Here is a 72,089-nt window from a genome sequence, read left to right on the forward strand (position 1 = left end):
AAATATGCCGCCACCTTACTTTGCAACCAGCAATGATCTTTTGATCTCATGATCAAACACACAATTAAATCATATAATCAACAATCTAAATGGCAAATATAGTGGCTCTGATACCAATTGAAGGAACGAAAGCGTGAAAAACACAAGTTTATACCATTGAATTCAAAAATTTTCACCTAGGGTCACATGCATCATGCAAGATTTATTTTTATCTATTTGATTTCAATGATAAACAACATATTAAAACTCTTTTAATATGTTTTTGGATCTATATTTGCCATTTAAGATTTTAAAATTAATCAGATTAATTTTAGAACCCTAGATTAAATCAAGAACGATTACACTAACCTCTTGATGCACTGCAGTGTGTCTGCGCCTTTGAGATTTGTCTTCAGGACACCAGATGTTGTCCCTCTAGCTTGTCCACACCAAGAACACCTATGGCAGCCCTTGAACAGCTTCTAAAGCCTTTCCTATTAATTAGAAATTCAAGTTCTGCCTTTTAAGAGATTAGAGATGTAAACAGAACACTAGAAACAATTTCTAGCGTTCTTAATTCAAGAGATTGATGGCTAATCTCTTTGAATTGATGAGAGATGAAGAAGAATAGATGAAAAACCTCAAAGTGGCGTGAAAAAGGAGAGGAGTGGCTGCTGGTTACTTTTCTTTTTCATAACAACACTTAAATAGCTAGGTTAACACATTAAACCCTTGCCACATGTCACCCTTTGATTAGCTATAGGTTTAAGTGACCCAATCACATTGTGCCAAGTGTCAAACCTATATTTAATCTTGATTTTAATCATCTTACATGATTAAAAAACATTTGGCAAGCTTATGTGTAATCCCATGTGTCACCATCTCATGGTGCCACGTGTCACATTGTGAAATGACCAAAATGCCCCTGTGTCTTAATTTTGAGTTCTCAACCCAAAATAATTATTTATCTTCTTCTAATTAATTTATATCAAATATAAATTAATTAATTAATCTCTATTAATTAATTTCTCATTAATTAAATTCATATTTAAACACTTTAAATATAAATTTAACTTATACTACACATCCAATAATCTAGATTTGGTTTTAAGTCATGCTAGGGACTTTGCAATTTAATTGCAAACCAACCTATTTAATTAATCAATTAAACTCTTTAATTAATCAATTAAATCATATTTAAATAGGTGATAACTTGTGTATGTGTGTGACTTACTAGGCTCATCACTAATTGGCAATGAGACATGATATCAACTCTTAATATCATCAGAACTCTTTTTTACCATAAATGATTTCTCTAAATCATTTTATGCATTTCAGAGACCATGGTTAATACCTAGCATAGCATGCTATGGCCACCCAATTAGTAATAAGGTTTACCTTAAATGAACCTATAATCATATGTTACCATGCACTAGAATCTCTCTGTTACAAAATCCCAACTCAAGCTGGAGTCATGGTTTATGTCAAACTCCATTTGCTATGAATATTATGTTCTCTTTTAATTCCAGTTCTTGATTAAAAAGATTTTCTCATCAGAAACACTTTTCTGAATAAATCTATCTGTCCTGGCCAGGAACTTGAAACATCAAGAACAATTAAATGAACATAGGATTTTATCTCTATTTACTTAGAGGAACAGATTCCATCTTGATCAACACCTACCTCCATATATAACTAGTAGGAGCCAACACATGCCCTTATACCCATACATAGTACAAGTATGAAAGCAGTATCAAACTCAAACTACCTATATACAAGATAACTGTGCTATCTCAGGTCTAAAGATTATATGTACTGATATGATTTATGACAAAACATTGACAAGAGTAAACCTCATGTGCTTGTCATAAGTGTCACTGGTTCGGCCTACTTATCATTTATAAGTGCCTATCATGTTTGTTATATGGCATGAGACTCACCATTCCATCTTATTTATATCTCATATAAATAACTTGGGAACAAACATGAATACAATCTTTCTGGATAAGTCATGTCCTTATTATGAAGTATCCTCGATTGTGAACCTATTTATGATACTTTGTGCTAGAAATATTGTCACTCATATTCTTAACAACTTGAGAATAATATTTCTAACAAAATATCAATGGACCTTTTCTATTACACATAAATATATTATGTAAAATGAAAAGTGGAAATGCCTTTTATTAATGAAAATATGTACAAGATACATACTAAATGATATGCTCTGGAGCATACTACTAACATAATCGAGATCAATGAGGGAGGGGGCTAGCTAGCTAATGAGTACTCATCCGATTTCAACCTCAATTGGCAAGCCAGAGAGGGAGGAAAATAAACGATCTCAACCCCATAAATGGAGGAGGAATAATGTGATACTGTCATGCTAAGTGTGAACATAAAATCAATTCAAAACAATTTATTCAAATAATTTACTGGAAATCTGGTAAATTTTCAAAGTCATATTCACAATCATAAATGGCAACACAATTCATAATTAACTCAAGAAAAATCAAATTTTCAAGAATCATATATTTAAACAAAAATTACTGTGCACAGACCTGACGTGAGTCGCCTTTAAGCCTTGACTCAGTCTCTTCGAGTTTCCAAGTCTTTTTCAGCTGAAACACACAGTTTTACAGTGTTTCAGTACCATAACTTAGCATAAATCCAAAAATAGATTTCACTTCATTTTTACCTAGCTTTAATGTGCTAATTTCAACGTTCTCGAAGTTTTTGTATTTTGGGTTACAATTCACTACACTATTCAAGTCAAATTGTTGACTTTCTAAGTCTTAATAGGTATGGGAACTCCAACTTCACCCACATACCACATTTTGGTCATTAAATTTGTTGCTTTTGGTCATTTTCTCAAAGCTTAAGTCCTTTTGGCAAAATTGTCAAATTTTCAGTTTTGGTGCTCCTAGTTGCACTGTTCCATTGGTAATTTTACTGTTGGAATTTGGCAAAACTTCCTTCATAGAAAATGTTCCTTATTGTCTTAAGTTTATTCTGATTTTTGGATCACCCAATTGGAGTTTTTTAGCTCAAGTTATGGCCATTTGAACCATGGCTGCCGGATTGGAAGCAACCCAGATTTTCTGGGCAAATTTGGTGCTGGCAGTTTTGGGTCACCAACTTGGGGGGGCCAAATGACTTGGTTTTTGGCAGAATTTGGGTTTGTGTTCTTCATGAAAGTTTTAGGTCTATATCTCATCTAGCCACTGATAAAATTTCAGGTCATTTGGACCTGCCTAGCTCGAGGTATGACCAAATGAACAAACATTGTTTATTTGGTCAGTTTGTACAGTGGCAGACTGCACTTATCCAACTTTGGTCAATTTGTTCACTAGGTTTTGGTCACTTTTTGGGCATGCTTCCTAAATGAAAATTGTTTCATTTTATGTCTATTTTCATCCCCAATTGGTGACATATCAATTGGACTTTTAAATTTTCAGTTTTGGTCCTTCAAAGTTGACTTCGTCATGCTGCCAAAAGCATGACCATACACCCTACGAATTTAACTTAATTTCCAACCATTCCAACTTAACTCATTTGGTCACAAATGACCATTTTTCACTTCACAATAGGTCCAAGACACCATTTACTCATTTCTTACATTTTTGGTTTTTTGGTTCATAAACCCTAAGTCCCAAAACCCTAACTCACTTAATTTATTGCATTTTAGTAATTCCAACCATACAAACACTATTCCTCAACTTATTCAAGCTTTCTAACATATTTTATTCAATCAAACTCATGTAATACTTACCCCTACATAGGCTGGACAAATTTTCTTTTGGTCCTCTAGAGATGTTTTCTTTTCATTTTAAGTATATTTCTAGGTTAATTAAGCTATAAACATAACTAAATCAACTAACAAATCAAGTTTAGTTTACTAACCTTGTGTGCAGAATTTTCTTCTCCCTTTTCTTCAAGTTTTCTTTTCTTTCTTTCCCTTAGATCTTGTTTTCTAGTTGCCCAAACAAAGTCTAGTTGTGGTAGAACAATTTTCTATGGTTGGATTTTGGGTTCTTCAAGCTCAAAAATGAGCTTTCATGGTGGTTTTGTGAGAGAGCTTTGGGAGAGGGAAGTGAGGCGGCAACTTGGGTTAGGGAAGATGACTTTTTGTTTTTTTTTTTTTCTTTTCTTTTCTTTTATCTTTATCACTTAAAGAAGACCAAAAATCCAAATTAATAAATAAGTTAATTAATTCCTTTATGGCATCATGCATGAGGTCATGCATGATGTCATCACCTTTTTACTTTTCCATTTTTCTTTTTTTTTTCTATTAGTTCTTTAATTTAATTCTCGATTCCAAAATTTTCTTTTCTCCAATTTTATTTGACAGTTACGTCAGGAGTTAGCTCTCAGGGTCAATTGACCAAATTGCTCCTCGCCGGTTCATCTCGGTTTCCAAATAATTCCATATTTCTTCCGGCTCCCTAACCTAATTATTTGACTGGCTTAACAGTTCTTTTTTGTGATTTTCTCTTTTCCACTGTGTTCATAAGGGTCCTAAGGACCGCAGTGTCACATTTTACGGTTCGAAATTTGAGTTTAAAACAACTTCGCAGTCGTTCCCGAGGAGGTCACCCATCGCTGTGACTCTCGGCTCGTTTAACTTCTTATGTTCTGTTTTTCTTATTTATACTTAACTAATTGAACATTACTAATTATTTGTGTTTATGGTTTCTCTAGTTGTCTTAAGGATGGTTCTAATCCCCTTAATTTTTCGGACCGACACCGATCACCGGAACAGTGAAATATACCAGGCTATACAAATAGGGGTGTTACATAAAGAATACCTGGCCAACTAGCTCCTATCGAATTACTGTTATCAGTAGAGTATCATTTTTTAACTGTTTTATAAGTTATAATTGTCATCCATAGCAACCTATCTCTTCTAGGGGAACAAATTATATTTTATGTCTTACTGCTTCACAAATAGAATACTGTTCCTTACTAAACTTTGAGCAAAAGATTCATTGCAATATCAAAACAACTATAAACCCCATATCGGAGACTGGATGACTTAGCCCTATAGGTGTTATTTTTAAATTTTTACCATGCTAAAATCTCTAGTCCCATAACAATTCTTGATATACTGTAATTCATGCTAGGGTAACGGAGTCTTTAACTCTCACTACCTTGCAAGCATGATCTTTTGATATTCTAATTATAGAGTTTTAAATCCCTAATTAGGATTTTCAAACTCAGTTCTAGTAATAAAGCTCTATTATGGTATATTTGTACTAGAACGAAAGTCATTTATAACTATTCTTATCCTTATGTACTATTGGGTAGTACGTAGCTCTACACAATAAATCTCAAGTTAGTACTATAAACTGCAGCTTATAACACAAACATCAAGAATATTGCATAGTTACTACGGTACATCCCAATAGATCAAACTTCCCTATGTCTTATTTTTTTTCAAATCCACTAATATCTCAAACTTATTTTGATTATGGTACTTACTGACATCTATCAACAGTAGTACGTTTACTTCCATCTAGGGTAGATATATTGCTATAACTTACTTTTTGATCCTCTTGCCTTACCTAATTAGGCTTACTAATTAACTTTATAATTTATCGTAGTCTAGAAGATGTGTCTCACTAGAAACTTTTCCAAAATTAATTTTATTCACGCTTATTATCGTAATTCTTATCCTAAAAGACTAATTACTAACACATTAAAATTTATCTCCATGCAAGGGAATAGCAGTAGAACATATAATTTTAGCATTAGCATATAAAAAAGTAGAGCCGGAATTAAATAGTACATAATTATTCCTTTCACAAGTTAAGAACATACCGGCAACTACATCTAAAGTCTCTGCTTCTTCCCCTCGATGCATGGCGTTCCCTCTTTCTAATGTATTTCTCTACTCGGGTTGGTCCATTGTGCGAGGATTACCCGAAGTGTTGTCTCTACTTCTACCTCTGCCCCTACTAACTATTAATGAGCCTCTAAAATCAGAATCTTGAATTGATTCCTCTAGTGTAGTGTGTGGCATAAATCGACGTGCACTAGTACAATCTCGGGCGAAATGTCCAATTCCACTATAATTGAAGCAGGCTCCAGTGACCCTATGACAAATACCCCCATGAAATTTTTCCCAAACGTCACAGATACGGATAGGGTAGGAACTTCTGGTTTTTTTACGAATGGTTCTTGATTGCTTCCGCCCTGAACATCCACCTCTGTCATACTTAGGAGCTTGGGGTCCCTCAAAATCTTTTCTCTTTCCCAAATTACTACTCAAACTTTTACCGATAGGTTTTCCACTTTTCTCTTTTTCATGCTGCTCTTGAGGGGGTTGGGTTTGTACTTAGGCCTGGGCTGACAGATTATCAGCTATTTGCTGAAAGAACATGGCCATCTGCTGGGCCTTTTGTGCAGTAATTTGTATAGGAGGGACTGGTGCAGTTGGACCTCCAACGCTCTGCGAAACTGGGGCTTCTCCTTGTACGTTAGTTGTATTAGACTGCTCTACCATTTTATCCCCCTTGTCCATATCTATTCACAAGATTTTTTTTTTCTATTTCCTATACAACCAACACAAGGAGATTTCTCCCCGTTAGTTCATATTTATGATGTAAATGTACTATATGTATCAAACATTCGAGCAGTTGTACTTATCAAAAAATATTTTAAATTCACAATTCAAAATTTACTTTAAAACCTTTGCTCTGATACCACTAAAACATGTCACACCCTACTCCTCGTAAGATGTAACATGCTCCCGTAGTACACCTAATGAATTACCGTACTTCGCCTACCGGTAATCCATTAGATATAGTACAAGGGATTTTATGATAATTTTCGTTCAGTTTTAAATTGGTGGGTAAAATTTTTTTCAGATATTAAAAACCATTATTTAAAGTCCAAACATAAATCAAATTTTTAAATATTCAAAATCTCCATAATTTTTATAAAAATTTTGGCAGAATGCCGTCTATATTTTAAGAAAGCAGTTCTTCAAAACCTGAAAATAAAGACACTCCCAATATTTTTCTCAATCACAACTCCATTATTCAATCTCATTTCACAAATCAACACAAGCAACTCAATACGCAGTTTAAATTAAATCAAACATTGAAATGTCTCATTAAGATAACAAAATGAATATTTACATTCATGGGAGTATTAAAAATTTAGTAGTGCAAAACTTTATAAATACATAAAATCTCAAGATAACCTTATAATAATTTGTATTTTATTACAATCCAAAAATATATTACAAAAGAGTTGGTACAACTGCTCAAAGTAAATTTCATACATACAATTACAGAATTACATCAAAATCTAAAGTACAAGGGTATACCTATGATATACCCGAAGATAGTCTCACTATGCCTTTTAGTAATCTTGCTCAGCTGCTTTATATTTTCTTTCACCTGTGATAGCTTTGTGAACTCAGTGGTGCACAAACTAATAATTTAAAACTTAATACAAGTTATGCTTGACAAGTCATAAACAATAAAAATTTAAAATTTCTAAATTCTTCAAAATTCATAACATTCAGAAATCAATATTTTCGTTCATGCAAATTATTCATTTGAATAACATTTTGATCAAATAGTAACTATTTATCTACATTTCTTTTAAATCCCGAAACAATACGAAAATATTTTGAATCACTGACAAATTATTTATTTCAATCACGATTTATCAAACTATGCATAATTTAAAGGGCATTGCCAACAATTCACACAATTGAACCCATGACCCAAAATTCAAATAGATGTCGTGTTGTACACCACGACATTTCACATTCTCCCAATAACCGAGGCTAAAAGGGAGGAACAAAGAGTAGCTAGTATATATGAGTACTCATTCAAACTCTTCCCCAACTGGCAAGCCAGAGAGGAAGGAACTCGCCCCATCTAGTGGAGGAGATATCTCACTAGACAAGCTAATGAGAATTCACAACATATTTTGCCATGTCAACTGTGGTTTCAAATCATATTCAAAACAATTTCTATTTACAAAGTGTTTATAAATCATCAACATATTTAATCATCATAAATTCATGCTCAAGATTGGCAACACATCAAACTTAAAATTTACAATCCTCAAAACCATGCAATAAATCCTTAAATGCATAAGAAAATTTACATTTAATTTATACAATTTCATTCAACAAATTCAAATCCTCAACACAACAAAATTATAAATTATAAAATAAACTTTTTCAAATCAATTTAGAAGTGAAAAGTAACAAAATAGTTAGTTGTGCACAAACCTTATACGAGTCGCCTCATGGCCTTAACTCCATGTTTCGGGTTCTTTCCTAGTATTCTTTTCCACTGAAACACACAGTTTTACAGTGTTTCAGTATCACCATTTATCATAACTCCAAAAATAAATTCAAATCTACTTATACCTAGCTTTAATATGCTAAACTTGACGTTCTTTAAAATTTGTATTTCGGGTTTACTATTCATGATACTATTCAAGTCAATTTATTGACTTTCTAATTCGTAATAGGTATGGGAATTCTAATTCCACTCACATACCACATTTTGGTTACCTAATTTGTTGGTTTTGGTTGTTTTCTGAAATTTTAAGTCTTTTAGGCAAAATTGTAAATTTTCAGTTTTGGTGTCCTATGTTGCACTGTTTCATTGGTCATGTTGCTATTAGAATTTGGCTAAGTTTTCTTCATAGAAATTGTTCCTTATTGTCTTAACTTTATTCTCATTTTTGAATCACTCCTTTATTCTCATTTTTGAATCACTCCAATTGGAGTTTTGTAGCTCAAGTTATAGCCATTTGAATCATGGCTGCCGGATTGGACTTAATCCAGATTTTCTAGGCAAATTCTGGTTCTGGCAGTTTTAGGTCACCAACTTTGGGTGGCCAAATGACTTGGTTAAGGGCATAATTTGGGTTGGTGCTCTTCATGAAAGTTTTAAGTCTATATCTCAGCTGTCCACTAGTAAAATTTAAGGTCATTTAGACCTACCTAGCCTAAGTTATGGCCAAATGAATAAATACTAAACACTAGGTTTTGGTCTCTTTTTGGGCATGATTCCTAAATGAAAATTGTGTCATTTTGTGTCTATTTTCATTTCTAATTGGCCTCACACCAATTGGACTTGTAAATTTTCAGTTTTGGTCCCCCAAAGGAACCTTGGTCCTGTTGCCTACAGCTTGACCACTTTCAATCCAAATTTAAACTCACTTCTAACACTTCCAACACATTTCATTGGGACACAAATGACCATTTTTCATCTCAAACAAGGTCAAACACAACATTTGACTAATTCTCACATTTTTGCCTCCCAAACCCTAGGTGCCCAAAACCCTAATTTTCATGCACTTCAAATCTAATACATTTCAATCACCAATCCATAGCTTACATACATCATTCAAGCATTCTAACAAGTTTAATTCAATCAAATTTTTACATTTCCACATCAAACCCTAACTAACCGAATTCCATATGTCATACCTTACCCCTCTGTAAGCCATAACATGATCTCGTAGAATACCTAATGAACCACCGAACTTCACCTACTGATAACTCATGTAGGGATTTTATAACAATTTTCTTACTTTTATAAGTGGTGAGCATTTTCTATCAGGTATTAAAATCATTTATTCAAAGTTGAAAACTAGTTAAAATTTTTGGCCCATTTCATTTTTTCGTAAATTTTATAAAAATTTCGGCAGAGTGCCGTCTGTATTTTGAGAAAACAGTTCTTCAAATACCTGTAAAAAGCACTTCTAATAATTTATCTCAACAATTTCAACAACTCCACAACAATCCCAACCAATCTCTCAAGTTTCAAAATTCAACAATCATCATTTTTCAATTTCCAAAAATTCAGTAATCATCAAAATATTATCAATCAATTTCATTCAAATTAACATAAAATATTTCCATTCATATTTCATTAAAGATAAAACAATTTATATACATCATACTAAAAATTTACATTAGGAAAATCCAAACTAAAATTTATTACAAACTTTATACAAGCTTTATACAAGCTACTCAAGACTAATTTTACATGTCCATACATTTACGTGCATTACATAGATCAAAATAAATATTTACAATCAGGGTATAAATTATACCTGATAACTTCAAAGTAGGTAGCTCCTCTGTCCTCAGCAGCTCACTCTACTGCTCTTCTAGTCTCTAAATCTGCGACAGCAATAACAGCCATCGCTGAGTACTAGGACTCAGTGGTGCACAACATACTAAAATAATCTTTATGTAAAGTTTAAATCATATTTATTCAAAAATTGGACTGAACATGAGAATTAAATACAAAACATGAATTATGAGATTTTAATCCAAACAATTTCATTTCGAAGCATCAAAACACATTACATAGAACCCACAGTTATATCATGCCATTCGAAACAAATATAATCTCAATAGCCAGAGGCTAAGGAGAAGTCACATTACAAGGCTAGCTAGCTCAAATATATGGATATCTATTCAATTTCTTCTTCTACTGGCACACACCTCAACACTTCAGCCAGAGAAGGAATCAAAATTCGAAACTAATTAGCCCCACTAGTTATGCTAGTGAGGTGTTCAAATATATAGTCATGACACTGTGGTTTCAAAACTTATCTTAATAATTTACTAAACATTTATGCCTTCTCAAATATACACAAATAACTTCCAACAATTTAAATCAAAAGCATCATAATAATGTCACAATTCAATATTTCAAATTATTCAAAACAATATGCAGGAGATAATTTACAGAAAATATACGTTGTGCACAAACCTTAAGCGAGTTGCCTCTAGGCCTTGACTCGATTCCTCGGGTTCTTTCTCGGTGTTCCTTTCCACTGAAACACACAGTTTCACAATGTTTTAGTACCATAACTTAGCATAAATCTAAAAATAAATTTAAATTCACTTTTACCTAACTCTAATGTGCTAAACTTGACGTTCTTTAAATTTTGTGTTTCGGGATTACTATTCACTATACTATTCATGTCAATTTGTCGACTTTCTAAGGCTTAATAGGTATGGGAATTCCAACTTCACCCACATACTACATTATGGTCACTAAATTTGTTGGTTTTAGTTGTTTACTCAAATTCTAAGTCTTTTAGGCAAATTTCCAAATTTTCAGTTTTGGTATCTTAAGTTACACTGTTCCATTGGTCATTTTTCTGTTAGAATTTGGCAAAACTTTCTTCACAGAAAATGTTCCCTATTGTCTTAACTTTATTCTCCTTATTGAATCACTCCAATTGTAGTTTTGTAGCTCAAGTTAGAGCCATTTGAATCATGGTTGCCGGATTGGACTTAACCCAGATTTTGAGGCAAATTCTGGTTCTGGCAGTTTTAGGTTACCAATTTTGGGTGGCCAAATGACTTGGTTAATGGCGTAATTTGGGTTTGTGTTCTACATGAAAGTTTTAGTCTATATCTCAACTATCCACTGGTAAAATTTCAAGTCATTTAGACCTACCTAGCTTAAGTTATGGCCAAATGAACAAACACTGTTCATTTGGTCATTTTTGTAAAGGTCAGACTAAGAAAATTCGGATTTGGTCAATTTGTTCACTAGGTTTTAGTTACTTTTTGGGCATGATTCCTAAATGAAAATTGTGTCATTTTGTGTCTATTTTCATTCTCAATTGGTCTCATACCAATTGGACTTGTAAATTTTCAGTTTTGGTTCCTCAAAGGGACCTTGGTCCTGCTGCTTGCAGCATGACCACATTCAATCCAAATTTAATCTCAATTCCAACACTTCCAACACACTTCATTTGGTCACAAATGACCATTTCTCACCTCAAACTAGGTCAAACACATCATTTCACAATTTCTCACATTTTTGTGTCTAAACCCTATGTGTCCAAAACCCTAACTCCACTAGTAGTTACATTTAACAAAATCTAACATATCAACATCACCTCCACATTCATATAAGCTTGCCTGCACTTTTAATCAAATCAAATTCATGCAATACCATAGCAAACCCTAGCTGACCAAAATCCATGATTAGTCCTCCAACAATTAATTTCATTTCATTTTAAGTTTATTTCTAAGTTAGTTAAGCTATAAACACAACAAATAAACTAAATTTTGCAACTTAAATCACTAACCTCAACTTGGATGCTAAATCTTCAATTTCCTTCTTCTTTTCTTCTTTCTTTTGTGATCAATCTTCTTCTCAAGTGACTAAATCAAGTTCTAATAAGTTAAGTTGGGGTCAAAATAGGTTTAGATGGTTAAAGAAAGCTTGGATTCAAGCTTTTATGGTGTAACAATGGTGGTTTAAGGGAGAGAGAAGAGTGGCCGAAACTCTTGGGAAGGAATCTGAATTTTCTCTTCTTTTTTTTTGTGAATTTTATGTATAATTATCTCTTAAGTTTTACTTAGTCAAAATTTACAATAAATTAAATTCATTTATGATGTCATGGTAGGACCACTTGTATGATGTAATAACTTTTCCTTTCTTTTTTATTTTTTTCATTTTTCATTTTTTTTTCATTCTTCATTAATTTACTTTTACATTCCAAAATTTTTGTTTCTCCAATTTTATTTGACGGTTAGGTCAGGAGTCAGCTCTCGGGGTCAATTGACCAAATTGCCCCTCGCCGGTTCAACCCGATTTGTAAATAATTCAATATTTTCTCTGGCTCCCTAACCTAATTATTTGACTGGCTTAACAATTCCTTTTTGTGATTTTCTCTTTTCCACTTTGTTTGTAATAGTCTTAAGAACCGCGACGTCACATTTTACATTTCGAAATTCGAGTTTAAATCGACTTCGCAATCCTTCCCGAGAAGGTCACCCATCACTGTGACTCTCGGCTCATTTAACTTCTTATGTTCTGTTTTTGTTATTTATACTTAACTAATTGACAATTACTAATTATTTGTGTTTATGGCTTATCTAGTTGTCTTAAGTATGGTTCTAATCCCCTTAATTGTCCGGACCGACTCTGGTCACCAGAACAGTAAAATATACCAGGCTATACAAATAGGGGTGTTACAATTCTCCCCCCCTTAAAATAAATTTCATCTCAAAATTTTACTTGGTATCAATCTCTGAACAGCTGTGGGTGTTGTCTCCTCATGTCCTCCTCTCATTTCCAATTAGCTTTTTAGCCGGAATGATGGTTCCACAGCACTTTTACCAACGATATCTACTTGTTCCGTAACTGCTTCACCTCATAAGCCAGAATCTCTATGGGTTCTTCCTCGTATGTGAGGTCTAGATTCACCTCAATTTCTTCCACTGGTAGTACATGAGATGGGTCTGATTGATATCTCCTCAACATAGACACATAGAAGACATTATGCATCTTCTCCAACTCTGGAGGTAGTGCCAAACGATATGCCAAAGGACCCACTCTTTCCAGAACCTCATATGGCCCAATGAAACGAGGACTCAATTTCCCCTTTTTGCCAAATCTCATAATTCTCTTCCAAGGGGAAACCTTGAGGAATACTTTCTCACCCACTGCATACTCAATATCCCTTCTCTTCAGATCAATGTAGGACTTCTGATGGTCTGATGCAGTCTTAAGTCGATCTCTAATCAATTTGATCTTCTCTTCAGTTTGTTGAATAATTTCTGGCCCAATCATCTTTCTTTCACCCACGTCATCCCAACACAACGGGTTTCTACATTTTCTACTGTACAAAGCTTCATATGGAGGCATTCTAATGTTTGATTGGTAGCTATTGTTGTAAGCAAACTCAATCAGAGGCAAGTGTATGCCCCAACTGCCCTCAAATTCAATCACACAAGCCCGTAGCATCTCCTCCAAGATCTGAATTACCCTCTCAGACTGGCCATCTGTCTGTGGGTGGAATGCAGTACTGAAGTTCAATCTAGTTCTTAGGGCTCTCTGGAGGCTACCCTAAAATCTAGAAGTGAACCTATGATCTCTGTCTAATACGATGGATACTGGCACTCCATGCAGTCTCAAAATCTCATTAATGTACAACTTGGCCAATCTTTCTGAACTGTAGTCCATCCAGACTGGCAAAAAATTAGCAAACTTGGTCAGTCTGTCGACAATAACCCATACTGCATCATGACTCTTCTGTGTCCTCGGAAGTCCCATCACAAAATCCATTATTATTCTCTCCCATTTCCATTCTGGTATTGGTAGTGGATGTAACAACCCAGTGGGTACTTGATGCTTTACCTTTACTTGCTGACAAGTTAGGCATTTGGAAACAAACTCTGCCACATCTCTTTTCATACCCATCCACCAGTAATGCCCCTTTAGCCCTCTATACATTTTTGTGCCACCAGGATGCATGGCAAAAGGAGACTCATGTGCTTCCTTCAAAATGATTTGCCTCAAATCAACATCGTTAGGAACACATATTCTACCCTGGTGTAGCAGTAGACCATCATCTCTTATTGAGAATTCTGGTTTCTTGCCCTGCCGGACTTCTTCTAATAATTTCTGATACTTCTGGTCATTCTGAGCAGCCATTTTGATCTGATCACTCAGTACTGGCTGTACATGCCATGTAACTATTGTCTGCCCATCATCATTAATCTTTAAGCTGGAATGTAATGATTTCAACTCATGTACCATAGACAAAGGAGTAACTCGTAGACTTGCCATAGTCTTGCGACTTAAGGCGTCAGCCACAACGTTAACTTTCCCTGGCTGATAGTCTATCAGACAATCATAGTCTTTTATCAACTCTAACCATCTCCTCTGTCTCAAATTCAACTCATTCAGAGTGCCCAAATACTTCAAACTCTTATGATCTGTATAGATGTAACACTTTTCCCCATACAAATAGTGTCTCCAGATCTTAAGAGCAAACACAATAGCTACAAGCTCCAAGTCATATGTCGGATAGTTCCTCTTATGCAGTTTTAGCTGGCATGATGCATAGGCAATGACATTTCGATCTTGCATTAATACACAGCCTAACCCATTGTGAGAAGCATCACTATAAAATGTATATTCTTTACCTGGAGTAGATAAAGTCAGGACTGAAGCCTCAGTTAAACATTTCTTCAATTCATCAAAACTCTGCTGGCATTTATCCGTCCACTGAAATTTTACATCTTTCCTAAGCAGCTTGGTTAGTGGAGATGCCAACATGGAGAATCCCTTCACAAATCTACGGTAGTATCCAGCTAAAACCAGAAAACTGCGAATCTCCGTGATATTTCTTGGTGGTCTCCAATTAAGGACAACTTCTATCTTATTTAGATCTACCTTAATGCCCTCTACCGATACTATGTTTCCCAAAAAGAATATTTCTTTTAGCCAAAATTCACACTTTGACAATTTGGCGTATCCTCAAATTCTATAGTACAATCTGCAGATGTTTATCATGCTCTTCTGCACTCCTCGAATAGACCAATATATCATCTATGAATACTACAACAAACTGGTCGGGGTATGGTATGAAGATAGTGTTCATCAGATCCATAAAAGTAGCCAGAGCATTAGTTAACCCGAATGGCATAACCAAGAATTCATAATGGCCATAGCGGGTTCTGAAGGTAGTTTTAGAAATACTCTGCTCTTGTACTTTCAGCTGATAATAACTTGATCTCAGGTCAATTTTGGAAAACACAGCTGCACCCCTCAACTAGTCAAACAAATCATCAACGCGGGGCAAATGATATCTATTCTTTATTGTCACCTTATTCAACTACCGGTAGTCAATACATAAGCGGAAAGTGCCATCATTCTTCTTAACAAACAACACTGGCGCTACCCAAAGTGACACACTAGGGCGGATAAAGCCCTTGTCAAGTAACTCTTGCAACTGCACTTTCAACTCTTTCAATTCTACAGGTGTCATTTTATATGGTGTTATGGAGATTAGGTCCACACCAGGCATAATATCAATCTCAAACTGCACCTCTCTTTCTGAAGGTAATCCTGGCAATTCATCAGGAAACACATCTGAAAAGTCACATACAGTAGGGATGTTCCTCAGTGTTGGACTCCCCACATGGGTGTCCATCACATATGCCAAGTATGCTTCACACCCCTTTCTGATCATTCTTCTGGCTAGTGTAGCCGAAATAATGTTGGGTGGTAGTAAATGCCTCTCCCCATGTATTACCACATCACCGTATAGAGGGAGACCAAAAGTGACTGTCTTTAGTCTACAGTTAATCATGGCGTGATGCCTGGCTAACCAATCCATGCCTAAGATGATATCATAATCTCTGAAGGGCATTTCAATCAAATTTGATAAAAAAAACATGTCCTTGGATCACCAAAGGATAGTCTCTATAGATTCTTTTTACCCAAACCTCTTGTCCTAATGGACTAGTTACTAGAACTTCAAAACCCATTTTGACACAAGGAACAACAAGTGAACTGACTATGCTAGCACTAACATATGAGTGGGTTGAACCCGAATCAAACAACATAAATACTTCTTGATCAGAGATAGAAAATGTACCGACTATAACATCAGAAGTCTCAGCCTCTTCTCATTGTCTCATCATGTAAACTCGTCAAGCACTTCCTCAGTGCCGATCGACCAACCATACCGATCGCTGTAAGGTGCTTCTACCTCTACCTCTTCCTCTGCCAACAGGTTGTGAACTTCTGGAAGCAGGACTTTGAATAGATCCTTCTGCAGTCGTAGGAGCTAGACCGTATCTCGGAGCACTAGTGCAGTCTTTAGCAAGATGGCCCTTGCCTCCACAGTTAAAATAGGCTCCAGTGGCCCAATAGCATTCTCCCCCATGAATCTTGCCACAAGTCTCACAGGAGCGAGCAGGATCTGAACCCCTGCTCGACTGCTGACCAGACCTAGGGGGGTCTCTGTCCAGAGAATATGCCCCTTCCAAATCTTCCACCTTGACCTCTGCTAGGTCCACCAAATTTCTTTCTCTTCCCAGAAGTACCACCAGAACTTGGCTCTACTCACTTTTCTCCCTTGTCTTTCTCTGATTTCTCAACTTTTTCTGATTTTTCTTTTACAGGTGTTGCTTCTTATTCAATCCTTTCTAGCTCAAGTGCTTAAGAGATGAGCTCTAAGAAGTTACTGTGCCTGAATCCCACAACTTGCATCCTCAAACTGGGCTTCAAACCAGTCTCAAATCTCTTGCACCTTTCCTTGCTGGTAGAAAGGAGACTCTCAGCATAATGGCTTAAGCGGGAGAACTCCGTCTCATATTCTGCCACTGATTTACTCCCTTGCTTCAGACTCAGATTGCAACTTTTGATCCACATATGCGTCTGGGATGTATTTATGTCTGAATTTTCTGATAAAGTCATCCCAGGTCAGTACTGGTGGTTTAGCCAAGCTGTGGGGGATGGTCTTCCACCAATCATACACATCCCCTTGCAGTAGTGACACAGAGTATTCAAACTTCAATTCATCTGGGCAGTGCAGTTTCTTAAATACTCTATCCATACTTTCAAGCCATTGCTCTGCCTCTACAGGGTCCACTATACCCTTAAATTCTATAGCCTCATACTTCAATAACTTATCATACTGTCTGGCTGGAGGCAGTGCTTATACCATAGGTGTTTGGGGTGTAACTTGAGCAGGCATACCCCCAGCCATTTGTTGAAATATCGTAGCCATCTGTTGTGCAAACTGTGCAGGAAACTGCAGCATTTTGTGGGGCTGGTGCTACTGATCCACTGACATTCTGTAAAGTTGGGGCTTCCCCTTGTGCCTCAACTTCAACAGATTGCTCGACTGAGCGATCCCCTTCTTCCATTTCAGTCTGAAATTAGGGTATCTCCTGAACAAATAGCACAAGGAGATTTCCCTCCGTTAGTTCATATTTATGATGTAATGCACTATATGTAACAAATATGGACATTGAGCAGTTGTACTTAACAAGGAAAGACACAAATTTTCAAGTTAAAACATACTTCAAAAATTTTCTCTGATACCACTAAAACATGTCACACCTTACCCCTCTATAAGGCATAATATGATCTCATAGAATACCTAATGAACCACCGAACTTCAGCTACCGATAACTCATTAAGTACCCTACAAGGGATTTTATAATAATTTTCTTACTTTTATAAGTGGTGAGCATTTTCTATCAAGTATTAAAACTATTTATTCAAAGTTGAAAACTAGTTAAAATTTTTGGCCCATTTCATTTTTCCGTAAATTTTATAAAAATTTCAGCAGAGTGCCGTCTGTATTTTGAGAAAATAGTTCTTTAAATACCTGTAAAAAGCACTTCTAATAATTTATCTCAAAAATTTCAACAACTCCACAACAATCCCAACCAATCTCTCAAGTTTCAAAATTCAACAATCATCATTTCTCAATTACCAAAAATTCAGTAATCATCAAAATACTATCAATCAATTTCATTCAAATTAAAATAAAATATTTCTATTCATATTTTATTAAAGATAAAACAATTTATATACATCATATAAAAATTTACATTAGGAAAATCCAAACTAAAATTTATTACAAACTTTATACAAGCTGCTCAAGACCAATTTTACATGTCCATATATTTACGTGCATTACATACATCAAAATAAATATTTACAGTCATGGTATAAATTATACCCGATAAATTCAAAGTAGGTAGCTCCTCTGTCCTCAGCAGCTCACTCTACTACTCTTCTAGCCTCTAAATCTGTGACAGTAATAATAGCCATCGCTGAGTACTAGGACTCAGTGGTGCACAACATACTAAAATAACCTTTATGCAGAGTTTAAATCATATTTACTCAAAAATTGGACTAAACATGAGAATTAAATACAAAACATGAATTATGAGATTTTAATCCAAACAATTTCATTTCGAAGTATCAAAACACATTTCATAAAACCCACAGTTATATCATGCTATTCGAAATAAATATAATCTCAATAACCAGAGGCTAAGGAGAAGTCACATCACAAGGCTAGCTAGCTCAAATATATGGATATTCATTCAATTTCTTCTTCTACTGGCACACACCTCAACACTTCAGCCAGAGAAGGAATCAAAATTCGAAACTGATTACCCCCACTAGTCATGTTAGTGAGGTGTTCAAATATATGGTCATGACACTGTGGTTTGAAAACTTATCTTAACAATTTACTAAACATTTATGCCATCTCAAATATACACAAATAACTTCCAACAATTTAAATCAAAAGCATCATAATAATGTCACAATTCAATATTTCAAATTATTCAAAATAATATGCAGGAAATAATTTATAGAAAATATACGTTGTGCACAAACCTTAAGCAAGTCGCCTCTTGGCCTTGACTCGATTCCTCGGGTTCTTTCTCAGTGTTCCTTTCCACTGAAACTCACAGTTTCACAGTGTTTCAGTACCATAACTTAGCATAAATCCAAAAATAAATTTAAATTTACTTTTAACTAACTCTAATGTGCTAAACTTGACGTTCTTTAAATTTTGTGTTTTGGGATTACTATTCACTATACTATTCAAGTCAATTTGTTGACTTTCTAAGGCTTAATAGGTATGGGAATTCCAACTTCACCCACATACCATATTTTGGTCACTAAATTTGTTGGTTTTGGTTGTTTACTCAAATTCTAACTCTTTTAGGCAAATTTACAAATTTTCAGTTTTTGTGTCTTAAGTTGCATTGTTCCATTGGTCATTTTTCTGTTAGAATTTGGCAAAACTTTCTTCATAGAAAATGTTTCCTATTGTCTTAACTTTATTCTCCTTTTTGAATCACTCCAATTGCAGTTTTGTAGCTCAAGTTATAGCCATTTGAATCATGGCTGCCGGATTGGACTTAACCCATATTTCTAGGCAAGTTCTAGTTCTAGCAGTTTTAGGTTACCAATTTTGGGTGGCCAAATGACTTGGTTAATGACATAATTTGGATTTATGTTCTTCATGAAAGTTTTAAGTATATATCTCAACTGTCCATTGGTAAAATTTCAGGTCATTTAGACCTGCCTAGCTCAAGTTATGGCTAAATGAAACTGTTCATTTGGTCATTTTTGTACAGGTCAGACTGAGAAAATCCAGATTTGGTTAATTTGTTCACTAGGTTTTGGTCACTTTTTGAGCATGATTCCTAAATGAAAATTGTGTCATTTTGTGTCTATTTTCATTCCCAATTGGTCTCATACCAATTGGACTCATAAATTTTCAGTTTTGGTCCCTCAAAGAGACCTTGGTCCTGCTGCTTGCAGCATGACCACATTCAATCTGAATTTAATCTCAATTCCAACACTTCCAACACACTTAATTTGGTCACAAATGACCATTTCTCACCTCGAACTAGGTCAAACACATCATTTTACAGTTTCTCACATTTTTGCGTTTAAACCCTCGGTGTCCAAAACCCTAACTCCACTAGTAGTTACATTTAACCAAATATAAGCATATCAACATCACCTCCACATTCATATAAGCTTGCCTACACTTTTAATCAAATCAAATTCATGCAATACCATAGCAAATCCTAGCTGACCAAAATCCATGATTAGTCCTCCAACAATTAATTTTATTTCATTTTAAGTTTATTTCTAAGTTAGTTAAGCTATAAACACAACAAAAAAACTAAATTTTGCAACTTAAATCACTAACCTCAACTTGGATGCTAAATCTTCAATTTCCTTTTCTTTTCTCCTTTCTTTTGTGATCAATCTTCTTCTCAAGTGACTTAATCAAGTTCTAATAAGTTAAGTTGGGGTCAAAATAGGTTTAGATGATTGAAAGAAAACTTGGATTCAAGCTTTTATGGTGTAACAATGGTGGTTTAAGGGAAAGAGAAGAGTGGCCGAAACTCTTGGGAAGGAGATCTGAATTTTCTCTTCTTTTTTTTTGTGTATTTTATGTATAATTATCTCTTAAGTTTTACTTAGTCAAAATTTACAATAATTTAAATTCATTTATGATGTCATGGTGGGACTACTTGCATGATGTAATAACTTTTCCTTTCTTTTTCATTTTTTTCATTTTTCATTTTTTTTATTCTTCTTTAATTTACTTTTACATTCCAAAATTTTTGTTTCTCTTATTTTATTTGACAGTTAGGTTAGGAGTCAGCTCTCTGGATCAATTGACCAAACTGCCCCTCGCCGGTTCAACCCGGTTTGCAAATAATTCAATATTTCTTTCAGCTCCCTGACTTAATTATTTGACTGGCTTAACAATTCTTTCTCGTGATTTTCTCTTTTTCACTGTGTTTGTAATAGTCTTAAGGACCGCGTCATCACATTTTACGGTTCAAAATTCGAGTTTAAATCGACTTCGCAATCCTTCCCGAGAAGGTCACCCATCGCTGTGACTCTCAGCTCGTTTAACTTCTTATGTTCTGTTTTTCTTATTTATACTTAACTAATTGACAATTACTAATTATTTGTGTTTATGGCTTATCTAGTTGTCTTAAGTATGGTTCTAATCCCCTTAATTGTCCGCACCGACTCCGATCACCATAACAGTAAAACATACCAGGCTATACAAATAGGGGTGTTATACCATAACTAGTCCTCCAAAGTTGTTTTCATTTCCTTTTAAGTGAATTTCTATGTTTATTCAATTATAAACACAATTAAATCAACTAACAAATCAAGTTTAGCTTACTAACCTTTCTTAGAATTTCAAATCCTTAAATTCCTTCCTTTTCCTCTTTTCTTTTCTTGCTCAAGCTTCTTCTTAAGTGGAGTTAACAAGGTTTAATGATAGAAAGGGGAGTTTTTATGTTGGGATTTAGGGTTTGATCAAGCTCAAAATGAGCTTTAATGGAGTTTGGTGAGGGAAAGGGTGAGAGAGAGATGGTTCACGTTTTCTTTTTAAGAAGATGAAGTCTTTTTTTTTTCTTTTCTTTTTCTTTTATAAATTTAGTCTTATGAAAGACCATAAATCAAATTAAATAAATTTTTAATTATAGTATTTATGGCATCATGCATGATGTCATCTCTTTTCACTTTTTCATTTTTCTTTTTATTTTTCTATTTATTTTTTCATTAGTTCTTTAATTTAATTTTCGATTGCGAAATTTTCTTTTCTCCGATTTTATTTGACAGTTAGGTCAGGAGTCAGCTCTCGGGGTCAATTGACCAAATTGCCCATCGTCGATTCAACCCGGTTTGCAAATAATTTAATATTTCTTCCGACTCCCTGACCTAATTATTTAACTGGCTTAACAATTTTTTTTCGTGATTTTCTCTTTTTCACTGTGTTCGTAATAGTCCTAAGGACCATGGCGTCACATTTTATGGTTCGAAATTCGAGTTTAAATCGACTTCGTAATCCTTCCCAAGAAGGTTACCCATCATTATAACTCTCGGCTCATTTAACTTCTTATATTCTGCTTTTCTTATTTATACTTAACTAATTGGCAATTACTAATTATTTGTGTTTATGGCTTATCTAGTTGTTTTAGATGTGGTTCTAATCTCCTTAATTGTCCGGACCGATGACGGTCACCGGGATAGTGAAATATACTAGGCTATACAAATAGGGGTGTTACAATACATGCTATGTGTTGGTACCCACGTAGTCATGATCTAAGATACTAATTGATGAACTGAGAGGTGAACATTAGCATTGAAAAATCAAAATTTTGACCCTAGGAATTTTGACCTAGAGATAGGCTGATAACCTTTGTGGAGTTCTAAAATTAATCATAGATCTTAAGGGGTGTTGATTAGGACTAATAATCAATGAAATTAGGGTTTGGCTCCAATTGAAATACACTTTAGATACCTTGAGAGAGGATCTAGGATACCTTCGAATTAATTTCCATCAAAGAAACAAACACTTAATTCATTGATAAAGCAAGATTAAAACTATAATAAGGTTAAGGTGTGAAATCTAAAATTCCAAAATTGTTCACAAAATTAGAATTTTCCTTAAGGTTCCAGATTCACTTGCTTTAATTCCTAATTGTTATTCTGTCTTAGTTTAGAATTTACCCTCTTATAACTTTCAGTAATTTAAACCGTTAAGATTGTTGTGTAGTTTAGTATTTATGCCTATAACTCCTCATGGGAACGATATTCTGCTCATCATTTTATTACTTTTTAGCGATATGTACACTTGCAATGGTTATAAAACCAGGCAAACACATTATGCTCAATATCTAAAAAAAGTGGGAAATGAATTTATTTTCTATTATTAATAAAATTTATTAAAGTTTAAATTGAAATTCAATAAATAATATTTTATTTGTAATTTTTAAGTAATTAATATACACATATTATCTGATAAATTTAATACCTCAAATTTAATTTTTAGTGCAAATATATATATATGAGTCACATATAACTGGATTGATTATTAATTTTTAAATTATTTCTTTATCCTCCCGCTTTGTTAATAAAATATAACAACTAAAATAAAAATGAAAAATGGATATCTTGCTAACTTGCCTCAATTATTTGGCTACTAATTAATTTATTATTAATCGAGGCAAGTTAACAAGATATTTATTTTTCATTTTCACTTATTGTTCTGTTTTTTTTTTTTTTTTGGGTTTAAAAAAAAAGTTGTGAGTAAAGAAGTAATTGAAAAATTGATAATCAATCAGGTTATTAAATTAATACCCATCCATCATCTCTTTAATTAATGGTATAATATATGTTTTCTTATTGATCAATTTATTAACATTTTTGAATTAAATATTTTCAATCTCAAATTTTAAAAATATATTTTAAAATGAAATTTCTATAAAAATTAAAAAATGGAATGGCCAGTTAGGCCATGCGAAAATACTAATAATCAACTTATATATTTAAAATTTAATCTTATAAGTTAAATATTAATTTCTATAAAATTTAAGAAGAGGAAGCTTTCATGATAGTCTTTCTACCAACGAAATGGACTGTTACTTTGCCTACATTTGTTTGACAGAAAAAATATTTCACATTTTTGTAGTATTTAAAGCATTCAGAAAATTAATTAATAAAATTTTTTTAGTTAAACGAAAAATTAAGTAATTTTAAAAAAAATAGTTTTTACTTTTTAAAAAAGAAAAATCATTTTATAAATTTTAATAATCTTATTAAAGTATGAAAACACCCGTATATACATCATATAAATATATATCAATAGTTTAGCATTATAACTAAACAATAAAAAATATTTTTGTTAAAAATAATATTTTTAAAAATTAATTTTTATATATAGAAAACATTTTTCATATGTATGTTATTTTTCATAAAACAAATGGAGCTTAGACTAAAATCATATTAAAGATAAACATCATGTTAAAGAGATGAAAATGTAACATTGTAATGGTAGTTTGGACATTGAAGCTTACAGTTTTTTTTTTTTTTAATCTAAGTTTATGATATGCATTATTTTATTTATTAGGAATTAGTGATCGCTGATCATTAGATTAAGTGTTTCAGTTTTAAGAATTAAATGATATTTATTTTCTTTCAATATTTCCTTTTTACATAACCATAAAAATAAAGCACTAACTAATTAAAAATTTTATTGTTCATTAGCTATATGGACAAAAAAATTTATATTAATATTATATTTTGGGATAAAATTGATACCAAATCAGGAAGGTTATTGCAAACTGTAAACTACTTATATCTCTGGGAGTTAATATATACCTTTGTTGGATCATGAGGCAAGCTAATAGAGCTTCTCATTTTTCTTTATAAAAGTGGCTTTATTATATATGTTAGTTTTAGTGTGTGGTTGGAGCTGCCGAACTCTATGATTAATATTTTATATTATAAGATTTACCAGCTTTTCACAATCAACACTTTAAGTTTTAAGTTAGGATCTGATGGCTGAAGTGGTGTAAATGTATTCTGTTAAGTTTTTTTTTTTTTAGTTATTAATAAAATTTAGATTAAAAAGTTATTATATTTTAGGATATATATTTTAATTTCATGTAAAAATATTAAAATTTGTTAATGAGAAAACTTATAAAAAAAATCACAATTCTCGCAATTTTATATTCAGGGTTTATATTAATATTACGTTTTTAGTTTTATTCATATAATAATATCAAAATATTTTATCAATAAAAACTTTTAAAAAATAAATTAAATGATAATACAAACAATTAATTTATAGATAAAAAATAATTAAAACAAATCGATGGAATTAACTATGACTGATTCACAATCATGGATATAACTCAATATATAGAAATACATTTAACTAAAATTTATTGATTATTTTATTTTAATTCTTATTTTTATGGAATCCTACTTATAAAATTTAACAAAATGTTTTTTTTTATTATAAAATTTACATTTTCTATTGTCAAACTTAACAAAAATATAACTAACTCAAACGCTCTTCCCGTTTGAAACTTTCAAAACCAAATCAAGACATCGAGCACGACACAGACACACACGCACACGATCCATCACATTCTAATGGAAACAAGGTCTGCCAAGCGAAGGAAGGTCTGGTTTGCAGAAAACTATGAAGCTTCTGACCCCAACAATGGCATTGATCGGATCAGTGATCTCCCTGACCCTATTCTCCACCAGATCCTCTTCCTTCTTCCCATTAAATCCATTGCTCAGACTAGCGTCTTGGCCAAACGCTGGAGATCTCTCTGGTCCTCATTCCCTGACCTCGACTTCACCACCATTAACACCATAACCACTTCTCCAATAACAAACCTTAATACTACAAGAAGATCACCTCATTCTCCATCAATGGACTTCATTCCACAGGTTTTAGCTCTCCGCGATAAGCATTCTGATCTAAGGACCCTTCGTTTTCGTGCTCGTTTGAGCTTTTCAGGTCTTAATGGTTTGATCCGTTGTGCAATAAGACATAACGTACAAGAACTTGATGTAGAGGTAGCCACAGAAGATTACTTCAATTTCCCCCGCTGGTTGATCACGAGTGATTCTTTGCGAGTTTTCAAATTGAAATCCAGATATCCTGGATTCAGATTGCTTCCTTCTTCGCTCATGACTGGTGGGTTTCGATCGCTCCACACGTTGTCTCTTTCTCTTGTCATTTTATACGAACAATCCTCCCTCTTGGATTTGTTCACCGAATCATCATTTCCTCGTCTTAAGAAACTGAATCTTGATGCTTGTTTTGGGTTGAAACATCTCAAGGTTAGTTGTAGAGCCCTGGAGGATTTAACCCTGGAGAATTGCTTTCAGCTACATGGTTTGGATATTTCTTGTGGAAAATTGGAGAAACTGAGAGTTACAAGCTGCTTTGATGCATACTATGATGAGAGTTGGTTTCATATTAATGCTCCACAGCTCAGAATTGTTTTCTGGGAGTATAATGCTATTACTGGAACGAGTTCTCTGCAGAATTTAACCTCTCTGCGTGAAGCATCAGTTGGTTTTTTTCTACTCCATGAAGATATTAGTGTGGAAAAGCTTCAGAGCGTATGCGATCTTTTATCTGGACTATCTCATGCCCATAGTTTAACCCTTGAAAGCCAATGTATCGAGGTACTAATAATGGCTAATTCTTGTTCTTTCCTGTTGGGGTATTGATATACATATATTCAATATATGCCTTTTATTATTATTTTGGTGATGGTGATATGTTAGCTATTGTGGCAGATTTTATCCAGCAAGAATAACTCTTCACATTTTCTCCATCCATTTAACAATCTTAAAATTTTGGAGTTGCATATTGATTTCAACAAAAATAATGTCCCGGGATTGGCCTCCGTATTTCGAAGCTCTCCTACATTGCACACCCTTATTCTAAAAATTATCAACGACTACAAGATTGAAAGAAGAGTGAGTACTAAAAATCCCATGGATTTATTTTCCATTCAAGTACATTAATTCAGCTTTGGTTTAATTATATATCTATATAATTAATTGTGGAAGAAGATTCCTTTGAATTAATAGCATATATTGAATATAGGAAACTTTGGTCCTATAAATGCAGATAAATGTAGGAAAAACATACCTAGACTTATCCATCAGATATCCAATATATATATATATATATATATATATATATATATATATATATATATATATATATCCTACATATTTTACATGTGGATCTTTCATGCATTTTTTGTTTTAAATTTAGAAAGAATCAAAGTTAGGCAAGAATTTTTCTATACTATAACTTTTTATGAAGGTGCAAATAACTCACCTTTCTTTTTTTATATTATATTTAATTAATTTCACTCCTTACTTACATCTTTGCAGCAATGGAATAGGGATTTGTGGGATATGTCCACCTCTAAGGAAGAGCAATATTGGGAATCTCAAATCCAAACTTTGAAGCCCTTCCTAAGCCACCTTAAGGTAGTAAAGATTCATGGGTTTTTAGAATGTGAGAATGAAGTTAGTTTAGCAAAATTTTTGCTTAAACATGGAAAGCAGTTGCAAGAAATGACTCTTCGCACCGCAAATTGCAACTATAGGGATTCTCTTCGACGACAAAAAGTTAGGTCACAAATGATGGGATTCTCCTGGGCTTCTTCGAATGCCAAAATTGCATTTCAATGATCTTTTCATTCATTAATTTTAATTTAAGTTTTTTTTTTGGCTAATTGTACTTTTTAAGTGCATGTAATCATTTTTTTTATTATTATTTTTAGAAAATCTATCGTAATGGATTCTAGCTAGATGTATTGGATAGATGACATGGACATTTATTGAATAGTTCAATGACTAATTTTTTCCCCCCTAAATGGTCCCCGATTTGATAAAATTGGTATTACATTAGTCAAATGGGGTAAACAGTTGTATATTACTCTTCTTTCTCAAAGTATAGAGATACGAAACAAAAGTCAATTGGTCCTCATTACAATACAAACAATCCCTATAAATCCTCTAATTCTTATAGTTGAGAAATTTACAATCAAATACAACTTATAACTAATTACAACATATGACTCATGCTAACTCTCTCCCTCAAGTGATGCACAACTTGACAAGGAGTCACAAAAAAACTTTGTTTAGAAATTGCTTTGAGATATCAACTAGCTGCTCTATAGTTTTCACATATGGAACTTTAACAGGCTTCTCTTCAAATTTCTCATATATGAAATTGCGATTAATCTCCACATGTTCAGTTCGATAATGTTGTGTTGGATTCTCCGCTATCTTAAGAGCTGATTGATTATCACAATATAATTTCAAAGCTCTTTCAGGAAGAAAGCAAACTCCCCCACAAGCCGTTTCAGCCATAATAATTCATGAATCCCTTTGACCATTGCTTGGTATTCAGCTTCTACATTAGACAATGGAACAACCTTTTATTTTTTACTCTTCCAAGTGACTAGATTACCTCTAACAAAGTTGAATTACTAGTTGCTGAGCGTTGTCTTTCTCCTGTGGCACCCCCAATCTGAATCATAATATCTGGTAACAGCTTTATTGTGATTCTTAGAAACCCTTCCTAGGTGCCCACTTCAAATACCGCAAAATCCTACCAATAGTATTCATATGAGCTTCACTTGGATTATGCATAAAGTGACTCACCACATTGATAGAATAAGCAATGTCTAGTTGTGTGTGTTCCTCTTAGGGTAAATACTAGGAGATGCTCAACTTGGTTACCTATAGTTGGGAAAATTGAGGATAGTTTAGCTTTTTGGCAGGGCGAAATTTTATCCATGGCTGGTCGGTTAACACTTATTAAGTCATTTCTCTCCAACATGCTTGTCTGCTACCTTTCAGTCTTCAAAATACCAAAAGGTGTAGTTAGGGGAATCAAGAAGAGTTTTCGAAGCTTCTTTTGGCCTGGAGGCAGTGCCTTTAAGAAATTGCACCAAGTGAATTAGAATATTTTAATGCAACCTAAGAAGAACAGAGGACTGGGTATCTCAAATATTTTATTGCATAATCAAGCATTGTTGTTCAAATGGGTCTAGAGATTCCAACAATATCCGAATGTTGAATGGGCTTATGTTATCAAATCAAAATATAATTTCCATACTAAAAATGCGCTACTTTTCATAGTTGGAAGTTCAATCTGTACTATATGGCGTGACATTCAACATTCCATTATTAATATCTTTAGCAACTTCCATGTTTTGGATTGCCTATGTTTTGTAATTGGGAATGGTAGGAAAACGTATTTTTGGCATGACAAATGGGCTACAGAGTCCCCTATAAAATTTCAATTTGCAAGGCTATTCAATCTATCTTCAAATCCAAATGCATTGGTCTTCGAGGCTAGTTATTGAGATAATTTTTCTTGGACCTAGAAACTATCATGGATGAGGAATTTATTTCAATGGGAAGTTGATACGGTTTCTACCCTTAGTAGCTGATTCCACTAAGAAGAAGGACCAAAGGACCGTCTTCAAAACAAGCCAAGAAACTCCCTTGAACCTTCAACCCTTCACCTTAAAGATGGAGAACTGAAAATATAATTCCCAAGAAAGACAGTCAAGAACAAGACCAATTCACCTATGCTGATGAACAACCTTGAACATATAATAAAACTTAACAAATCAAGGCAAGAATTTGCTAAAAAAAATAGAGAGAGTTCTAAGAAGAACTTTGAAGCAAAGCTCCAGCAATTTTACTCAAAAAAATAACATATGAATTCTGTTCTCAAAATGAAGCAAAAGAAGGCAGAAATATGGGTTGGTGTATTCTGCCAAGACATTTCAACAACCATGGGACATGTGCAAGTCTTGGTTAATATACCAATCTCTCCTAAAAATAGATACAAAGTTCAAACATTAATAGGAAGGTCAGATTTGGCAGGCTACAAATGAGAGACAATCTGAAAAGAGAAGTTTTGTCTCGAAGCTGAAAGTAGCAACTTTGCTTTTCTTATAAATAGTTGAAGCATGGCTGGAGCTCTTGGACAAAGTTATGGCTTCCAATCTTGGCAAAATGGACAAAAGCATCTTCAAAAAGTTGGTGGAGATGGGCTGCCAATTGTGCTGCCACCTAGGCACTCCACCTGGATGCCACATTGGATGCCAACTAGGATGGATTTGCTGAGGTGGCTGCCACATGTATGCCAACTTGGACGGATGCCACTTGGTCTCTTGGCTTCTCAAATATGCAAAGGAATGTACAACAAGGTTGGCTTCCCTCTTCCAAGTCCAAACTAAATACTTGCAAGCGGTTGGACTTGGTGATGTGCTTATGCACCAAGCCTTTAAGCTTCTTAGCCATTGCTCTAGTTATTGGCCCTTGGTGTGGAATTGGTGCAACCGGTTCCTCATCATCCTCTCCCTCTTCGAAAGAATTTGTCCTCGAATTGTCATCATCTACATAGAAAGGAGCAAGATCAGTCACATTAAATGTAGCACTTACATTATACTCACCTGGAAGGTTTATCTTGTATGCATTGTCATTAATTCTCTCTAGCACTTCAAAACGTCCATCACTCCTAGGTTGAAGTTTTGATTTCCTTTGTGCAGGAAACCTCTCCTTTCTCAAGTGAACCCATACAAGATCACCAGGTTGGAACACCATCTTCTTTCTCCCCTTGTTAGCTTGGGCTGCCCTCCTCTTATTCACTTTCTCCATTTATTGCTTTGCTTTTTGATACATTTGTTTCACCATTTTAGCTTTCCTTTTGCCATCTAAACTAGCAAGCTCATTAGTAGGCAAAGGCAACAGATCTAAAGGAGTTAGTGGGTTAAAACCATATACAAGTTCAAAGGGTGAATAACCATTAGATGAATGCATAGACCTGTTGTATGCAAATTCTATGAATGGTATGCACTCCTCCCAAGCTTTCAAGTTTTGTTTAATCATTGCACGTAGAAGAGTGCCCACGGTCCTATTGACAACTTCTGTTTGCCCATCCGTTTATGGATGGCAAGTGGTGGAGAAACAAAGTTTGGTTCCTAATTTTCCCCATAAGACTTTCCAAAAATGGCTTAGAAATTTCACATCCCTATCACTAACAATTGTTCTAGGAATGCCATGCAATCCAACTATCTCCCTAAAGAACAAAGAAGCAATGTAAGATGCATCGTCAGTCTTGTGACATGGTATGGAATGAGCCATCTTGGAAAAACGATCAACAACAACAAAAATACTATCATGGCCTTTCTTTATCCTAGGTAAACCCAAAATGAAATCCATGGATAAATCTACCCAAGGTTCACTAGGAACACTCAATGGCATGTATAGACCATGCGGCCTTACTTTGGACTTTGCCTTCAAGCAAGTCACACATCTAGCACACACTCTCTCTACATCCCTCTTCATATGTGGCCAATAAAAATGTTCCTTTAAAATTTCTAAGGTCTTTGCAACCCCAAAATGTCCCATTAAACCACCAGCATGTGATTCTTTAACAAGCAACTCTCTAATTGAGCATTTAGGCACACATAATTTATTTTTCCTAAACAAGAAACCATTATGCCTATAGAATTTATCATATGCAGCATGTTCAAAAAAGGAAAACACTTTCCCAAAGTCATCATCATTAGCATACATTTCTTTCACATGTTCGAAACCTAAAAGTCTTGCATCAAGCATGGAAAGTAAAGTGTACCTCCTTGAAAGTGCATTAGCCACCACATTCTCTTTGCCTTGCTTGTATTGAATCACATATGGGAAACCTTCAATGAATTCAGTCCCCTTGGCATGGCGCTTGTTGACTGCCCCTTTAAGTACTTGAGTGACTCATGGTCACTATGAATGACAAACTCCTTCAGCCACAAGTAGTGTTGCCAAGTCTCAAGTGCACACACCAGAGCATGCATCTCTTTGTCATAAGTGGAGTAGTTCAATGTAGCCCCTCTTAGCTTCTCACTGAAGTAGGCAATCGGTCTCCTTTCCTGCTTCAAAATAGCTCCAATACCCACTCCAGAGGCATCACATTCAATCTTAAAAGTTTTAGAAAAATCAGGTAAAGCAAGTAAAGGTGCAGAACACAATTTCTCCTTAAGTGAATTAAATGCATGCTCTTGTTCTTCCCCCCACTTGAATCCCACATTCTTTTTTACAACTTCATTCAAGGGTGAGGCTATGGTACTGAAGTCCTTTACAAATCTCATATAAAAACTAGCCAACCCATAGAAGCTCCTCACATCACTCATGGACTTAGGTGTAGGCCACTTTCTAATGGCTCTTACCTTGTCCTCATCAACCTCAATTCCCTTGCCACTCACCACAAATCCTAAGAAAATAACTTTGTCCATACAGAAAGTGCATTTCTTAAGATTTGCATACAAGTGCTCTTTTCTCAACACCTCAAAGACTTGTCTCAAGTGTAGCAAATGATCATGCATATTTTGGCTATATACTAGGATATCATCAAAATACACTACAACAAATTTTCCTAGGAAAGCACGCAACACATGGTTCATAAGCCTCATATATGTACTAGGTGCATTGTTCAAGCCAAATGGCATGACTAACCATTCATATAGTCCATTTTGAGTCTTAAAGGCAGTTTTCCATTCATCTCCTAATTTGATGTGAATTTGGTGATAACTACTCTTTAAGTCAATTTTAGAAAATATGCATGCACCATGCAACTCATTAAGCCTATCATCAAGTCTAGGTATGGGATGTCTATACTTTATAGTGATTTTGTTGATTACTCTACAATCCACACACATGCGCATGCTCCCACATGCTCCCATCTTTTTTAGGCACCAAAATAATAGGTATGACACATGGGCTCATGCTCTCCCTAACATGGCCTTTTGCTAGAAGCTCCTCCACTTGTCTTTGAAGTTCCTTAGCCTCTTCCGGATTGGTCCTATAGGCTGGCCTATTTGGGATTACAGCTCCAGGCATAAAATTTATTTGGTGCTCTATGCCTCTAATGGGTGGTAGCCCATTAGGTATTTCTTCAGGGAAAACATCCTCAAACTCCTGCAATAAGGGCAAAGCACAACTAGAAATGGATGGGTCAAGGTTAGAAACATTGGTGTAAGCTCCCTTATAAATTAGCAAAGCCATTGGCATACTAGAAAAATATGCAGTCCTCACATCCTTGGCTTTTGCTAGCAAATTGACTTTATTCTCTCCACTCTTCTCACAACTCTCCTTTTGCCTTGAGCCCTTTTCTTTTGGTTTCACTCTTTTTGAATTTTCTCTCTTCTCTTTCTCTTCCTCATTTTTCCCACTTACTTTTTCCTCTCTTTCTTTTCTTTCTTTCTCTTTTTGCACTCTTAGCTCAGCCTCTCTTTGTTGTTGCTCATTCATGGTCTGTTTTATCCTTAATTGATCTTCAAAAGCTTGTGCGGGTGATAATGCTGCTAAACTAACCCTTCATCCATCATGATCAAAGGAGTACCTATTCCTAAATCTATCATGCACTACTTTCCTATCATATTGCCATGGTCTCCCTAGCAAAATATGTCTAGCATACATTGGCACCACATCACACGACACCTCATCCTTATACCTTCCAATAGAAAAAGCCAACATCACTTGCTTGTTCACCTTAATTTCTCCACATTCATTCAGCCATTGCAACTTGTATGGTCTAGGATGCTTCATGGTGCGCATGCCAAGCTTCACAGCCATGAGTGTGCTGGCAACATTCACACAACTACCACTATCTACAATCATGCTACAAGTTTTACCATTCACCAAGCATCTAGTGTGGAAAATATTTTCCCTTTGTAGTGCATCTCCCTCTTCTTCCTTTGCTTGTGCACTTAGTGCACGCCTAACCACCAGAATATTACCTCCCACGGCATGCTCTACATCACTAGCTTCCTCCAAAGGAGGCATACTCTCACTAGCATCATCATCAACATCATCATCTTCTGATTCGATCTCCCCATTCTGCCTCATCACCATCACCCTCTTGTTAGGACATTGAGATTCATAATGTCCCTTCCCTAGGCACCTAAAACATTGGATATCCCTAGTTTTTCCACTTGAGGTATTCTGTCCCATGCCTTTCTCAGTCACACTAGGCTTTTCTCCACCCCTAGTCTCCTCTTTCTTTTCCTTAGAAACAGCCTTGGAATCATAAGTTTCACCCTTCTTCCAATTCGGTTTCCATGGAGCATTGTTGCTCGAATTCATACCTACACCCATCTTGAATGCTTTCTTCTTCTTTAGTTGTTTTTCTATCTTGATTGCCATATTTAACATGTCATCAAGCTCTACATAGTGTTGTAGCTCCACTATATTGGCAATATCAAGATTCAGCCCCTTTAGGAACCTAGCCATAGTGGCTTCCCTATCCTCCTCTACATTGGCTCTTATCATAGCCATCTCCATCTCCTTGAAATATTCTTCCACACTTTTGTTTCCTTGCACTAGCCCTTGCAACCTTTGGTGCAACTCCTTATAGTAATGTTGAGGTACAAATCTGTCCCTCATGATTTGCTTCATCTCATCCCAAGTTTCAACACCCCTCATCCCATTTCTCCTTCTTTTAGTGAGCAATTAATCCCACCAAACTATGGTATAATTTGTAAACTCAACTACTGCAAGCTTCACCTTCTTTTCCTCACTATAATTATGACAATAAAAAATGAGATCCACCTTCCTCTCCCACTCCAAATATGCATCCGGATTGGCTTTGCCCTGGAATGGTGGAATTTTCATTTTGATCCCACTAATGTTACCATCCACTCTCCCTCTCCCTCTTGCTTCCTTTATATTACCTGTTCTCAAGTTTCTGCCTCCACCTCTTCCACCCCTATTACCTCTCATCCCTCTCGGTCTATGGTGTTCATCATGTGCAGTAGAGTGCTGGTCATCCTCTTCATCAGAATCATCATCATTTTCATCCCCCCAATCATCTGTAGGTGGTGCATTGTTCACTCTAGATCCCCTAGCCCTATTCTGCCCCTAATTTGTGTTTTGTCTACCATTCCCACTATTCTGCTCAATTCTTTTAATTCGGTCAGCTAGGTTGCTCAATTGTCTACCAATTCTTTCCAAATGTTGAACAAGTGCTTATTGGTAAAAAGGATTATCCATATTAAGCCCATTAGTTTGTTCTTGTGACATTTTTAACACCTGCACAAAAAAGTTAGTAAAACAGAAAACAACCTCACAATTTCACTCAATTTTGGTCACTCAAGTGTTTGTACTCAGTTTATAGGCTTTTACCCTCTTGGAGTTCTTGCCACTCGATGCCTTTTTCCACTCAAGCTTGCTTACCAAGTTCTTGTTCGAACTAATGCAATTCTAGCAAGTTTAAATCAAGTTTTAATATATGTTCAAGCACAAATTCAAGAAAAACATATGGAATAAATGTTTGTTATGACAGTTGAAGCAAGAAATGAAGACACCAAGCTCTAGAGCAATGAAAAGAAATAGGAGTTGAAATTAGCTTGCTATTTTTGCCTCTCCTCGAAAAAAGGCAAAGTTGGAATTTTGTAAAACTATTTTAAGAGCAGTAACAAGACATAGTTTTAGAAGGAAAAATCAAGTCTAGAGGTTCCAAAAAACACCTCGAAGTTTTATACTACAAATTGGCCTAATAGGTGCTAAATTTGGTTCACTAAGTAAACGGTAGAATTTTTACACCAAATTTGATTTCTAGGCTTAATTTCACCTACAAAGCACCCCTATGAAGTTTTAGAACTTTCTGGGGTGGTTTGGTTATACCTCCCCCAAAACAGCCACCAAATAGAAATGTTGAACTTATAATATTCCAGCTCTCAAACATACACTTTAGTACCCTTTTTTTTAACCCTTTTTTTTTCTTCTTTCTTTTTGTTCTTTTATATATATATATATATATATATATATATATATATATCACGTAACCACACAATAGATACACTCAACGCATCCAACACTAAACACTTTAACAACACACTTCACAAGCCACAAAGATGCAAATAACCAGGTTGTGAAGAAAAGGTTTATGGTAGAAAACAACACAAATGTGACAAAACTAGGGAAACAAGGACAGATGCAAGAAAGACTCTAATATACCCTAAGATTAGTAGTATTGAGTGTTAACTCACTACTAAGCCCTGAATATATTCAGATTTTCTTAAAAACACTAGAAAACACAAAGACTTGAACAACCTTCAAGGCTGAAACACAAGGAAGAAAAAAAGAAGGAGAAAGGAAAAACAAGAACACAACAAAATGGATGACCAACCTGTTTTGAAGAGAGCCTAAGCTCTAATACCAAATGATACGGTTTATACCCTTAGTAGCTGATTCCACTAAGAAGAAGGACCAAAGGACCGTCTTCAAAACAAGCCAAGAAACTCCATTGAACCTTCAACCCTTCACCTTGAAAATGGAGAACTGAAAATATAATTCCCAAGAAAGACAGCTAAGAATAAGACCAATTCACCTATGCTGATGAACAACCTTGAACATATAATAAAACTTAACAAATCAAGGCAAGAATTTGCTAAGAAAAATAGAGAGAGTTCTAAGAAGAACTTTGAAGTAAAGCTCCAGCAATTTTGCTCAAAAAATTACCATATGAATTCTGTTCTCAAAATGAAACAAAAGAAGGCAGAAATATGGGTTGGTGTATTTTGCCAAGACATTTCAACAACCATGGGACATGCGCAAGTCTTGGTTGATACACCAATCTCTCCTAAAAATAGATGCAAAGTTCAAACATTAATAGGAAGGTCAGATTTGGTAGGCCACAAATGAGAGACAATCTGAAAAGAGATGTTTTGTCTTGAAGCTGAAAGTAGTAACTTTCCTTTTCCTATAAATAGTTGAAGCATGGCTGGAGCTCTTGGACAAAGTTATGGCTTCCAATCTTTGCAAAATGGACAAACGTATCTTCAAAAAGTTGGTGGAGATGGGCTGCCAATTATGCTGCCACCTAGGCACTCCACTTAGACGCCACATTGGATGCCAACTAGGATGGATTTGCTGAGGTGGCTGCCACATGTATGCCAACTTAGACGGTTGCCACTTGGTCTCTTGGCTCCTCAAATATACAAAGGAATGTACAACAATGTTGGCTTCCATCTTCCAAGTCCAAACCGAATACTTGCAAGAGGTTGGACTTGGTGATGTGCTTATTCACCAAGCCTTGAAGCTTCTTAGCCATTGCTCTAGTTATTGGCCCTTGGTGTGGAATTGGTGCAACCGGTTCCTCATCAGAAGTTGAACTTTTGGCCTAATTGCTTGCAATTCTTCAGTTAGTCTGATAGGCTAAAAAGGTCACGCTCTGATAGGTTGAATAGGAAACTTAACATCAATGGTGTTTTCTCAATTAACTCTTTTTATAAGACCCTCATCAGTGCCTCTATCCAACACTCCTCTAATTTTCAACCTTTTTGGAAAGGTCTTACTCCTCCAAAGGTAGAAGTGTTGGTGTTGCTGACATTTCAAGGGAGATTATGTTCTAAGGATTTGTTATGCCATGTTAATGTCATCCCTTCTAACCTTAATATTTATTCGCGCTGTGGTTGGGAAAAGGAAACTGTGTCTCATATTGTTCTTAACCGTACTTATTCCTGGCATGTCTGGTGTTTGTTCCTCAATTGGTGGGAGTTCTCTTTTTGTTTTCTAAATTCAATCCATGCTCTCTTTTTTGAATGGGGATTGTTGATTCAAGGAAAATTTCAAAAAAGGTTATGGATAAATTTATTCTATAAATTTATTTTATGCAATTATGTTGTCTATTTGGTTGGCTATGAATGATAAAGTTTTTAATGACAAGGACATCTTAACCATAAATCTATGCTCCCTTATCTTTCATCACTTATCTTCTTGGATGAAGGCTCTAGATGCTTCCTTTCATCTTAGAAGTCTGGATTGATTATTGAATGTGCAACTATTCAATCAAATCCCCCAAAGGATTGTCCAAATGTGCTTTCGCAACCTCCTCCCAGTTCTTTCCTGTTATGTTTTGAATTGAACATTGATGGCTCCTTTCTACGCTTGGTAGAAGTGTTGTAGGTGGTGTTTTAAGGGATTCAAGAGGTAGCTTCATTTGTATCTTCTCTTGCCCTATGGGTATTTTAAATTCAAATGTTGTTGAACTATTAACCATCAAGAAAGCTTTAGAGTTATCTATGGCCATGCTTGATTTATGTAGTTCTACTCTATTTATATAGAATCAAACTCTAAGATTGCATCTTCTCAGGTTTTACACCCAGATTCTGTTCCTTGGCGATTTGCATCACTAATTAATTTCATTAGTGAGTGTATGAGTAGCCTCCCCTTGTTCATGTTAGTCATATTCAATGGGAAGCTAACTCTATCATTGATGTATTGGCCAAGTAGGGGTTAAATCATAGTGAAGATCTTGTTGTTGTGTTTTGATTGTCCTTGTGTAGCAATTTTGGTGTTGTTGGTTTGCTGCATGTGTGATTGCTACTTTATTTATTGGCTTTTTCATCTTTTGGATCTGCTAAATTGTGTACTCTTTTTAGTTCTACTGTGTTTTATTTGCTGGTTTTACAACCTCCATAAATGCACGGATCGCTAACAAATAACAAAGTGATGAGTAGAATATCGTTCCCATGATGAGTTACAGGCGTAAGTACTAAACTACACAACAATCTTAATTCTTTAAACTACCGAAAGTTATATGATGGTAAATTTTAAACTAAGACAGAATAACTATTAAGAATTAAAGAAAGTGAATCTGGAAGCTTTAAGGAGAATTTTAATTTTGTGAATAATTCTAGAATTTTAGATTTCACACTTTAACCTTGTCATGATTTTAATCTTATTTTATCAATGGATTGAGTGTTAGTTTCTTTGATGGAAATTAATCCTAAGGTATCCTAGATCCTCTCTTAAAGTATCTAAGGTGTATTTCAATTAGAGCCAAACCCTACTTTCGTTGGTAATTAGTCCTAATCAAAACCCTTTGAGATCTATAATTAATTTTGGAACTCCATAAAGGTTATCGACCTATTTCTAGGTCAGATTTTATAGATTCAAAATCTTGATTTTCCAATAGTAATCTTTACCTCTTAGTTCATCAATTAGTATCTTAGATCATGACTAGGGGGATACTAACACATAGCATGCATTAAGAACACAAGAGATTGAATCAAAGAATAAAACCCAATTCCATTAAATAAAACTCAATATATATCTATAACAAAAGTTAAGAGTGCTACTTTCTTAATTCCAGAATTTAAAGAGTTACTTACTCATGGTGAGTTTAACAAACATGATGTAATAAAAGTAAAAGCACATAAAACCAATTTGAAGACTAGAAACAAAAGAACCGAGGGAAGATTCTGCAGTTGTGAACTTGTGGAACTTTGGCTGAGAAGTCTGTCCTTAGCACCGATGTGATCCTTCTTCAAGATGGCTAAGGTTCCTTAGGAAGGCTTCTCTCAAAACTCTTCCCTTTTGTGTGTATGTAGCTGTGTCTCCAAAACTCTCTTCTCTTCTTGTGTGCTTTCCACTGGCCTCTATTTATATTAAGTGTCCTAGGGTTAAGTTTTAGAGTCCCAAGGGCATTAGAAGTCTAATTGGTGTGCCAAAATAGGAGTTGGAATCATTTTAAGAAAGTCACTGGAATGTAGTACACGGCCCGTGTGTCACTACACGGCTTGGGGCATGTAAATTTTTGGAGATGGTGGCTTCTTTTCGGATAGTTGGCAGTAAGTTAAATAGTTCTTGGAGGCTTACACGGGTCAACTTACACGGTCCGTGTACTTGTGCATGCTTCATTTACTTCTTCAAGCCTTGGTGATAGAAAGTTACATAGGTCTCTGAAGGTTACATGGACCAAGTTGCACGGCCCGTGTATTGCGACTTTCTCTACACTTCTTCAAGTTTTCCCAAGCAAGAAGTTACACAGGTCTGAGTCTATGTTTACATGATCCGTGTAAAGTGCATCAGCAACTTGCCTTGCTTCTTAAGTTCTTCTAAGCTCCCTCCCTTGTTCTTATGCCTTGAATTTCCTACAGAATGCCTAAAAGTAGGTAGAAAACATAGATTTTAGTGTGGATCAATAAAATTTATAAAAACTCATGAAATTATCAAATATACATGCAATTACCTATCTAAATGCTATGAGATGTTATACAATTATGCTTAAAAACATCTATATAATACAAGTGCATCAAATACCCCAAACTCAAACTTTTACTTGTCCTCAAGCAAATCAAAACCACTTTTGAAACACTTTTTAGGGGACATTTAGAAACATAACCAAAATTTCAATATGCATACAATTGAACTCCTTTCATTATTCATACCAATTTCCCTTTTTCAAGGCATATAGACCTTAATAGCTCCTTGTTTAGAGCTTCACCCCCCTTTCATAGTGCTTCAACTAATTATCTCTCTATGCAAGGCCATTAACAAGTAACAAATAACATGTTTCATTAGGATAGACTTAAGAAACACTTACTCCCCAAATTGCCTCTATTGATGATGACTGTGGTGAGTTTGATTCAATTTCAACTCCATAGGTATATCTTAATTTTCTATGTCCACTAATATAGCATACACTTTCAAAAATCAAAAGGTCTTTTAAAGGGTTTTAATGGGGCTAAGAGATAATGATTTGGTTACTAATGAAAGGTTTTAAGAAGTGCAAATATGAGGATAGTATCTATGCATAATGTACTGAGTATACCAAGTTTATTCTATAGGTTTTGTATAGAGAGGGGGAGTTATTGGTTTTTATAGAGCTAAGCATGCTTTCATGAAACCTTCTCTCTTCTCTCTTCTCCTTTTTTTTTTTTTTGGTGTTCTCTCCCCTAAACTCATTATTTTTGCTGGTTAGAAAGAGAAGTTATTCTTTGATTTCAATTGCATACTTACACTCTTCTTGAGTTCCACACCTTCTCCTCATATTTTCTTTTACACTTGATATACCTATTCCTTATACATTAAGCTTCCTCAAAAAGGTGAGGTAAGTGTTTAGGATAGGGGCTAAGTCAATAGTTATGGGTAAGCAAAGAAACTTATATACGTAAAAATATAGGCTCAAGTTGGGTGTAAGAGATATATTGTGACTAAGGTTAGCTAGGGCTTAATTAGCCTATATCAAAGAATGCCTTAATCATCTCTTTGTCAAACATATGCTAGGATTTTGCCTTAATATGTCCAAGAGATATGTTCTAGAACTAGTGAGGCATTTTTAGGTTTATTTGCATTTCAAGAGTTTTCTCCTAATTTTGCAAGTTCAATGTGATATATTAATGGCTATGAAGGGATTTAATAAGTTTAACTCCAATTAGATGATTTAGCTTTTCACAGATAATATATTGATGCCTTTTTGCCTTTCTAGATACATTCATTCCTTTCTCCCATCCGGTACTGCTTGGGGAATAACATTCCCTTTAGCATTAATTAAAAGGCATTGGTCCTGTACTTGCCTACATATCCCCATGGAGATACAGATGGTCTAGTCGATCCAAGAGGCACCAGCGATGAGTCATAAGTGGACATGGACAGGCACAAACCTGAAGTGGAAAGCAATTGTTGTGATCAAGCCTCCCATGTAACACCCCTCACCCGTCTACAGTGTAGCCGAGCAAGGTGTGTCACACGGAGTGCCGGAGCACCTGACCTTATTTGATTTCATTACAGTTCTTGATTTATTTATTTAAAAACTTTATTTAAGGTTTAGGCTATTTTTACTTTCATTAAAATTTAATTAATTTGGAAATTTCAAAAATTTTAACGATAATCCAGCAGAGTGCCGGCTGTAATTTGGACTAATAGTTCTTCTGAACCTGCCAAAAATAATTTCAATATATGCTCAAATTCATAACTCAGATTATCTCAAAGCATTCTCATTAGTTTCTCAAATTCAGATTCAGTCTCAAAATTTCTCAAACTCAATCTCATTCAAAATCATTATGATTAGATATTCAACACAAATATTAGAATTCTTATATTTCATTAACTTATACAAATTTGCCAATTAAGTATATAAATTTATCAAGTACAGGATAGGCAAATGAAATTACAGTTACTAATTCACATTACAATATAAGCAGTAATTATAACATACATATTAGAAAATAAGCTTAAAATGAGCCCTATCTACATGCATTACTGAGGTGGTGACAATCTTGAACTCTTTTGACACTTCTGTAGATCTGGACACCAAAAATCTCAGTTGATAGTCTACTAGTTTTACCTTCAGTACCTGCGCGAGGAAGCAATTCCATCGCGCTAAGCATTTCTACTTAGTGGTGCAATAGTATAACAAGAAATAATATATACAAATAAAGAAAGAAATAAATCATAATTCGGATACTCAGGAATCAATTTAATTTGGTATAGTATTTCTAGTATCAACGATCTTATATACTAGTTTGTTCCTCTTTGGAAGTGCTTAGTTTATAACTTTTCAGTAATACTACTCAGTATACAAATTATTCTAACTGTATTGTATTTCAAGTCTCTACGGTTCTGCAATTTATATTTTTTTTATGCTTCTTTTGCTAATCTCTTTTACACATTCATTCAATACTTAATTTAATTGTACTGAAATTTCATTATACTTAACTTAACTTAGCTGCCTGAATTGAATAATGTTTTAATTGACTGCCCATGTAGTCTATACACTGACCAGACTGGATAAACGGTTATACTAGCACTGGGTACCTAGTACCTCGGGCCGTCACACCATCTGTCACAAAGTATCTCTCGGTGTGCAAACAGTGTGGCTAAAAAGCCATATAATCAATCAGGCATTTAGCCAAGTATAATAACGCAATCTGTATAGCCATAGGCTATTAAAATCATAGTATGGCATAATAAGCCATAAAACACAATATGATGTAAAGTCATTTACAGAATAGCTGTCAGAATCTTATTGGCATGCCAACCTATCCAAACTAGTCAACTAGGCAAACTAGGGCATATTACAAGATTAAATATTTATTTATTTATTTTCAAGGTTTACTGGTCATTATATAATTCACTAGTCAATGAAAATGTTGACCTTTTTATACATCATGGATAAGTTGAGTCTAGTATCAACATGTCACAATTTGCATTTCAATATGCTACCAATATAGTGCAATTTACCATTTTTACAAGTTGGCATTCATTGCCAAATTATTTCAAGCATCATTGTATGTAAATGTCAAATTCTCAATTTTTGTGTGCTAGATTGGCCTAGCTTAAAGTCCTATTTCTCTTGCTTTTTAGCTTCTGATCAGAGAAGCAAAATTGTAGCTCTATGTCTTATTGCACTCTGGGCGAAATTTTAGGTCATTCTAAGCTGTATAGACCAAGATATGGTCAATTTATTAAAGCTAGACAGATTGCACCTTTAGTGCAAAATTTAGTCAATTTTAGGTCACTTTTAGTTCTGACAGTTTTGGTACCCGAACTTGTAGAAGCTATTTAACTTGGTTCTGGCCATTTTTGGGCTTTGGTGTCTATAAGAATTGTAACTCTATGTCTTATTGCACTCTAGGCAAAAATTTGAGGTAATTCTGAGTTGTATAGACCAAGATATGATCAATTTACTAAAGCTGGACAGATTGCACCTTTAGTACAAAATTTGGTCAAATTTAGGTCACTTTTAGTTCTGACAGTTTTGGTACCCGAATTTGTGCAAGCTATTGGACTTGGTTTTGTCCATTTCTGGGCTTTGGTGTCTTCATAAGAATTGTAGCTGTATGTCTTAGCTATCCACGGTAAAAATTTCAGGTCAATTGGACCTGTTTTGAGTGAGTTATGGTAATCCCAATGACTACTATTCATATGATCAAAAATCTGGGTTTGCAAGGTTGCCATTCTAGATTTGGTCATTTTTAAGGTCAGTTTCTAGGCAGAATTTTGGCAACATTTCTACATGAAAGTTGGCCTATTTGGTGTTTAGTTTCCTCCCCCCACCACCCCCCCCCCTCCCCCCAAATTGGCCTCATAACAATTAGGCTCACAGTTTTGCACTTATAACCTAATTTAGGTGCTGCCAACATACACAACCTGTATTTGAACATCACACTTCCAATTTTGACAATCCTCCTCCTCCCAATACTTTAACATTTAATCATGGCACTTCTGTATATATTATACACAATTCCAGCACGCATTTTGGGAAGAACGCTCAAGTGCTCAATGCACACAATACACCATTAATTTTTAACATTTACTTCAACCCAAATTCAACGTACATCAACACTAATATAACACATACACTTCCATGGCAATTACACAAACTGCCCACCATTCAACACCATCATATTTCATTAATAAATTTCATAAACTCACACACAAATTCATGTTATTTAAGGCTGCCCAACATGGCAGTTTACTAAAGCATCCAAGTCCCACTTTTAAATCCTTAATTCAAATGTTCTAATTCAACAACTCACATTCAATCAATTTCTAGCACAAGTATTTTCATCAATCCAAGTGTAACCCTCATTTGCTTACTTATCAACATCCCAAAAAATCAATTAATTTCATGAGATAACTAATCTCCCATGTTCTTATGGCTGCCCAAAATGAAGCAACAATACAAATCCCCATTTCAAAAGCTCAATCACAAGTTACACATGAGATTAACTTACTACCATCACAAATTACTTTAATCCACACTAATTCCCATCAAATACCATCAATTACATATAAGAATAATTCACTTACCTTCCCTTTTCATGGCTGCCAAGAATTACACACACCAAATACTCACTTAATTCCTTAAAATTTTCAACCAAACTACTCACCATAACCTCAATTCAAACTTTAATTAAGCAAGGGAAGAAAAACTAGCACTAACATTTTTTGAGCTTCGCTAAAACTTCATCAAATCCTCTTCTTTTTTCTTCCAACATGCTGACCAAGGTGTGTGTGCAAGCTTTAATGAAGAAACCAAGTGGAAATGAGGCTTGAATCATGAGTGCATGGTGGTGGAGTGAGGTTTGGCCATGGAGGATTTCCATGGTGTTTCTCTCAGTTGGTTTGTTTCCAAGGTTGAAGATGAACATTTCTGTCCCAAATTGGCTTATATATGTGTCCCAAAATCTGAGTTGGTGGAGCACTAACCATAAATTAATGATTTAATTACTTAAAGTTCCATAATTTGCACATTTGCCTCATTTCTTCCACTATTTATATAATGTACCTCATTTTTATTTTTCATGACATTTTCAAAGTGTAATACCACTTATTTTTAATGGACATTGAGGTCAAAAGTCAATACTATGTGTCAATTGACCAAAATGCCCCTCTTCGGTCAAATTCGAACTTTTTCGGTAACACCGATTTACTCCTTGTACTACCGATTTCTTTAATTTTCATTTTTCGTTTAAACTAACTTATTAATTTTTCTTTGATATTTTCAATGTCAATTACACCTCAGTAGACCTTTAATTATGTCCTAAAAATATTTTCCCGAGTTCCCTGTGGTCCAGGGCTAGTCAACGGTCCTCGCCATAACTTTTTGGTGTGGTCACCCATCGCTACGGGTTCGGCTCGTTTAACTTTGTCACATTTTATCTATTTTATTTTTTCTTAATTTTTCTCATCACATATTTCATTATTTTATACTTTCTCACTGTCAATTAAGTGTAGTTCCAGACATTTCGACTTTCCGGGGTAGACATTAGTCGTCGGAACAGTAGGATGTATGGGCTATAAAAATGAGGATGTTACATCCCACTATGATGTTCCCCGTGGCTTGGTGGGATATCCATTGAAAGTGGTTACAAAGGAAATAGCTGGTGCTATAACGTTGACCAATCACCATGCACCATAAGAAAAATAGTTCATTGGCATTTGCAGCGCTCAAATTATCGTTACGTTCCATGATGGTGCGGGTAGTGAATCGATGCATGTAATATAGAGCAGGGCTTGCCAACCCACTAGATTTGGATCTGTTAGAGTTATAAATTTTTGAGTTTGGCACAATGGATCGTTAAAACTCAATACTATTGTAGACCATCCTGTTCTTCAAAATCTCTTGTTGTCCACTATTATCAAAGCCAAAAATGGTGCTAAACTCGTCCGTGTTCAGGACACGATCTGCTCCTAAGAAGCAGAATGTGATCCTCCCCCTATCACCTCTGTCAGTGGCCTAATGGGTGGCTTGAAAACTCCATAGGAACTCTAAAGTGGTATCCTTATAGGCGGGGTAGCATAATTGGGCAAAATGGGTCTACCCAATGTTGTCAAGAAGGATATATACCTTCGCTTTCAACCCTAACTTCTACAAAAGGGCAGAGTCCATGTATTTGGTGGATGAAATCTTGTGGTGATTAAGCCTGGCACATAAATCTCAATGCTTGGTGTTACTAAAGGGGTAGACAATGGAGAATTCAAGTTCTGGGGGTTATTGGGGAGGTTGTGGTTATGGTTCTTGTGGTGGGGTTCAGTGAGTTCTTGGGTGTTGGGGTGGAGGTTGAGAGGGTGGGGATGGTGAATCACGACCTCCTCATGATGAAGAGCCAACTCCACCTGCAGCTCTTTTTGTTGATGCCATGGAATAAGAAAGAATGAAGAAATTTTTAGGGTTTGAAGAAGGGAATCAAGATGGAAAGGAAAACTTATAGAGAAATCTTTGGAATGAGGGGGATTTATAGGAGTTAAAAGGGTGGGTAAGGGTTAGAAGGCATTTAAAGGGGCAAAGATGGTGTTTGGAAACATTTTCCCACTTTTTCGATGTGCCTTTTACAATTTTTTACATGGGCCCATATATCACTACACAACCCGACCCGTGTAATTTTCTATTCTTCTTATTCTATTCTTGGTAGGTACACAAGTCGTGTACTGTTAAACGGGGTACCCTATGTACTCCTGAGTTTCTCTCTTTACACAGGGCTGTGTGATGAGGAGAAGAGGCCTATATAAGTTTCTGCTCCAGGTTATCCCAACCCTATTTTTCTAGTTTTCTGGTTACACGAGCCATGTGTTTTCACACGGGGTGACCCCTGTAACTTTCTGGAGTGCTTATTTCTATGAGCTTTCTAGGTCTAGAATGTTACACGAGGTGTGTGCCATTACACGGCCTGACCCGTGTAACTTTTTGGGTAAATTTTGTTGTGCTCTCAAAAGGTTTTTTCTTATACTAACTCTCTAGAAGGTTATGTTAACTTTTTTTTTTTTTTATGTGAAAGAACTAAATGCAAATAGGAGTTAGTAAAATAATAATAATAATAATAATACTCCCCTATGTTGTGATTTCCTCTCTTGCATGGATTAGACTTAGTGATTTCCTCTCCCCTTTTGCATTCCTCTTATCTTATGTGCAATGCGAAGAGTGGGTTGCTTACAAAATGAGAAATAACATAAAAAATAATAAATTAAATTGTAAAGAAAATGTAAAAATCTTGGGTTGCCTCCTAGGTAGCACTTGTTTATAGACATTAGCTCGACTGTCTTTCAGCTTTATGCCCCGATTGGAGGATTGCTGTAGGATTATGCGAATCCTTTCTTAATTGTGTCTCTCGAGAAGTATGGCTTCAATCTTTGACCATTAACTTTGAAGGCACTCGAGGTTTCACTACATACATCTACTACTCAATGTAGGAAGATTTGAGTGATCTTGAAGGATCTGGACCATCTTGATCGTAGCTTTCCTGGGAAGAGCTTTAGCTTTGAGTTGAACAACAAGACAAGGTCTCCTTCCTTGATTTCTTTTCTGCTTATGTGCCTGCCATGCTATCTTTTGGTTCTGTCATTGAAGATCTTAGCATTCTCATAGGCATCTTGCCTAATTTAATCTAGTTTATTGAGCTATAGAAGTCTTTTTTCTCCAGTAGCTTTCAAGTCAAAGTTTAGCATTTGAATCACCCAATAGGCCTTGTGTTCAAGCTCGACTGGGAAGTGGCATGATTTATCATAAACCAAACAAAAGGGGGTTGTTCTAATGGGAGGTTTGTATGCAGTGTGGTAGGCTCACAATGCATCAACTAATTTTAAAGACCAATCATTCCTTGAGCGATTGACCGTTTTCTTAAGGATTTGCTTCAGTTCCCTGTTTGAAACTTCCACTTGACCACTGGTTTGAGGGTAGTACGGTGTTGCCACTTTGTGAGTCATTCTATATTTCTTTAATAATGTTTCAAATTACTAATTTTAGAAGTGAGTTACTCCATCACTGATGATTGCCCTTGGGGTGCCACATCTTGTGGCGATGTACTTCTTGAGGAATTTGGTAACCACTCTGGCAATATTTATTGGTGTGGCTATTGCTTCCACCCATTTTGATGCATATTCGATACAAACCAAAATATAACTATTTCCAAATGAAGATGGGAATGGACCCATGAAGTCTATTCCCCACACAACAAACAACTCTATTTCAAGTATACCGTGTAGTGGCATTTCATTCCTCCTTAAGATATTTCCTATTCTTTGGCATTGATCATATGTCAGCGCAAAGGATCCCACATCTTTGAATAGATTTGGCTAGTAGAACCCTGCTTGTAAAATTTTAGCTACTGTTTTTGTTGTGCTAAGATGTCCTCCTTAAGGTGATGAGTGGCAATATTACAGAATACTTTTTACTTCCTCCTCTGTTATGCATCTTCTTATCATGCCGTCATAACATCTCTTGTACAGTAGAGGTTCCTCCCATGTGTATTATCTTACATCATGCAGGAATTTCTTCCTTTGCTGGTAGGACATGTTGGGTGGCAAAACCCTACACACAAGGTAATTAACAATGTCAACATACTAAAGGGCTTAGGAGATTGCAAATAAGTTATCATTTGGAAAGGAATCATCAATTGGCAAATCATCAAAGTTATCCCCATGTTCTTTTTGCCTGAGCCTGGACAGATGGTAGACTACCACATTTTTTGTCCCCTTTCTATCTTTGATTTTAAGATCGAATTCCTACAGAAGTAGAATCCATAGGATCAACCTTGGCTTTGCTTCTTTCTTGTTCAGAAGGTACCTAATGGCAACATGGTCTGTGTAGATGACAACTTTGGAGCCAACCAAGTAGGATCTGAACTTGTTAACTGTAAGCACAACAGCTAAAAATTCTTTTTCTGTGGTTACGTAGTTGACTTGTGCATCATTAAACGTTTTACTAGCATAGTAGATGACATGAACTTTCTTATCCTTTCTCTATCTAAGCACTGCCCCTACTACGTAATCACTTGCATCTCACATTATCTCGAATGGCAGCTCCCAATCTAGTGGTTGCATTATTGGTGATGAGATAAGGGCTTCCTTTATCCTGCAAAAGGTAACAAGGCAACTTTCATCAAAGTCGAAGGGAACATTTTGATTTAGCAAATTAGTTAATGGCTTAGCTATTTTGGAGAAGTCCTTGATGAATCTTCTATAGAAGCTTGCATGTCCCCAAAAGCTTCTCACCTCCTTGACTGATGAAGGTGGTGGAATTTTTTCAATGATCTCTGCTTTTGCCTTGTCCACTTCTATCCCTTTTTTTGAAACTAGGTGCCCAAGTACTATGCCCTCTCTTACCATGAAATGGTATTTTTCCCAATTAAGAACTAGATTTAATTCTTCACATCTTTGAAGCACTTTAGACAGATTAGTTAAGCATTCATCAAAGCTAGTTTCATAGATAGAAAGATCATCCATGAAAACTTCCATTATATTTTCAATATAATCAGGAAAAATGGCCATTATGCCTCTTTGAAAAGTCGCGAGGGCGTTACAAAGGTCAAAAAAAATTCTTCTATTTGCAAATGTTCTATAAAGGTAAGTGAATGCGGTATTTTTTTAGTCCTCAGGGTGAATGGGAATTTGGAAGAATCCATAATACCTGTCTAGATAACAGAAATAGGAATGTTTAGCCAGCCTTTCTAACATTTGATCTATAAATGGAAGAGGAAAATGGTCTTTCCTGGTGGCACTATTTAATTTTCTATAATCAATGCACATTCGACAACCAGTGACTAACCTAGTAGGGATCAATTCATTATTATCATTTTTCACCACAGTTGTCCCACCCTTCTTAGGCATTATATGCACTAGACTAATCCAATTGCTATTAGATATTGGGTATATGATACCTGCATCTAATAGTTTCAAAATCTCCTTTTTTATTACTTCTTTCATGTTAGGGTTTAATCTGTGTTCAATGGTGGGTTTACTATTCTCTTTCATAGGTATTCTATACATACAAATGGAACCCCTTACGGTATTCTATGGTGTACCCTATAGACTTGATATGGGTCCTAAGTTTTCCTAAGAGTTTTTCTTCTTCTGCAGAATTCAGACTAGCATTTAAAATGACAGGATGTTTAGAGTTAGAGTCCAAGAATGCATACCTTAGTGCAGAAGGAAAAGGTTTTAATTATACCTATTTTATTTCTTCCTGAAGGCTATTCTTGGGTTACTTTTTCTTTCAGATTTTCTACCAGGAGTGCTTGGGCCAAAGGTAGAGGTGGATTTATCTCAAGAAATTCTGCATATGCTATAATTTCCTTGTTCTCATTCTCTACTGTGTGGCCATGCACTATATAAGCTTCAAGAGGGTCTTCAGAATATATCTTTTAAAATTCTCCCCCCACTAGCTTGTCCATGATGTCAACCCTTAAACATTCATCATGTTCAGACTTTTACTTCATTACTTGGAATAGGTTGAATTCTACTTCTTAATCCGCCATTTTGAGAGTTAGACACCCATTTTTGACCTCTATGATTGCTCCAGCTATTGCCAAGAAAGGCCTTCCCAATATTATGGGAATTTGGACATCTTCCTACATCTCTAGGACAATAAAATCTACTAGAATGAAAAATTTTTCCACCTTGATGGGTATGTTTTCTAGGATGCTAAATGGGTAAACTTGACAGGTCTGTCTGATAATTACAAGGAGATGGTAGTTAGTCTCAGCTCTCCCACATATGGATAAGGGCATTAGGCTCACGTTGGCTCTAAGGTCACAGAGGACTTTGTCAATATTCATATTGCCAATCAAGCATGGTATGGAAAAGCTTCCAGGAGCTTTCAATTTTGGAGGCAGCTTGCTCTGTAGGATGACACTACATTCTTCTATTAGGGCAACTGTCTCATAGTCCTCCATTCTCTTTTTCTTGGAAAGGATTTCCTTTAGATATTTTGTATAGGAGGGCATCTCAGATAATGCTTCTATAAAAGGAATATTGATGTAGAGCTTCTGCAAAACCTCTAAAAATTTCCCAAACTGCTTATCCAATATAGCTTTCTGGAATCTCTGAGGAAAAGGTAAATGGAGCTGGTAAGGTTCTGGCAGTTTCTTTTTCTCCTTTTCCTCCTCTTTTTTGCTCTCCTCAGCTTGTTTCTCTTCTTCCTCTTCTTGAATCTCATGATTTTGAGGAGTTTCTTCCTTCTGTGTTTGCTTTTCTTCTGGTTCTTGTAATGTTCTCCCACTTCTCAATGTGATAGCTTTGCAATGTTCCTTGGGATTCATCTTAAGTTGACTTGGTGATTTTCTTGTTTGCTTGTAGAACTGGCTTGCTGAGTGATCTAATTTCAAGCATTTTACTATGGGTGGCTAGTTGATCCACTCTGAAAGTTAGTTGCTTGATTATCTCATTTTACTATTGTTGTGCTACTAAAATGCTCTCCATCATGGACTTCATAGTCAACTTTGATTTTGCTTGTTGAGGTTAAGGGAATGGTGGTTATTGCTGCATCAAATTTTGTCCTCTATTTTGGAAACCTGGTGGCGGCGGCCTATATCCTTGCTTTTTGTTTATAGGTTGGTTCTGAGAATTCTGCTAGTTGGACCACTAGAAGCTTGGGTGCTTCCTCCATCGAAGGTTATTTATGTTGGAATATGGGTTATTAACCTACCTCTAGTTGAAGTTCCCTCCATTGTTCACATAGTTTAGCTGCTATGTGGAAGGTTTGCTGTAAAGACTACATTCTGAAGTTGTATAGCCTCCTCCACAACTATCGCATAATTAGTTATGTACTCTTATTACATTGGCCTACATTCTATCAAGTTTTTTGGTGAGTTGATCAAACTGAGCATTAATCATGCTGAGGGCATCCAATTCTAGGACACATGCTGTTCTTCTTACATCTCCCCTTTCATTTGACCACTCAAAGTTATGGTACGCAACCCTTTCCAAAAAATCAAAAGCTTTAGCCACTGTTTTCTCCATAAGGTCTCCTCTTGTTGCTGAATCAACTAAACTCCTTATGGATGGTAGCAAAGCATTATAGAAATTCTAGACAAGGAGCCAATCTTCTATGCCATGGTGGGGACATGCCCTTTGATGATCTTTGTATCTCTCCCATGTGTCATTAAGTGATTCTCCTTCCTTTTGCCTGAAGGTGTTCAGTTCTAGCATCAATTTTGCAGTTTTTGCACATGGGAAGAACCTTGTTGTGAAGGCTTATGAAAAGCCTTCCCAATTAGTGAAAGTACCAGCTAGTTCAGAAAGCAGCCACTTCCTTGCTTTATCAATTAATGAGAATGGGAATGCTCAGAGTCGAATGGCTTGATCAAAGACTCCATTCACCTTGAAGGTATCACATAGAGTGAGAAATCACTATAGGTTATAGTGTGGATATAGGTAAGCCCCCAAATTGAGTTTGCTGAATCATTTGGAGCCATGCTGGTTTAAGTTCAAACTTATTGGCCTCGATTGTGGGCTTGGTGATGCTGGACTGGTATCCTTAAATATTAGGGGCTCTATAGTCCCTCAGGGATCTTTGTCTGTTATTATTGTTATCAGCCATAACTGGACCTTTTATAGCTTCAGGTTCAGGTTCTGGCTCTTGATTTCTTCTTCCTTTCCTGATGGTTCTTAGTGTCTTGTCTATTTCAGGATCCAATTCTAGCAATTCTTCTTCAGGTTTAGTTATTCTGATCATGTACTAATTTCTACACTTGAAAGAAGAAAAAGTTAAGCTAAAATAACAAAAAACATAAATGTTTAAATTAGCTAAATTGCCTATCATCTAATATTACTAAACTCCCTAGGAACAGTGCCAAAAACTTGTTTGTTGGTTTTATAACTACCGCCAGTGCATTGATTATTAACAAGTAATAAAGTGATGAGTAGAGTATCATTTATATGAGGAGTTATAGGCATAAGTACTAAACTACACAACAATCTTAACTGTTTAAACTTCCAAAAGTTATACAAGGGTAAATTCTAAACTAAAATAGAATAATTATTGAGAATTAAAAAAAGTGGATTTGGAAGCTTTAAGGATAATTCTAATTTTGTGAATAATTCTAGAATTTTAGATTTCACACCTTAACCTTGTCATGATTTTAATCTTGTTTTATCACTGGATTGAGTATTTATTTCTTTAACGGAAATTAATCCTAAGGTATCCTAGATCCTTTCTTAAGGTATCTAAGGTGCATTTCAATTAAAGAAAAACCCTACTTTCATTGATGATTAGTCCTAATCAAAACCCTTTGAGTTCTATGATTAATTTTGGAACTCCACAAAGGGTATCAGCCTATTTCTAGGTCAGATTTCTTAAGTTCAAAATCTTGATTTTCCAATAGTAATCTTCACCTCTTAGTTCATCAATTAGTATCTTAGATCATGACTAGGTGAGTACCAACACAAAGCATGCATTAAGAACACAAGAGATTGAATCAAAGAACAAATCCCAATTCCATTAAATAAAACTCAATATATATCTATAACAAAAGTTAAGAGTGCTACTTTCTTAATTTAAGAATTTAAGGAGTTACTCACTCATTGTGAGTTTAACAAACATGATGTAATAAAAGTAAAAGCACATAAAACCAATATAAAGACTTAAAACAAAAGAACAAAGTGAAGATTCTGCAGCTATGAACTTGTGAAGCTTTGGCTGAAAAGTCTGTCCTTGGCACTGATGTGATCCTTATTTAGGATGGCTAGGGTTCCTTAGGAAGGCTTCTCTCAAAACTCTTCTCTTTTGTGTGTATGTAGCTGTGTCTCCAAAACTCTCATCTCTTCTTGTGTGTTTTCTGATGGCCTCTATTTATATTAGGCGCCCTAGGGTTAAGTTTTAGAGTCCCAAGAGCATTAGAAGTCCAATTGGTGTGCCAAAATAGGAGCTGGAATCATTTTTAGAAAGTTACTAGAATGTAGTACACGGCCCATGTGTCACTACACTGATGGCCTCTTTTTGGATGGGAGGCAATAAGTTACACGGGTCTTGGAGGCTTACACGGGTTAACTTATATGGCCCGTGTACTTGTGCATGCTTCATTTACTTCTTCAACCCTTGGCAATAAAAAGTTACTCGGGTCTCTAAAGGTTACATGGACCAAGTTACACAACCCATGTACTGTGGCTTTCTCTGCACTTCTTCAATTTTCGCCAAGCAGGAAGTTACATGGGTTGAGGCTGTGTTTACATGACCCGTGTAAAGTGCATCAGCAACTTGCCTTGCTTCTTAAGTTCTTCCAAGCTCCCTCCTTTGCTCCTATGCCTTGAATTTCCTACAAAACACCTAAAAGCATGAAGAAAACATAGATTTAATTATGGATCAGTAAAATTTACAAAAACTCATGAAATTATCAAATATACAAGAAATTACCTATCTAAATGCCATGAATGTGCTTAAAAAATCTATATAATGCAATTGTATCATGTTCTTTTGTAATTGTCTTTGTGGGTTGGTTTGTTGATGTAATTCTTGTTTTCGTTGTTCTTTTTCTTCATTCTGTCTAGTTTTATCTTCTTTGTAATGTGTGAAGGGTTTTTTTCATCACCCATAGAGACTTAATTCTTTAAGTATGGGTGTAATGGGACTAGACCTATTGGTCTTAGGGCTCTTTATTGGTGCTTTTTTGTGACACCCCTTACCCGTCTACAGTATAGCCAAGCAAGATATGCCACACAGTGTACCGGAACACTATATTTTATCTCAATTATTTTTATCCAGTCTTAATTTATTTCTTTATGGTGATGAAATGCAATTTGTGAAATTTGACTCATTTAAGTCATTTATTGAAATTATAAATTCATTTGAGGTTCTGAAAATTTTATAGAAAATCCGGCAGAGTACCAACTAAAAATGGAGAAAACAGTTCTTCGGAACCTATGAAAAACACTTCCTATACATTTTCAATCATTCTCAAACTCCAATAACCATCAACATGGTCTCAAAAATTCTCAACATTCACAACCATCTCAAGTTTTCAACATGAATCCATAGTTTCATTCAAATCCAAAATCAAATTTAATTTCATGAAAATATTCTCAAATTATATTAATTAATGAAATTTTACAAAATATGTGCATCAACATATGATTACATAAATTTACTATTTACATGAGTTCATAATTTACAAACCACAAACTACTACCCATTACAAAATACAAAAAAAAAAAATTCAAAAGGAACCAAAAGTCCTACCACTGATGCACTGTAGATGAGAGGTGACTCTGACTCTATGCAGATTATGACCTCACCCAGTTTGTGGTCTGCTGGGCTCTCTATCTGTCTCTCCATAACCTACGCGTGGCAAAAAGCGACGTGCTAAGCAATAATGCTTAGTGGTGCCAATAATAAGATAAAAAGAACTAAAAGAAAAATAAATATGCAGTGTATATATTGATGTCTCATGCAGACCAATTTTTTGTAATTATTTATAGTCTATTTATTTGGCACTTATTATATCAATGATTTCATTAAATTTATCAACTTCCATTTTTGGTTACCCAAGTAGCCTATACTGGATGACTGGACTGAATAAACTGGTAAACTGGCACTGGATACCAAGTACCTCGGGCCGTCATACCATCGGTCACGTATGTATCTCCCGGTGTGCAACAGAATAGCTGATAAGCTGTAATAAACATTAGGCACAAGGCCAAGTATCATCATAATATCAGAATGGCTAAAAGCCATACAATCATAGAATGGCATAATGCCATGTGCAGTACTGCTAACTGAACCCTATTGGCATGCCAACCTATCCAAACCAATCTTACTAAGTGTACTAGGGCACATTACAAAGTTATTGATTGAATTTTCATGTTTAACATGTAAGGTTACTATTCATTTTACTATTTAAGTCAAATTATTGACTTTCCAATGCATAATAGTCACATGAGTCCTAATCACATAAATTTACCACATTTTGGTTCCCAAAAGTGTTGGCATTAGTTGCCAATTCACACTTCTAACCAATGGAGAATAAATCAGAAATTTCAGTTTTGGAGGCTAGAGATTACTATTCCATTAGGCCATTCTACAGTGAGAATTTGGCCAAATATTCTGCATCAAAGTTGTTTCTCATTGTGTCTAGTTACATTTTACTTTTTGAATCACTCCATTTAGAGTTTTGTAACTCAAGTTATGGCCTAAATATCATAACTGGCCAGATTGTAATTTTTCCAGAATTTTTGGGCAGAATCAATTCTGCAGTTTTTGTACATTGACTGTAGGTGAGTTTTTGGACATGTTATGGTCAAAATTTGGGTTTGTTTTCTTCATAAAAGTTGTAGGGCTATGTCTCAGCTTTCTATTGATCTAAAATTTAGGTCAATTGGACCTTTCTACACTGAGTTACAACCAAATGAATGAACACTGTTCATTTGGTCATTTTGCCCAGGCAGAATGTAAATCACCCGGATTTGGTCAATTTTTAGGGCATCTTATGTATAGTTTCTGGACAGAGTTCCTTCACCAAAATTATGCTATTATGTGTCTAATTTCATGTTCAATTGGCCTTGCACCAATTGAACCTACACAATCCATGTTATAGCTACCCAAACATGCTAGACTCACATTTAGACTTACAGGGCACTCAAGGCAGCACACCCAACCTCAAATCCCATGCTACCACTCACTTCAATTCCTCATTATACTCACCAAATGGTTACTAATTGACCATTAGAACTTCCATTTACCAACACATAAAACAGAATCCAAAGTTTTCCTCCAAACCTTAACTCCAACAACTTCAATACTTCATATACATACAATCAATGAGTTAAGGCATCAAGTTCATATTAAATGGCAGCCATGTACAACTACAATTCATTCAAATTAAAGGAACCCTAATGTGCCCTAAGGTTGCCAAAATTTGGTGAAATTCAGCCATGCAAAATTTATTTAAATTACCTTAGTTTCACACTCAATTCATGTTCTCCATGATGTATACACAAAGTAATTAAGACTAATTGGCACTCAAATGTAATGGCCCGGCCCACTAGTGATATTGTCCGCTCTGGGCCGAAGCCCTCACGGTTTTAAAACGCGTCACTAGGGGTTACGAACCACCAACTTATAAACCCAGCATCTCTCCCGTGTTTTGTCGATGTGGGATTTGCCTAGGGTGTTAAAATCCACCCCCCTTATGGGACTCAGCGTCCTCGCTGAGGTTTGCCCCACCATCGTTCAAGGTTGCACGCGGAGCGACTCTGATACCACAAATGTAATAGCCCGGCCCACTAGTGATATTGTCCGCTCTGGGCCGAAGCCCTCACGGTTTTAAAACGCATCACTAGGGGTTACGAACCACCAACTTATAAACCCAGCATCTCTCTCGTGTTTTGCCGATGTGGGATTTGCCTAGGGTGTTCTTGAAAAACTCCACTTTTCTCTTTCTAGTGGCTGCCTAGAGGTTGTTTAAGGTGTGGGGTAAAATTTTAATAAAGAGAGGTTAGGGTTTTGTGGTGAAACAAAGTAAGAATCAAGCTTGGGAAGTGAGGTTTAATGGAGGTTGAGAGAGAGAGAGAGAAGCTGCTGATTGATGAAGGAAGAAAAACATATTTTTTTTTTTTGTTTCAATTTTGCCTCATTTTCCCTTTTTAATGAATTTGCTTGATTGTGATTGGTGGAGAGAAATTTTAATGACACCATGTTATGTTAAAAGTCCCATTTTTTTTCATTTTTCAATTCAATTTTTAGCAATATTTATTCACATTTTATGTTATATAAATTATTTATTTAACTAGACAAGTTAGCCAAAAATTATCTCTGAAGAAATGACCAAAATGCCCTCTGTTTGGCTTATTGAGCCAAAATTGTCTGTACCGATTGATAAAATTCTAGAAGCATTTTCTTGGTATTCTAATACCATCAAAACGTCAATGACTCTTCTCTGGAGTCTCAAAAATTATTTCATGAATTTTCCCCTGGGTTTAGGGCTTTTAGTTGCGAAGACCACAACTTTCCACTGAGTTACCCATCGCTAGGGCATCAGCTCATTTAACTTGGTTGTATTTTATTTCTAAAATTTTTAATAAATTTTTCTTATTATTATTTGAGTTAATTATAACTCCTCACTTTAGTATAAATATTTTTTCCAGACATTTCAGCTATTCGAACCGACATCGATCACTTGAACAGTAGAATGTACGGAATTGCTACAGTGAGGGTTTTACATTTTTCCCCTCATTCTCTAATAAAATGATGTTGCAAATAAAAAATTAAAAAAAAAAAAGGTAAATCAGTTAGCTTATTAACCTTTGATATCTTCCCTTATTGGTAGGGACTTGATCAGGTAGTTCATCCACACCATGATTTTGCTCTCTTGGAGTATCAATAAGCTGAAAGCCAAGCATATTTGTCTCCTTCAATAAATCAAGAATGTATTTACATTGTGAAAGAAATGTTCCTTCGTTGGACCTGATAACTTCAATGCCCCAAAAATACTTAAAGCCTCCAAAGTCTTTCATATTAGATTTAGATTGTAATGGTTAAGCTCTAACCACTAAAACATGTCACACCTTACCCTTCCATAAGGCATAACATGATCCCGTAGTATGGATAATGAATTACCAAACTTCGCCTACTGATAACCCATTAAATACACTACAAGGGATTTTAAACAATTTCTTACTTCTTTTTAAAGTGGTGAGCTCTTTTGATAGGTGTTAAAACTTTTTTTTTTAACTGAAGTGAAATCAAATAACAAATCTGAAGTATCAATAATTTCTGTAAAAATTTCGGCAGAGTGCCATCTGTATTTAGAGCAAAACAGTTCTTCAAAAACCTGTAAGAAGCATTTCCAATATATTTGTTCAATCCCAAACTCCAATATGGCTCAACTTAAATCAGTGTCCTCAACACAGTTCAAACTCAATTCAATATCATTTTCAGCAATTCAAAAGATAAAGTGCAAAATAAATGAGTATTTCAAAAGCTGAAATAAAAGAATTGTAATACAACATTTTTATAGGCTAAAATAATTTATAACTTTATTTTATAACTGCTTAAGACCAAGTACAATATATACATATAGTTCACATACATTACAATAATATTTACAAGGAAGTGGTATACTCAATATACTTGGCAAAATCCCAAAGTGAAGTCACAAGCAGCCTACTCTGCTGCTTTATCTATCTGTCTACCTGCGACAACAATGAAAAAGCTATCGCTGAGTAAATTTACTCAGTGATGCACAATAACAATTTAAAATGTGGTATATAAAACATTTATTGACAATTTACAATTCAAATAATTAACAATTTCATGTCATAATTTTCAAAGCTCATATAACACAAATTTGATCAAACAATTTAATAACACAGAGTTACCAATCAATAACACAACTTAGGTCATGACACAAATTTTTCGAACATGCCGTGTTATGCACCACGACAAGGCATACTCACCCCACTAATTGAAATCAATAAGGGAGGTGGTTAGCTAGATAATGAGTATTCATCCAAAACTCACCTCAGACTGGCAAGCCAGAGAGAGAGGAATATAGTCATACTCACCCCATAAATGAAGGAGGAACATAGTAATATTGCCATGCCAAGGGTGAATCAAAACAATTCTAAATCATAATATTTAAATATTTCATACAAACCACAAATCACATTTTATCTCAAAATTTCCATTTGCAAAGTAGGCAACACAATAATTTCCAAATAAAATTCCCAAAGCCAAAACAATAAAAAACTATTCATATTACATACTAAATCAAATTTCAATGATAAATACTTAAATAAGTTTACTATACACAAACACAATTTAAAACTATAATGTTCAATTGTAATTCAGGCAACAATCAAACAAACCTCATTTTCAAATTTTCATTTCTAAAATAGGCAATAAACTTTTCTCAAATAAACTTTCCCAAGTCATAAACTCACAACTCATTTCTCCAACTAAATTTTCTAGTAAAAGCAGTAAATATAAAAAAAATTATGCTCAGATTTGATTTGAGTCGCCTCTGGGCCTTGATTAAATGTCCTTTATGCTTCTCAATATCCTTTTCAGCTAAAATACATAATTTAAAGTATTTTAGTACTCATTTAAATTGTTTCTAATCATAAGGTTCCATAATTAAATTTTATTGTTACTATTCCTTTCCTTAGTCAACCTATAATGTTGACCTTTAATGCACACTAGGTGAATTAATTTTAATATTACCAATATGTCACATTTTATAGTCAAGTGTTGGTATATGTTACCAATTTCATTTTAAAGCTTATTGTAATTTTCCAGATTTTGTATGCAAGATTGCTCTAGCTAAATGTCTTGTTTTCCTTGGTTTTTAGGTTCTGGTCAAAAGGGAAAAATTGTAGGTTTATGTCTTAGTGACATTTTTCGCACTAATTTCATGTCATTTGGAGTTTTTTGGACCAAGTTATGGTCATTTTACTATTTCTGGTCAAATTGCCTTTTTATTGTGAACTTACATAATTTTTTAAGTCATTTCCAAGTCTGGCAGGTTTTATACCCAAATTTGTGCAAGCATTTTGACTAACTTATGATCATTTTTGGGTTTGGTGATCTTAACCAAAGTTGTAGCTCTATGTCTAAGCTTTCCAACCACATAAATTTCAGGTCAATTGGACATGTGTACAAGGAGTTATGGTCATTTTCATAAGTATTGTTCAATTAGTCAAATTTCAGGTTTGCAATGTTACAAATCCGGATTAGGTCAGCTTTCATGTCACTTTTCGGATAGAATTTAGGTATGCTTTCTACATGAAAGTTAGCCTATTTTGTGTCTAGTTTTGCCTCCAATTGGTTTCATACTAATTGGGGTTACAATTTTACACTTATAACTCAATTTAGCTACTGCCCTTATATACTTCTCTCAACACCAATCACATAAATTTTTACTTGCTAAATCTCATACCAATTCTGATTTGGTATGGTACCAAATCCATTCCTTACTTCACATTATAACTAATTTGGGTAGATTACAATTACATTTAATACATAAATTATAATCCCAATTTGCAAAATTCAAAACTAACAATACATACACATAAACATTCCCAAAAATTACATATAACTTCCAAGCCTAAATTACATACACATTCATCAATTCTTAGTGTCACAATTCATCAAGCAAATCCATAAAATTTTGCACTCTTCATGGAACCAAAAGGCTACCGAAATGTTCTCAATTTGCCAAAGCCTTCACAATTTCATTCAACCCTAAAATCAAATGCTCAATAACGCACACATGGGGATTAATTTACTAACAATTCAAATTGACTTATTCAACACTAATTTCCATCAATTTCCATCAATTCCCATCAATTTAATGTAAGAAAACTCAAGCAATATAAGCTCCCATGGCTGCCAAAAATGGACAATCCCATAACCCAACAATTCTTTCAAATTTTATCACCAATTAACTCCCCTTAACCTAAACATCAAAATTACTAAAGAAAGGTAGGAAGATTGGACACTTACCTCTTGTAAGCTTTTCCCAAACCTCACCAAATCTTCCTTTTCTTGCTCTTAAAAGCTTCCTCAAACTGAGTATGCAAAAATTAATAAAGGAAACTAGTGGAAAAGAGGGCTTGAATGGAGGTGTGTGAAGCTTGGTGAAGGTGCAGCAATGGAGATTTCATGGAAGATGAAATTCGGCCAAAGTAAGTTTGTGAGGAAGAAGATGGTGATGAGCTATCCACTAAGGCCTTATATATGGCCACTTAATACATAGTTAGTGGAGCACTAAGTTAGCTTAATGATTAATTAATTTCCAATTTCCTTAATTTGCAATTATGACACATTTCTTTCACTATTTACATTATGTACCCAATGCTTATTTTTCATGACATTTTAAAAGTTTAATATCACTTATTTTTAATGGAAATTGAGGTCAAAAGTAAACTCTAGGTGTCAATTGACCAAAATGTCCCTCTTTAGTTATATTTTTTATTTTTCGATAACACCGATTTTTACCATTTTCGTGATTTCTCGTTTTTCTTTGTACTAATTAATTAATTTTTCTTTGACATTTTCTAAGTTAATTATACCTCAATAGATGTTTATTTAAGCCTCAAAAATATTTCTTAGGGTTCCCCGTGGTCCAGGGCTAGTCAACGGTCCTCGCTGTAACTTCCTAGGGCGGTCACCCATCGCTAGGGTTTTTGGCTCGTTTAACCTAATTACATTTCATTGCTCTTATTTTTCCTTTTTTTTTCTTGTATTTTCCTTCATTGTATTTCATTATCTTATTTCTCTTCACTAACATTTAAGTATAATTCCCAATATTCTAACTGTCCGGACAGACACCGGTTATTGGTACAATAGAATGTACCACTGAATATAGGGGTATTATAATTCTCCCCCCCTTAAAATAAATTGTCCACGAAATTTTACGCAATAGCCATCCTAACATAGTCATACATTTGTTTTCTCATGTCTTTCATATATTTTCATGTAGCCTCATAATCTTCATAATCTAAATAATGGTCCATATCACCTTTACTAAATGTATACATTTATTTCTCAACTGCTTCACCTCATGTGCTATGATCTTTTGAGTTTTTCCATCATACGTTGAACTTAAATTAATTTCACTTTTTAGAGGTAAGCAATTCTATATACTAACATATCCACTCTTTCTGGGGCCTTGTGTGGTTCTATAGAGTGAGAACTTAGTTTTTTTTCTTTTCTGTACAATCATATAATCTTCTTTCCTTTAAGTTTATGTAAGACTTTTGACAATCTAATATAAAATTTAATTTGTTTATATAACACTAATCTTTTCTTACTATCATTCTGTCTAATATTTTGATTCATGTTCCCTTATTGAATGACCATTGAGGTCACATTAGAATTATTTATCTAATCATTGGTCCTTTGACCATTCTAATCAACTATCTTACTCATATTCGTAACATTTCTTTGGTACATCTAAACCAACTGTTCAAATTTTTACTTCTACTACTCTTTTATCTATCGATTTTCAATAATTTATCGTATTCTAGGAAATGTCTTTTGCTAGCAAACTCTTCTAAAACTAATTCCAAAAAGACTAGTCACTAACATATCAAAATTTATTTTTATACAAGGGATAGCAGGAAGGCTTATGCAGACACCGGGTCAAACAATACATATATATATATATATATATATCTTAGTTAAAAATTAAAAAAGTACCAGCAAAAATTTCAAAAGTCTCAGCCTTTTCCCTCTGCCGCATAGTGTATACTTTAGCTAGAGCATCACCTTATTCTGGCTGATTCATAGTACTCTGACTTCCAGGTGTACTACCCCTATCTCTACCTCTGCCTCTACTAACTGATGGTGAACTCTTTGGGGTAGAAACTTGGGCTGATCCCTTTGTTGTAGTAAATGATCCAGAATGACGTGGATTTATACAATCCTTATCAAAATGACCAGTCTCTCCACAATTAAAACATGCTCCTATGGCTCTATAACATACCCCACTATGTGGTTTATCACAAGTTTCACAAAGTCGATCTGACAGCGCATTTCTGGGTTTTTGTTGAGTTGCTGATCTGATCGGGGTGGATTTTGTCCAAAAGATCTATCTCTACTCGATTCGCATGAGCTAGATCCTCCAAAGTGCTTTCTCTTTCCTGACCCACTATCAGGAACTTGATTAGTAGTCTTTCTAATTTTCTCTTTTTCTTCTGTACCCTTTTTAACTGTTTCTTCATTCTCAATTCTTTTCAGTTCTAGGGCTTACAATATTAGCTTTGAGAAATTCTGATGTCGGAATCCCACAACTTGCATTCTTAGACTGGGCCTTAACCCAGCTTCAAAATGTTTACATCTGTCTCTAGGAGTGGTAAACAGGCTTCCTGCATAATGACTCAATCGAGAGAAGTTTCTCTCATATTCTATCACTGTTCTGTCGTCTTAAACTTAGTAGCCCCATACTTAATCAGCTTATCGTACTGCCTAGCTGAAGGCTGTAGTTGTACTACTGGTGTCTGCAGTAGGGCTTGAGTGGGCATGTTACGAGCCATCTGTTGGAACATCACAGCCATTTGCTGAGCAAATTGAGCAGAGAACTATGGTATTGAGGGGGTTGGTGCAACTGATCCACTCACATTTTGAAGGGCTGGGGCTTCCCCTTATACCTCAGCCTGTATTGATTGATCGACTGAACGATACCCTTCTTCCATACCCAATTAGAGGGTAGTGTATCTCCTGAACCAATAATACAAGGAGATTGCCCTCTGTTAGCTCATATATAAAATGTAATATACTGTATGTATCAAACCATGACATTGAGCAGTTGTACTATGAAGGAAAAATATTCAAATTATAGGTCAAAATAGAATTTAAAAACTTGCTCTAATACCAATTGTAATGGTCGGGCTCTAACCACTAGAGGAATTATTTGCTTTGGCCGTAAGCCTCACGGTTTTTACCCATAGGAGGAATGGAGAACTTTCCAGGAGGTCACCCATCTTAGGATTTCTCTCAAGTGGGCACGCTTAACCCTGGAGTTCTTCCAACTCTCTAGGTCATTCCACCAAAAGGTGCCTCTAGTGATTAGTTTCCCCATTTTATATATCATTACTTTTTGAACCCAAGACCATCTCCATGTTTTGCCGATGTGGGATTTACCTAAGGGACCTTTCTCCCCCCCTTTCCCTTTCGGGATTCAGCATCCTTGATGAGGTTTGCCCCACCATCGCCCAAAAGGACACGCGAGCGGCTCTAATACCAATTGTAACGATCGGGCTCCAACCACTAGAAGAATTGTCCGCTTTGGCCATAAGCCTCATGGTTTTGTCCCTTTTTGTGGAATGGCCTAGAGAGTTGGAAGAACTCTAGGGTTAAGCATGCTCGCTTGAGAGAAATCCTAGGATGGGTGACCTCCTGGGAAGTTCTCCATTCCACCTATGGGACAAAACCGTAAGGCTTATGGCCAAAGCAGACAATTCCTCTAGCGGTTGGAGCTCGATCGTTACAATATTGTAATGGTCGGGCTCTAACCACAAGAACATGTCACACCTTACCCTTCCATAAGGCATAACATGATCTCGTAGTATACATAATGAATTACCAAACTTTGCCTATTAATAACCTATTAAATACACTACAAGGGATTTTAAACAATTTCTTACTTCTTTTTAAAGTGGTGAGCACTTTTGACAGGTGTTAAAACTTTTTTTTTTTAACTAAAGTGAAATCAAATAACAAATCTGAAGTATCAATAATTTCTGTAAAAATTTTGACAGAGTGCCGTCTGTATTTGGAGCAAAATAGTTCTTCAAAAACCTGTAAAAAGCATTTCCAATATATTTGTTCAATCCCAAGCTCCAATATGGCTCAACTCAAATCAGTGTCCTCAACACAGTTCAAACTCAATTCAATATCATTTTTAGCAATTCCAAAGATAAAGTGCAAAATAAATGAGTATTTCAAAAGCTGAAATAAGAGAATTGTAATACAACATTTTTATAAGCCAAAATTATTTACAACTTTATTTTACAACCGCTCAAGATCAAGTACAATATATACATACAGTTCACATACATCACAATAATATTTACAAGGAAGTGGTATACTCAATATACCTAGCAAAATCCCAAAGCAAAGTCACAAGCAGCCTACTCTGCTGCTTTATCTGTCTGTTTACCTGCGACAGCGATGAAAAAGCTACCACTGAGTAAAATTTACTCAGTGGTGCACAATAACAATTTAAAATGCGACATATAAAACATTTATTGACAATTTACAATTCAAATAATTCACAATTTCATGTCACAATTTTCAAAGCTCATATAACACAAATTTGATTAAACAATTTAATAACATAGTAACACAACTTAGGTCATGAAATAAAATTTTCAAACATGCCATGTAACACCCCTAAGTTCGGTAGTGCGTTCTGCTGTCCCGGTGACCAGTGCTGTCCGGACAGCTAGGATGCCTAGAACCACACTTTAATATGAGTGAGGAGACATAAAATAATGAAATACAAGAAAATAAAATACAAGAAAAACAAAGGAAAAATCATAGCAAAGAAATGTAACCAAGTTAAGCGAGCCGAAAACCCTAGCGATGGGTGACCGCACCGGGAAGTCACTGCATGGACCGTTGACTAGCCCTGGACTGCGGGGAACCCTGGAAAATATTTTTAGGACTTAAATAGACCCTTATTGAAGTATAAACATCATTAGAAAAATCAAAGAAAAATTAAATAATTAGTACAAAGAAAAGTGAGAAACCGAAAAACGGACAAAACCCGGTATTACCGAAAAATCGGGAATGCAACCCGAACAGGGGCATTATGGTCATTTGACATCCCGAAGTGTCTTTTGACCTAAATGTTCATTAAAAATAAATAATATTACACTTAGAAAATAAAATAAAAAATTAATTTGGTAGTACCTAAAGTAAATAGTGAGAATTAAAGGTTAAATGTGGAATAAGTGGGAATTTAACATATTATATGATTTAAAATTGTGAGTGGGTCATTAAGAGAATAAAATAAAACAAAGAGGGGCAGCTGTACTTCCACTAAACCAACAGAAATCTCATCTTCCTCAAGGTCCTCATCCATGCCGAATTGAGAGAAAATGGAAACCACCATGGCCATTTTTCATGCAAGCTCTCTTAACTCTCCATTTTCAACTCCAATCTCTTAGGTTCCTTCATGAAACTTTGTCTACTCATCACAAGGAAGAGTTTGATACTAAATTTGAGAAGTTTAAGCAAGGTTTAACAAGCTCCAAGCATAAGGTAAGTTCATAATTTTTAAGATAGCTTTCTTAAGTTTTGTGTGCATGTTATGGGTGTTGGTTTTGTGAAGGAAAATTTTGAGTTTGAAGAGTTATTGTTGTTTTCATTTTGGACAGCCATGGAGTCATGTTTTTGATGAGATATTTGTGCATATAATTGATGAGAAATGGTGTTGATCATGATGATTTAATAACCTAGTGAATTATTTCATGTTTATATGGTGATTTTGGCACTTGGATGAGAATTGATGAATTGTAGGGCAATGTGGTGTTGAAGAAGGTTTTCGGCAGCTTGGGGACCCTTGAATAATTGTATGTATTGATGGAAGTGTTGGCAGAATGTTGACATAGAAGAATTGATGAATGTGTATGTAAATTAGTAGTGGAAATTATATGTAATGAATAGGTGTAGTTATGTACATATATTGCTAAATTTGGACTTTGTGGTTTAGGGTTGTATTTGATGTATTGAGAATGTTTGTATTCTGTCCAAATTAACCATAGTAAGAAGTGATAAATGAATATGGAATGGTATAAAATCAGAATAAGGTATGGGGATTTAAAGTAGAGCAAGTTAAATGTGTGTTTGAATTGGGGTTTGAAAGACATATAGAGGGCAGTGTGCAAATAGACCTATAACTTTAAATGTATAACCTCAATTGGTATGAGACCAATTGGAGGTGAAACTAGGCACAAAATGTGCCAACTTTCATTGAGAAAACATACCAAAATTCTGCTTGCAAGGTGACCTAAGAAAATGACCAATTCGGATTAGGTGCAATTAGGACTTGAAAAATGACCAATTGGGCAGCAGTGAGTGTTTAGGCCATAACTCACTCAAAACAGGTCCAATTGACCTGAAATTTTAACCATGAATAGTTAAGACCCATACCTACAAGTCTTATGAAGACACCAAAACCCAGAAATGACCATAAGCAAGTCAAACAACTTGCACAAGTTCGGGTCCAAAAACTGGCCGAACCAAAGTTGACCAAATTGACCAAAAAATGACCTAATTTGATGCCATTTGACCAGCAATAGTGTAATGACCATAACTTGGTCTACTTAACTCGGATTGACCTAAAATTTTGCACCGCGGTCCATAAGACATAGATCTACAAGTTTGTAGTTTTGACCGAAACCCGAAAACCGAGGGAACTAGGCCGTCCGGTTAGGTCAAACTAGTATCCCGGAATCCAGCAAGTTGCATTAAAATGCACTAAATAAGGAAACGAGTTTGGCAAAACGTACCAAACCTAAAACCCTATCGAATATGACATATCAATGACACTAAGACCTAATTTACCTAGAACACGTCGAGAGTCGGTATATTAGGTGATTAAGCAAATAAAGGTATTCAGTGAATTGTTTATCGAACATTATCGTTAGAGGCAAATTAATTTAGCACTGAAACACTTCAAATTGTGTTTCTCAATTAACAAGGACTCAGCAAAAGGGAAAGAAATACTGAGTCAGGACCAGGAGACAAATATCAGAGGTTTGTGCACAACAACTATTTCTCTTGAATTTTTCAATTGAAATAAATATTGACTATTTGTATATTATTGTTTTAAATTGTGGAAATGTGTTTGATGAACACTTATTGATTGAAAAACATGGTGAATGGTTTGAAACTGTGAAAAATTGTTTGAATGATATTGATGGATACTTATTCATTGAAAAGCACTGTAAATGGTTTTTGTGGAAATTGAAGTGAATTACGAATTCTGTTGCCATTTTGTGAATGAAATTATAACTTTGGAAATTTATTGGATTCTTACGGATCATTTGAATAAAATGTCTGGAATTGTTTTGACTCACAATTGGCATGACACTGATACTATGTTCCTCCTCCATTAATGGGGTGAGTGTGATTATTCCTCCCTCTTTGACTTATCAGTCTGGGGTGAGTATGATTATGTTCCTTCCTCTTGACTTCCCAGTCTGAGGTGAGTGTGGATGAGTTCTCATTATATAGCTAGCTTCCTCCCTCATTGATTTCGATTATTGGGGTGAGTATGTCTTGTCGTGGTGTACAACACGGCATGTACGAAAAAAATTGTGTCAAGGCTTAAATTGTGATATTGATTGGCAACACTGGATTCTTCAGTTATTTGATCGAATTGTGTTATTGATTTGCAAAACGATATTATTCAGTTATTTGATCAAATTGTGTTATTGATTTGCAAAATGATATTATTCAGTTATTTGATCGAATTGTGTTATTGATTCGGAAAACGATATTATTCAGTTATTTAATCGAATTGTGTTATGATTTGCAAAATGATATTATTCAGTTATTTGATCGAATTGTGTTATTGATTTGCAATACGGTATTCTTAAACTATTTGACTAAATTGTGTTACTATGAATTTTGATAATTTGTGAATTGGAGTTTAAATTCCTTATGACATTCATTGTCTTGAATTTAACTATGGTTTTACGTATCCACTATTTATATGGTTTATGAATTGTGATTTAAAGTTGTATTTGGTTAATGTTGTGCACCACTGAGACATTGTCTCGTGATAGCTTTATTCTTTGTCGCGGTGAGCGACAGAACTAAATTTGCATATACGTCCAATGAGGATTACAGTATAATGAGTATACCAATATTTTGCATTTTGTACTGTAATGTATGACACTGTATGTACATTTTGTTTTTAGTTTTGAGCAGTTGTAAATTCAAATTGTACCTTGAAGTTGTAAATTAATTATGAGTTATTTGACTTGTAAAAATTGTATTATATTTCCTTATCTCAGACTTTGAAAAATTTCTATGGATTTGAATTGAGAAAAATGTTGTGTTGAGAAGTATGTCGGAGTTGAGATTTAGAAAATAATTGAAGTGCATTTTACAAGTTTTTTGAAGAACTGTTTTATCCAAAATACAGATGGCATTCTGCCAAAATTTTTACAGAAATTCCAAATAATTCAAATGTGTTAGTTCTATCACTTCAGATCAAAAAAAGTTTTTAACACCTGTAAATAGTGCTCACCACTGTAAAAGAAGTAAGAAAAGTTTTTAAAAATCCCTTGTAGTATATTTAATGGGTTATCAGTAGACGGAGTTGGTAATTCATTAGGTATACTACGGGATCATGTTATGCCTTACAGAGGGGTAGGGTGTGACATGTTTTAGTGGTATCAGAGCAAAGTTTTTAAATTCTGTTTTCACATGTTATTTGAATATTCTTTCTTCACGATTACAAGCTGCTCAATATCATTGTTTGATACATACAGTACATTACATTATAAATATGCACTAACGGGAGGAAATCTCCTTGTATTATTGTTCAGGAGATCTAAAATCCTCGCATTGACTATGGAAGAGGGTGATCGTTTAGTCGATCAATCTATTGAGGCTGAGGTGCAAGGGAATACTCCAGGCCTACATAATGTTAGTGGTTCAAGATAGCAGCCATGATCAGTAGTTCTCTCTCGATTCGCTCGTGAGATGTCACACCCTACCCTCTGTAAGGCATAACATGATCCCGTAGTATACCTAATGAATTACCAACTCCGTCTCGATAACCCATTAAATACACTACAAGGGATTTTCAAAACTTTTCTTACTTCTTTTACGATGGTGAGCACTATTTACAGTGTTAAAACCTTTTGAATCAAGTGATAAAGCGACACATTTGACTTAATTGGAGTTTCAGTAAAAATTTTGGCAGAGTGCCATCTGTATTTTGGATAAAGCAGTTCTTGAAAACTCGTAAAAAGCACTTCAATATGTATTTGCAAATCTCAACTCCAATATATTTCTCAACACAACATATTTCTCAATTCAAATCCATAGTGATTTTTCAAAGTGAGATACAAGAAATATAATACAAAACTATTTAAGTAAATGAAATCTCCGATTTACATTCACGATAATTTACATTTAATTACATACCAAAATATTTTACGAGAGTTTCTATACAACTGCTCAAATAATTTACATACATATTATTACATGCTTACATCAAAACCTATGTACATGGGTATATCTATGATATACCTGGAGCTGATCTGAATGTATCCTCAAAGCAACTTAATCACTGCTCTATGCTCTGCTTACCTGCGACAGCATACAAAGCTATCGCTGAGTGGTGAACTCAGTGGTGCACAACTATAATTTAAAACATAGTACAATATACATTGACAAATTTCTGATAAATAATTTGAGAATCGAATCGATCAAATTCCAAAACTCAAAATATTCATTGCCAATAATGTAAATCATTTGTATAAATGACTTGGAGCACAAAATTCAATTTATCAAATCATGACTATCCATTTAAGTAATTCCAACAAAATCAATTATACATAAACCATAATTGAAATCACCATTCCTTACCATTCAAAAGCCATTCTGTATCTCAAAAATCATTATGTATCTCAAAAATCATACTGTATCTCAAAAATCATACTGTATCTCAAAAATCATACTGTATCTCAAAAATCAATCTTTATCTCACTAATATGCAAGACTAATCCGAAAGGGCCATATTCGATGTGATTCTAACTCCCTATGGTCGGGGAGGTCGAATCTGATTCTAACTCCCTATGGTCGGGGAGGTCGAATCATCGTGCACAGTACCATCACAATAATGAATCTTCCGCAAGGGCCATAACGATAAAATAAACTTAGATCTAACCTCAAATCAGAGGAGAATCTAAGCTTTGTGCACGTACCATGGTAATCAAAACACAACTCACTCCATTGTCTTCTCAACAAATGAGAGAGACGGGTAATAACCTAGTCAAGCATCTATAGTGAGATATAAAACAATATCACAATCCTTTTAGCGAGCATAAATCACAATATAATTCGATTCAAAGTCAATTCCAATATCCAATAATTTTTATGCTCATCACAATTCAAATAATAAAGTTTTCATTTTTTTCATGAATATTACCATCACAATTCAAAACATATTCTATCACAATTTTCCAAAACATAATTTACTTAATCCATAACAATGCTTAATACTTATGGAAATACCATTTCACAAAGCCAAATTCATACATACAATAACAATTTTCAATAATCATGGAATTAAATCCAATGCTTGTTAAACATAATTCATAAGAAAAATATATCATTTAATCATATGAAATATTCAAAACAAAATCAGTTAAAAACTAGTTGTGCACAAACCTCGATGTTGTCTCACGATCCGGACTCGGTGTTTCCTTCCCTTTTCTGAGTCCTTATTAATCGAGAAACACAATTTGAAGTGTTTGATACTAAATTAAACTGTCTCTATCGATGGTGTTTGGTAAATAATGCACTGAACTCAATTATTCACTTAATCACCTAATATACCGACCCTCATTGCGTTTTAGGTAAATTAGGTTTTAGTGTCATTAATATGTCACATTCGATAAGGTTTTAGGTTTGGTACGTTTTACCAAAGTCATTTCCTTGTTTAGTGCATTTTAATGCAAATTCTTTGGATCGGAACAACTGGTTTGACCTAACGGACGATCTAGTTCCTCGGTTTTGGTCTCGGTCGAAACTACAAACTTGTAGATCTAGGTCTTATTGCACGCGGGGCAAAATTTCAGGTCAATCCGAGTTAAGTAGACCAAGTTATGGTCATTATACTATTGCTGGTCAAATGGCATCAATTAGGTCATTTTTTTGGTCAATTTGGTCAACTTTGGTTCGGCCAGTTTTTG

General features: G+C 35.0%; 3 protein-coding genes across 3 annotated transcripts; 1 reads left to right on the forward strand and 2 right to left on the reverse strand.

The window, feature by feature from the left end:
* Positions 1-25,188: 25,188 nt before the first annotated feature.
* Positions 25,189-27,496, forward strand: LOC110632217 (putative F-box/FBD/LRR-repeat protein At4g03220). The gene is made up of 3 exons (XM_021780359.2): positions 25,189-26,300; positions 26,415-26,597; positions 27,024-27,496. The coding sequence occupies exons 1-3, from the start codon at positions 25,248-25,250 to the stop codon at positions 27,324-27,326; spliced, it is 1,539 nt and encodes a 512-aa protein (XP_021636051.2). The 5' UTR covers positions 25,189-25,247; the 3' UTR covers positions 27,327-27,496.
* Positions 27,497-32,351: 4,855 nt separating this feature from the next.
* Positions 32,352-34,133, reverse strand: LOC131169348 (uncharacterized). The gene is made up of 3 exons (XM_058128566.1): positions 33,127-34,133; positions 32,925-33,024; positions 32,352-32,627 (listed from the first exon to the last, which is right to left on the reverse strand). The coding sequence occupies exons 1-3, from the start codon at positions 34,131-34,133 to the stop codon at positions 32,352-32,354; spliced, it is 1,383 nt and encodes a 460-aa protein (XP_057984549.1).
* Positions 34,134-50,284: 16,151 nt separating this feature from the next.
* Positions 50,285-50,974, reverse strand: LOC131169349 (uncharacterized). The gene has a single exon (XM_058128567.1). The coding sequence runs from the start codon at positions 50,972-50,974 to the stop codon at positions 50,285-50,287; it is 690 nt and encodes a 229-aa protein (XP_057984550.1).
* Between the last annotated feature and the right edge of the window lie 21,115 nt (positions 50,975-72,089).

This window comes from Hevea brasiliensis, chromosome 10 (genome assembly GCF_030052815.1).
Source record: "Hevea brasiliensis isolate MT/VB/25A 57/8 chromosome 10, ASM3005281v1, whole genome shotgun sequence".
NCBI lineage: Eukaryota > Viridiplantae > Streptophyta > Magnoliopsida > Malpighiales > Euphorbiaceae > Hevea > Hevea brasiliensis.

Bases quoted from the DNA above. Each gene is read 5' to 3' on its own strand.
- LOC131169349 (XM_058128567.1), bottom strand. From the start codon at position 50,974: ATGAATCCCAAGGAACATTGCAAAGCTATCACATTGAGAAGTGGGAGA.
- LOC131169348 (XM_058128566.1), bottom strand. From the start codon at position 34,133: ATGAGGGGTGTTGAAACTTGGGATGAGATGAAGCAAATCATGAGGGAC. The intron at 33,025-33,126 runs GTATGCTAGACA...TGATGGATGAAG, and splicing joins TCGTGTGATGTGGTGCCAAT to GGTTAGTTTAGCAGCATTAT. The intron at 32,628-32,924 runs GTGCAAAAAGAG...CCCTTATTGCAG, and splicing joins AAAGAGAGGCTGAGCTAAGA to GAGTTTGAGGATGTTTTCCC.
- LOC110632217 (XM_021780359.2), top strand. From the start codon at position 25,248: ATGGAAACAAGGTCTGCCAAGCGAAGGAAGGTCTGGTTTGCAGAAAAC. The intron at 26,301-26,414 runs GTACTAATAATG...CTATTGTGGCAG, and splicing joins TTGAAAGCCAATGTATCGAG to ATTTTATCCAGCAAGAATAA. The intron at 26,598-27,023 runs GTGAGTACTAAA...ACATCTTTGCAG, and splicing joins ACTACAAGATTGAAAGAAGA to CAATGGAATAGGGATTTGTG.